This window comes from Hippoglossus stenolepis, chromosome 1 (genome assembly GCF_022539355.2).
Source record: "Hippoglossus stenolepis isolate QCI-W04-F060 chromosome 1, HSTE1.2, whole genome shotgun sequence".
NCBI classification, from domain to species: Eukaryota; Metazoa; Chordata; class Actinopteri; order Pleuronectiformes; family Pleuronectidae; genus Hippoglossus; species Hippoglossus stenolepis.
Genome location: NC_061483.1, coordinates 18458130 through 18528550, shown reverse-complemented (window position 1 = coordinate 18528550; position 70421 = coordinate 18458130). Strand labels below are relative to the sequence as shown.

Sequence of the window (70421 nt, the reverse complement as noted above, 5' to 3'; positions counted from 1 at the left end):
TGAAGTGACCATGGGAGCTCAGATCTTCACGTCGAGGACACTGAACGACACGCTGAACCCCAAGTGGAACTTCAACTGTCAGTTTCACATCAGAGATATTTACCAGGACGTCCTCTGCATCACCGTCTTTGAAAGAGACCAGTTTTCACCTGATGGTCAGTTACCTGCTATATGTTCTCCCAACTGCCAGATTAAATTGTAATAGAGTTGTTTAAATAACCAGAAAGGGCTAAATTTGACAAATCTGTGTAGTAATTGTATCATAAGTGCATTTTAAAAATATCTCGATAAATATATTTTTTAGCCAATATTTGTTAATTTTCATCTGAGCATTTTTGTACAAATTCAGTTCTTCAAAACACACATGAACTTGGATTTTTCTTTTCTTGTACCAGTTTTCCTGGGTCGGACCGAGGTTCCCGTAGCAACCATTAAAAAGGAGTTGGAGAACAAGGGACCAGTGACGCGACGTCTTCTGCTGCACGAGGTTCCCACAGGGGAAGTGTGGGTCCGCCTCGACCTGCAGCTCTTCAGCGGCAAATAGTCATGTAGACTGAACTGAAATAAGAAACCACGTCTTCTATCAAGACATCCAAATGAGGATAAAATACCAAAATAAGAAAAAGCTGCTTTTTGTCACATACACAAAGTCTGATGGTTCCTGCATCGACCAACACACCCCTGAAAACTGTGTTTCACACAGAGGCCTTAATATTTGAATATCAACCAGCACTAATGATAATAATAATACCTCTTCTTATGTTGTCTGAATCTTCCAATAGGAATTAGAGCTGTATAATTATCGTCTAATGATGACGTCAGATGGAAAGGGAAGCTCAGTCAGTGCAGGAGTTTGCTCCTTTATGATATTTACACTTAAAAAGAACTAAAGCCTGTTTTCTCAGACAGTGGAGACAGTTTGTCATGAAGCTTGTTCTTGGTCCTCGACTGTAATGATCTATAATATCAGAGGAAGTTAAAGAGCAGTTAACAAAGCAATAAAACCATAAATATAAAGGTTTTCTCTAGAATCACCCAGCTCGATTTTGAATTGTTCAGTCACTGACACACAGTTTACCAATTTCGTTCAGTGGAAGTTAAAGTAGCTAGTGTTTCTCTTGACTTTCAGGATATGTATTAGTCGAAGATGAACAGATTGTGACTGGCTTCCATGACAACACTTTTTATCATCACTGACTGTAAGCTGTCTGGTCTCAGTGGCATTAAGGGCATCATCACCAGCAGATGGCAGCATAGAAATACATTGGACAAAGTGACAATGAAGATGTTTGTCAGTGGCTCTGATCTGGAGTCAGTTTACCACTGTAGACAGAAGATCTCAGGATGTGTTGTTCTGGGATGAGTCACTGTAACCATTAATCTTTGTCTTTAGTGTGTATGTGTGTATTTGTGTGTGTGTGTGGTGTAAAAGCATAGAGATGCTTAACAAATGGCTAAGGGCTCTTGACATGCTGCAGCTTTTGGAGTTGATTTTTAACTTCGGGCCTTTTGTCATATTTGAACTAAAATCTTTTAATCTCACTGGGATGATCATCTGTTTTGGATAGACGTCTTTTTCTCAGCTTTTTCTTCAGCTAAGGCCAAATAATTTATCCAAGTGTGTGTAAAGTAATCTAGGTGGAGAAAATGAGGGAGGAATAAAAAGCTGTCATGATTTTGTTTCACCTCGAACTCCTCCACCTCTTCTTGCTTTACTCTTCTGTGTAGAGGATTTTAGGGATGTCTGTGTTTTGAGGTGACACAGATTGGCGGATTATGTTTATCAGCACTAATGAACAGTATTTGCTCTCTTGTATTTTCGTTATTTACATTTTGACCCTGCTAGATTCACTCTCCACTCTCGACACTGCAGAAACATCCACCATTAAAACCATACAAGGATATGATGTGTAGAAGCTGTATAATTATGTTGTAGGTTGACTTTTTTTGGTGTCTTCTGCTTTCTTTTTGCTCTCTTGCTCTCATCCTGTTTATTTTCCCACTCTGAGCGCCTGCTGGTGCTCTGAATATTAACGAGAAAGTGTCGTATTTATTTCTTAATTTATGCATGTGTGACTATACAAAGGTTTGGAGCAGCTCTGCGTGCTGTGTCATCTTGGACCAGTTGGTATCCACCGGGTTTGTTTTGATCAGGTGTGACAGCAGATATTAAAAATGTCTTCATCTTCATCTGCGGTTGAGTTTTACTGTAAGTAGACTAGGTCACTAGTCTTTTTGTTAGCCCTGCTGTTTCCTGCTCTCATTCTGTTCATTTGTCTTATTCAATCAACAAATCTGTTTTTTAATCTTGAATTGATGTTGATATTTTCTGTTTGAGGATTATGTGCAAAGAGACTGGTCTACCTTCTTAGTGTGTGTAGGGGTGTTTTAAGTTTGTCTTTGCTTTTTATTTTCCTGAGTTTATGGCCTGTCGAACTCAGACTGGAGTCTGTAACCTGCTGTTTGTACTCACTTTGGCCTCTTTGTGGCACTCTCTCTATTCAGGGTTTCTTAAGTCAAATTAAAGGCATTAAAAGTGAACAAACTGTCGTATTATTATTATTGGCTGTCTGAAAAAAGTGATCTTTAACATTGTAAACTTTGAGCACACAACCTCCTACTGCAGAACATAGAGGGTGAACTTCAGCTTTAGGTTTAATCTGTCAACCGGTGACACTTCACAATGTAAAAGCAACTCCTTTCAGAAACCATTTAACTGCTCTACTACTTACACGTACAAAATCACACCATGATTGTTATCAGCGCCACCAGAAGATGGACCTGCTACTCACCTCCGCAAAGGAGGTCATGGTTTCAAGTCTGTCTGTCTGTCAGCAGGATACAAAAAACCTCTAAATCCATTTTATTGAAACTAGGTGGATGGTTTTTGGAGGGGATTCGGTTAAGGGGCTGGATTCAGAATTTATTTCCCCCTCTATTAAACATTGTGAGGGGTGTTTTTATGACATTTACACCGAACTCTAAGGAAATAATTCTTGGATTTTTATGAAAAAACTAATTAGGTATAGAAAGAAAATTGATATTGAATATGTGCCTTGGTGGAGTTATTTTAAGTGTCTTTCTTTTGTCTGGAATCAATATGAGGTAATCGTGATAAAAAATCATTTATAAAAGCTGCCTACAATGACGACAGGGTTAATGCGTGAGAGGTAATATATTGATATATTAATATATTGTTTAGTAATGTATAGTAAATGTTTAGTTTAATTCATCATTAAACCAGACTCAACTTCAAGTTAATTCAAGCAAAGGAAATCTTGAAGTCAGTAAAAATTTGTGGGATCTTATTTCATTGTCCCTGATTTCTGTGGTTGTCCAGCCACAGAGTCACGGGGGTTGAGTGTGGGGCTGAGTGTGGAGCTGTCAGTGCGCACCAATAGGCCTCATTATGTCCTTCTTCATCCTCCACTGACTCTGGGTCCACAGGAGCAGCAGTCGTTATGTAAGCACACTGAGCGGCTCTGTGAGGACAGCAACACACACGGCTGCAGAACAGAGTCGACCACGTCAGCTGAACGCAGCCTCCTGCAGCACAGTGCTCATGTGGTGTAGTACACATTCAGTGCAGTGATATTAATGATGGAAACTGACAGTAACCCATTTTTTTGCCCTTGGTTTGAAAAACAAATGTGTCAAACATTGCTGAACCACTGTGGATTTTCTCTAGATCGTGATGGCAAAATAAGCTTCCTCAGCTCGACAGACCTTTTTGGCATCTTTCAGCTCATTGTTTGTTCTGGGTCAGTCTCACCACTGTCTTCAGGGACATTTTCACCTGCAGCTCTGAGCATTGGTGAAGCATTTAGAGGCCGAATATAGAGACATTTCATTCAGTAGGTGGTGGCGACCAAAGACAGAGCAACAAGGAAAGACTATTGGACTTGAATTCAGCAGGTGGGCACAAACACAAATGTGACTCCATAACTGTTTGATGTGTAAATAAGCAACTTTAAAGGTGATAATGTGTTAATAATATGCTTTCCCCTGACTCCAATTGGCGATTTCAGGCAGGTTTTAATCTGTATACGCTCAGTGTGTCATAAGACTCATAAGACTACATCGCTCCACTTAGTTGATACTGGTGTTAAGAAGAAAATGTTATCATGGGATTGATGTGGTTTTGTTACAGCTGCCACCTCAAACTAATATGTTTGCCTTTGTACCCTACTGACAATAAAAAAAAAATACTTGAGTTACAGTTTCTGTTTCTCATTTAATATTTCATCTGTGTATTATAGAATGAATAAATATACTGGAAAGGCAGAGGGATGAGGTGAAGGGAGAGAGAGATGGGCAGAGAGGAAGCTAGTGAGAGGAAGTAGAAAAGAAAAGTGCAGTACAGCAGAAGAAGAGAGTAGTTTGAAGGAAGAGGGAGAAGAAACAGTATAAACACAGAGAGAGAGAGAGAGATGTACAAGGAGTAAGAGTCTGAAAGACCCTCAGTTCTACTTGATTCAGTCATGGGAATGATTTGATTATCACCACATGAACAGCTGTCTTATGTAACACACACACACAATAACTAAAAATAATGAGGGGTCTGTGCTCTGGCCAAAAACATACACTGATTAAAGTTGGCCTGTAGCAAAAAGAGAGTAAAATAGCTTTCACATTAAAGAAAATCTACAGATGAGGTCAGATGAGGCACTCTCTCTCTATTTCTCTATAACATGAACACGGTAAATAAAACAGAATGCAAATGTTTCTTCCGATTTACTCATTTAGTTGTTGACCAGGTTTATATTCAGAATAAGGAAAGAAAACTTGCCTACCTGATCTACCTTTACATATAAAAGTATCATTAAGAGTTATAATTACCAAACAATTCATCACACAGCTCCTTGTATATAAAAAGGTCCTCTGTAGTCATGAAGCCACAGAGCAGTACTGTATATAATTCCTCTCAGTTGGTGCTTTATGTTTCTGATTTTGCTTTGAGTTTTCCTCTATTCAATATTGTTTCAGGTATTTTCGGGGGGGGGAAAGCTCCAGCTACTCACTGCTCACAAACACTACATGTCGATCACCCAACAGCAGACACAGTGAGTAGTGGAGCATTTGGCAGCTGAAGAGACAGATGTTTTCCCTCAGTTGTTTGACGTGTGGTATTTGTTGTGCATCAGATTAGCCACTCCCACAGCTATTTACAAGATTATTATCAATGCAACGTCCCTGACGGCCAAGTTGAAGCTCATTTTTATATATTCTGTAGTTTAAGCAATGATAATGCAATCTACTTTAGAAATGTATCAGGGTTTATACAGAAAAGACTCTCCTGCATAGAAACCTCTAACTGCAGCTCTCAGTATACACTGAGAAGAACTATAAATACTAGAGTAACGTACAAGTACTTCAAAGTTTTACCCAGAGGAGAAGGCTGGTCATACAATGATGTCAGTAATGAATATTTCCTGTGGAGTCAAAGCCTCTGTGCTATAGAGCTCCACTGTTGCTTAAACATTACTGAACATGTATCAGTGAACCACTGTTGCACTGGTTTCAACCAAAATAAAAAAATGTATTCACACTGCGCTCTAGAGACCAGGGAAGATTAAACAAGCTGACGTATGAAGACAATGAGAAGACTATACAACAACAATAATGATGCTAAACAGAGCAACACCACAACAACAGTTAACATGGAGGAGATTCAGATCGTCGGTTTATGTGTCACATGACGTTCTCCTGCAGCTCCATAATGTCCATGCATTGAACATCATTACATCTTTTATTTCATCAAAATCCATGAATCATTCCCTCAGAAAACAGTGAAAGCAATGTTAAAAAACACTGCACACAAACTTTCATGCTGCTGTAAATGTGTCTTAATCTGCAGCTAAAAATAGTCCCCAACAGTTGCACTCTGTACTGAAGCTGGAGTTTAGCTGCTTGATGAAAAACTCAAGTGTCCTGGTGATTTAGAGATTATCAAACCATTTCTAAAAGGTAAAATGATATGTTTTCCTCACTTCCAGACCAAAGCAAACACAGAGAACCGTGGGCTCTCCTCTGCAGCTCACTTTGAATATTGTGAATAGTAACTACCTTAATCCATTAGAGAATGACCCAGTTTTATTTTGATGCAGCTCTGACCTGAAGGTTCATCATGAATAATGAAGTGAGTATACGTGTGGAGCAAAGAGTGGACCGGTGTGCACAGGTCCAGTGTCCCCGTGCACCCAGCATCTGCGTCTCACTGCTCCTCGTGCTGCTTCAGACATGATGGACAACAATTCCTCACGGAACACACTGTACAAAGACCGTTAATATTTTATCAGCCTGAGCGGGAGGTGCAGAAACTGATGCATTATGGATGGTAAGTGGTTGTATATTCTGTATGTAGAACAAGGTTTAGATATATGTGTTTTTATTATCGATAATTATGATGATGAGGTGATAAGGTGATGTCATTGATGAAGGCGTCAGACAAATGTCTTGTTTTTATTGTCTTCACGTTAATCTATATTTTCTTCTCGTTAAATATATGGAAGAAGCGTGAACTTAATTGGTGGAATTGCTCAGTAAACGTTTTCCGACGGTTCTTCTAATCTACATGTTTTTCTACTTGTCCGCCATTTTCTTTATTAACTCCGCCAAGGAGCTTGTGTTGTTGTCTGTGTTTGTTTGTCTCTTAGTTACCAGGATTAAGCAAAAAAGAACAGGACAAGCAGATCTATAAAAAAACTTTTTTCACTTTTTTGAACATCGTGAGATTTTTCAAGTTGGATTTTTTCAACATGTTTGTTCGTTTTATTATTGAGGTTATCTGGTTACACTCTCTTTAAAATGTTAAGAACCAGACAATCATTCGGCCTGGGTGGAGGTTATTATGGTTCCTTCTTTTTTCTTGACTTTCCTTTTCGAGAGGATAGGACAGAGAATAATTGAACTTGATGAAAAACTACAGGCGTATTTAGGAGACTGATATTTATGAGCGTGTGTGGTTTCATAAGGGGACTGTTGGGCCAAGGCGGAGGTATGCACTGAGTGCTCCTCTAGTTTTTCGTGGGGGTACTTGATTTATTAATATTTCTATAGAGACTTCCACACAGAAACTCCTTTCAAAATGTTCCACACAATTAGGAAATTATCAGATGCAACCAGTTATCAGATGTATTTCATACTTTCTAAATTTCATACTTTCTAAACTACTGTTTTGTGTTGAAATCTTTTTACCACTTTGACAATCAGCCTGTACTTCCAGCCAGACACCGACCATGTGAAGCAGACGGAAAGCAGCAGCAGTGGAAACAATGAAGGAGAAGAGTGCACAGGTTGTTCTGATGGTGGTGAGGAGGATGAGGAGGGAAAGAAAGTGAGAGGAAATGCTGAAGAGTATTTTCCCAAATCCCTCTCACAATGTGGAAGCTTTCTCACCTTTCTTTAATGCCCGGGGTGTAATAACGACACGAACAACAACCATGAAGTAATTATCCGTTAATGTCTATTTTAATGTTTTCTTGCCTGTAAATGTTCATCATAGAGAGGAGAGCTAAAAACAAATGTGATTACAGATTGTGCAGACTAAAGCACATATGGGATCACAATTCTTTTGAGTCATATTAAATGGTGTATAAACAGTAAATTACCAACAACTCTAATAATATCAATGGAAACATGTGTTTAGTTGTTGATTCAGTGTTTTGTAATTTGATTTGAATGAATATAAGAGAGGGAATAGGTCCACAGACACTGCACATGCAGAGGGTCCACAATCTATTTATACGCCCCCAAACACCTTGTCAAGTCAAACAAGAAAACACAAACACTCTGTTAGAAGCCGAAAGGTTTTAGCAGACATGCATGCAAGGTGTTTTTAGTTTTTCACAGACCTGTTGAGAGCTCTTTCCCTGAATAATTCTGTCAGACCCCAACCCGACCTGAAGTGGAGTGGGTGGGTTTTTCCTGTTTTCCCCTGTTGTATAACATCAGCACAAACAGAACCTGCCATTAACAGGTTGGCTTATAAAAGTTTCATCAGCATTACCTGATATAAAGTTATTTTTAGAGAACTGCTGATTTAGCTCCGAAACATCGCTCCCATAAAACTCAGTCAAGCGCAGACACGCTAGCCCCCTCCCACGCGCACATGTTACACAGTTTCCAACCATAAACAACAATATTGACAACAGCAGCAGGCATATAATCATTCGGCTGTGTGTGTGTGTGTGTGTGTGTGTGTGTGTGTGTGTGTGTGTGTGTGTGTGTGTGTGTGTGTGTGTGTGTGTGTGTGTGTGTGTGTGTCAGTAAGGAGGTGAATTCCCAAACAGCTAAATTAAATCCAAGTTCTCTCTCTCTTTCTCTTCTTCTCTAATGTCTCATCTCTCTATTCACAACAAAAAGTTTATAAGCCGCACATTTTAGATTTTTCATGCATTTGTCTGTTTCAGTTCATGTGTTGTTAATCCAGGTTAATTTTTTCAGTTAATCAGTTTAAATTCGAGTAACTATTCATCTGTTTGGAACTTCATTTGTGTAAAAGCACCACTGGGTATTATACTTACATAAAGCATGCAACATTCAACAAATAACAGACAGCATGCAACATACAACATACAACATACAACATACAACATACAACATACAGAATACAACATACAGTGAATCACATATAGCATACAACATACAACATACTGCATACAACATACAACATACAACATACAACATACAGGTTCTGGTCCAGGCTCTGGTCATCTCACGCCTAGACTATTGTAACTCCCTCCTGGCAGGTTTACCTGCTAGTGCCATCCGACCTCTGCAGCTCATCCAGAATGCAGCAGCTCGACTGGTCTTTAACCTAAGTTCACTCACACTACTCCGCTCCTCCGCTCCCTTCACTGGCTACCGGTGGCTGCCCGCATCCGTTTCAAAACATTAGTACTTGCGTACTGTGCTGCGGACATGGTCCAGGACATGGTCAAACGTTACACCCCAGCCCGTTCACTCTGCTCTGCTTCTGCCAATCGGCTTGTTGCTCCCTCACTGCGAGCTAAACACTCATCAAAATCACGACTGTTTGCTGTCCTGGCTAAATGGTGGAATGAGCTCCCCATGGACATCAGGACAGCAGAAAGTCTACACATCTTCCGCTGCAAACTAAAAACACACCTCTTCCGACTATACCTTGAATAAAAGTTTAAACTAACAATTTAGTAGCACTTAAATGGCACTTACTTATAGCACTTTGTAGTTTGGCTTTTTTGAAGAAATTGTACTTTCTTGAATCTTGTTGTTCTGGGTTTGTACCCTCATGGTTGAATGCACAAGTCGCTTTGGATAAAAGCGTCAGCTAAATGAAATGTAATACAGCGTATCACATACAACATACAACATACAACATACAACATACAACATACAACATACTGCATACAACATACAACATACAACATACTGCATACAACATACAGCATATAGCACACATCATACAGCAGACAGCATACTGTGTATCACATACAGCATACAACATACAACATACAGCATACAGCATGCAACATGCAACATACAGCGTATCACATACAGCATACAGCATGCAAATGCACATACAGACATACGCATACAACATACAGCATACAGCATGCAACATGCAACATACTGCGTATCACATACAGCATACAGCATACAACATACAGCATACAGCATGCAACATGCAACATCTACGCGTATCACATACAGCATACAGCATGCAACATACATCGTATCACATACAACATACAACATACAGCTGCAACATACAACATACAATATAAACTACTGCGTATCACATACAGCATACAGCATACAGCATACAACATACAACATACAGCATACAACATTCCACATACAACATTCCACATACAACATTCCACATACAACATAGAGAATACAACATACAGTGAATCACATATAGCATACAACATACTGCATACAACATACAACATACACCATAGAACATACAGCATACCACATACAGTAAAGCACATACAACATACAACGTACAGCAAACCAGATACAACATGTTTTTATTGTTTAGATGTTTTCACATGTAAAAAGTAAAATACTGGTAACATCTGTATATGTATCATTTCATTTAATGTGCTATACTTACTTGTGGGCACATGTGTTTTTTCTTTATTAAATAATATATATTTTCACGTGTGATGTTTGAAGGTTTGACATGTTTTGACACTGTTTGCTTTCCTGTCAATGTGTCCCTGCCTCTCTTCTTCTTTTCTCTCTCCTCCCTCCAGTGAAGGTTCTGCATGAAAGAGAGAACCCAGGAAGACAAGTGTGTTTGTGAACGTACGTGTGAGTGTGTGTGTGTGTGTGTGAGAGAGAGAGAGAGAGAGAGAGAGAGAGAGAGAGAGAGAGAGAGAGAGAGAGAGAATATGAGAGAAGGAAGGTAAGCTGATGTTTGGCAGAGATAGAGGAGTGAGGTTTAGTCGACCTGTCAGGGTCGCTCATGTCATATTTCTGCTCCCTCCAGGACCCGGCCTCTGTCTCTCTTTCTGGAAAATAGCCTGGAACAATCTAAAATGGAATAACTGCAAACTCCACGCTGAAAAACAGTGGGAGCATCATCCCTCCTCCTCCTGCTGCTGCTGCTGCTGCTGCCCCAAAGAGAGAAAGACAACTGAGGCGAAAGAAAGACAATGACTGAAGATTTTAGTTTGTATCTGTGTAAGAAAGTGAAGAGGAGGCGAAGGCTTGTCCACACTGACTTATCCAACAACCGGGGGAGAAAGATTTATACATATAATTATAGTGTTAGCGTGAGAGGAGAGGAGAGGAGAGGAGAGGAGAGGAGGAGAGGAGAGGAGGAGAGAGGAGAGGAGAGGGGAGGAGAGGAAAGGAGAGGAGGGAGTTGAATTGAGTAGAGAGCCGTGAGTGTAGAGGAGAACAGTGTGGAGAAGTGCAGAGAGCAGAAAAGGAGGAGGAGGAGAAACAGGAGGAAGAGGGGGAAGGAGAGGGGGAGAAGAGTTGAGGGGTGGTGAGGAAGAGGAAGATGAGGAGAAGTGTAAACACACTCCAGATTGGATCTTTGCATCAATGAAATGTGAGTATAAACATTGTGTTTGCATGTGATAAGGATTACATATAGCTGCTGATGATTGTCTCTATTGATGATGATGATGATGATGATGATGATGATGATGATGATGATGATGATGATCATGATGTGTAGTACATTGACTGGAGTCTTTACCGTGTCTTTTCTTAGTTGGTGTCGCTCCTCCACGTATCACTCTTTCCAGCTTCATCTATCTTTACTTTCTCTTTCTCTAATTCCTTGTGTCTCTTTTCTTCTTTCCTTATTTTTGTTCCTCCTTTCTCTCTGCTCTCTCTTCAGGTTAAGATAGTTAGTAAGAGCGCAGCAGAGGAAAGAAAGGCCAGTGTCCCAATGCATTAGCATCACATGCACACACACAAGGAGAAACGCGTTTAAAGTGTGATGAGCACATGTGGAGCGTGTGTGTGTGTGTGTGTGTGTGTGTGTGTGTGTGTGTGTGTGTGTGTGTGTGTGTGTGTGTGTATGTTGTGTGTGCGTGCGTGTGTTTGCTGATGTGCACTGTGAGCTGAGCTGAAACAGGCAAAAGGAACCATGTATTCTTCTTAACCACAAAAACAAAGAGCTATTGTGACGTTCCACGTGATAATTTGACCTGAGTGAACAATCACAGAGAGAAATGAGAGGAGGATCTGTGTCTATGCAACACTTCCTGTTGACGTGTTGTGTCTACTGTCTAGAGTTGTGATTGTGCCACACAGGGTGATACACTATGATCCAAAAAGATGCTTGCGGGTTAAGTTGCCATCCATTTCCTTTCTTTTAAATTCTGCCTGAATTGTCCATGCTGCACGGTAGTAAAGAGGTAAACACTGTCACCTCACAGCAACAGGGTTTAAATGGTTTAATTCCCGCTTTAGCCGGGGTCTTTCTGTGTGGAGTTTGCATGTTCTCCCTGGGTTTTACTGTTTTTTCTCCAGGCATCATGGCTTCTTTGCACGGTCCAATGACACGCAGATTGAGGTTAGGTTCATGTGAGAGTATGAATGTGAGAGTGTTTGTCAACTGGGATTGGAAGACCCAAGACCCCTCCATGATAAGTGGAATTATATAATGGATGGATGGATGAATTGTCCATGAAGTGACGAACCTCGTCCTATCCTTGTTTTGTGTAGTTTAAATCATATAAAAAAACGGTAGAACTTATACCTCCGCCAAAGCCCAACATCTGCTCCAAATAGCACACATGCATAGATATCAGTTCTCGAAATATGCCTGATTTTCTGGTTAAGACCCATGAATTATTCCCCGGGAAATCAGTAAAAAAATTGAAAAATCACCCTTTACCTCTCAATGTTATATCTCAATGTTATATCTATACATAATATCTGATATACCCTGATCCATACCTCATCCCCCCACCATGGAAAACATAACCTTGATTAAAAAAACGTTGACATTATCAGGCACTTGCCTAAAGCTACTGTGTGTGAGAGTTAGATGATATCACACAGATGTGTGTGATAAATATAAGCCACAGCTCATTAGCTTAGCTTAGCTTAGCTTAGCATAAAGGCAGCTAAAGAAACACTTCGCCTTGCTGTGCACCAACTGGTACAAATATATCCACTCACTCTTACACTAACCCCATTCACTAAAATATCAGTTGAAAGACAGAATGAAATAAACTGTGTGAGATCCGGTCATGTGTCATCAGTGTAAACAGCTCCTGTGGTCTTGACTGTTGAAGCGGGTGATTGGCTGTAATGAGCTGGATCCAACTGTCTCAGACTAATGTCATTACATAACTGTGACGTTCGGCTGCCTGACAGTAAATCCTCGCAGGTTTTTTTCTCTGCACTGACCTGTTGAGACACATGATCTCTATTTGGTTGCAGGAGCATCATGAAACATGATTGATCTGAGCAGCTTTAATTTTAAAAGACAAAAAAAAATAGAATGAAAAGCTGAATTCAGCGGCATGATCTAAAATCTAAAAAGAGGCATTGAGCAGGAGAGCAGGGGAGAGAAGGGCGGCCGCGTCCTGCAGCGTGTACACACGACATCCCTAAATGACCCTGACAGCCAGTGAATTTAGAAAGTGCTTGGAGCTTGGGTTATGTTTGCACTGCGATGTCATGTGAGCTGTAGCCATGTTCTTCCCTCGTGCACGTGTCGTGTTGATGCATTGCTTTTTCACTGTTGTGTAACATAATTACGGGCCTGAGGTGTGTTTTTAATGCTGAGCAACGTGTCAGTCTGAGATGAAAATGCGTTTTTCATTATGAGTTGCATGCTTTCTGAAATGTGACAGACAAAGTGCTGACTTGTTCTTCAGTGTGATTTCAGTTTTTACCATAGACTGTATGTAAAGATGTAAAGTGTCTTGATCGCCTCCACGTTAGTGGATTGGACATAGACCAAAATAAAGTCAAAGTACAAGTCAAATAATTTTTTCTTAAATATAGTTTCTGTCATTTTAGGTAAAGTTCTTATTGTATGTTCAAGTATTCGTGTTCTGACAAGTTTGGTTTTAATTTTAATGGAAAGTAGCATTCATATCAGGGATATATATTGGCTTCATATAGAGGGAGGAAGTGGAGACGTGTCGTCCATCTTTATTTACAGTCTATGGTTTTTACTGACAGGTCAAGAACACTGCACCTTCAGTTTTTACTGCTGAAAGTGTCGTCAAAATTTAGGCCAGTCCTCTTTGATGTTCTGTGAGAGCATCATCCATTTTTTATCTGTTGAAGTTTGAACTTGTTCCATGTCTCTACTGCGTCATTGTGAGAGTACAATGTGCAGGGGTTTTTTTTCCGTTTTAGATTTTAAAGCCTGAAGTCTTTTTTAGATGTTTTAGAGTTTAAGGTACACGTACACTTTTTTGTCATGAAGTCTGGTCTGTCTTCATGAAGTGTTTCCACTCATTATTAAAAGGCGTAATGGGGGAAAAGCTCATGTACGCTCAGCCAGAACACACTCACATGAGATGCATTTTAAGTTGTCAGCTGGGAAATTAAATCACATTCATGGAATCAGTTCTACAAAATCTTTTCAACCCTTCTCCACTCTGTGTCTGTACATGACAGAATAAACACATCTCATTTTATTTGGAAGAAGAGATTCCTACATTTTGGACAACAACACAAAGTGTTGGTGAACACTGGCAGTTATGTCATGTCTCGCCGAGGGGCTTCACCATTTTTTGTGAAATTCGAGAGTCACGCTTTAAGCACAGTCAGTTCAGTGAAGTATCACCTCTGCTGTAAGTGAAGATATTACTTAGCTCTACTTAAGAGAATAGAAATTATTTAAGGTGCAGATTTTCATCTGTCTTTAAAAATGCATAGGACCTGAAGATGTTTGCAGGATTTCAGTGTTGCTGAGCCCAGGAAGTGAAATTACCAACACTCACCAGCTCTCATCTTGCACTGTTACACAACACTGTACCTACAGTAAGTGATGGTTGTTAATCAGCATTATCCAGGATGGAGCTTTTATTAGCTGATGAAGACAGCTTTATTCCTGAAGCAGTTTTTAAACTCGGTCAGTCAAACCGCATTATGCACCAAGCGTTAGATACAGCGTCATAATGAACACACAAAGTACTGTAAGTCACTGTCTATTAAAGTTTGTATATTTCTATACATTTAGAGCAGTTCAAGCAACGACATTTATTAACTCCTCAAGACATTTCCTTCCACAAAAATTGCTGGACAGATAACCACAAAATCCACTACAGTTTTGTGTGGATCCCAATCAGGGGATGGCATTTGACAGTTGTGTTTATTTCTCAGAGAGTGTTTATTGTTTTTACATGTCCAAAGAGGTAATACTGCCTGGTATTCAGCCAATTGAGAAAATCAAAGAATTGTTGTATACACATATACATAGCAGATATCTCTTTTTTGCTTTAAATATATTTTTTCCTTTTATCTCAATTTTATTTTTTCCTTACTTTAAATACTAAAAGCAGCATTTGAAAAACCCTCAGGCATCTTTAGGATAAAACCCTGATAAGACCACTTCCTTTGTGACTCTTATTAGACTGTGGGGTGTTTGGTTAAGCAGATCAGGTGAGACACAAGTTAAGCACCAAAATCAGACCCAGCGGAGTCTTGTCTCTTTCCTTGCTCTGTCACAATCCTCCTCTCCTTTCACAGGACTATTCATGGATCTTCTCCAGGATTTCAGCTCTGTTAGTTTAATTAGTCTGCATGTTACAGTGACTGGTTCTATCTATCTATCTATGATAAGGCTATAATTCTGGATATGTATGGGGGAGTTCCAGTACAACTAAGAGTCTGGTTGTGGGTCTACCTACGTGTCTAGACAATACTATTTAGATATTTGTCTCGGCACTGCAAACGAGCTCAGGCAATAAATGCTGTGGTACGTGTCACTGGTTGATGCTTTTTAATTTGTTAGAGCTAAAATAATAAAAAAACGAATCACTATCAGTGCTCTAAGTGTGATTTTGAGTCCACAAAGAATCTCATTAGACTTTGGTCAGTCTCCAGTCAACATCATGTCACGTGTGTGTGTGTGTGTGTGTGTGTGAGAGAGAGAGAGTGTGTGTGTGTGTGTGTGTGTGTAGATGTTTATGCACGTGCGTGTGTGTTTGTTTACAGTTTAAACAAATTGTGTAAGTTGGCTGATAGCTATTTGTTGCCACCTAGTGGAGCCTTCAAACATTTAAAACAGTTAAACGTTTAAAACCACTTTCATCACATTTACTAATGTTGTAGAATTGAGTATTTATAAAGTACTTTGCCTGAGGATCAATCATTATATTTCGAGAATGTATGAGGAAACCAACACTGCCACTGTCAGAAGATACAGTGATCGGGGCAGGAAACTGAACCTGCCCCTGGTCACAGTGTTTAATAGACTAACGTACACAACTAATGGGGGTCACTTACTACATGGGGCTTGTGGGAGAGAGTAGACAACTGATGACATAATGTAGGATGAAGGACTCTTCTTTAGGCCTAATTATAATATACAGCCCTCTATGGCCCCCTGACATTGTACAGGGATGATAGTTATACAGTATCACCCACACCTGTGTACCTGGAGCACAGTGGGTGGCATATTACATTAACATCCTGCTATGCAAGAACTATAGTGATTACCAAGTGTGTATCATGGGAGGAGACTTGAAGCGGAGTTCTCTAATGCATTTAGATTAAAATGAAACGGTGTGTGTTTCACTTAAACACACAGTGTGATTGAGAGGAGCCATTGAGGCATAATAGATACACTTATTAGTTGTTGAACCCACTAAGATGCCAGAAAGTCAAAAGATCTTAATCATGTCACTCTGTTTTTTTTTCAGTTCTGTTTGTCAAGTAAATCAAATCAAATTTTTCAATCTCATTTTGTTCCCTCGTTTTTATTTCCAAATGGCTCATGGCTGTGATTCTTCTAACCTGTGCAGCCGATAACTGCTCAGACATGTTCATAAAGAAGGCAAAGTGAAGAGTGATGTAAAGACTCAGGGGCAAAGCGTCAAAGTTTCCAGAGTACTCTATAATCATCTCATCTCAGCTCTGTGTGAGACATGTTTCATTCACTGATAAAGACAAATGATTGGTGATACATTTTCTACATGAACATACAAGGCATTCAGTTGAAGCATCTGTATCTTAACGACACATAAATAACTGTGAGCTTCAAAAATCTCCACAAACTGACTTTGATTTCATCTTAGTATCATTAAAAATGTTTTTTTTTATCTCTGTGTGAATACGTGTTTGATGTTTTATTACAGGATTCTACAAATCAGGACTTTTTCAATGTTGTTAACACAAACACATGAATTTACACAAGAATACTAATTATAATGACAGAGTACTAATAATTCTAATGGGTTAGGGTTAATCCAAGTGTTTTACTCTATTATTGTGTAAATTTTGGATTTCAGGATTATATATCATGTTTGTGTCTTTTCACCTTTCACCGTCCTCTACCCTTTTCTCTCCTTCTATCCCTCTATCGCTCCTCACTACTGTTCTCCTCCCTCCACAGCTCAAACCCACAGTCTAGGGGAGACATGAGGAAGGAACCCCACTGACCTCTGCCAGAGAACACAATACAGTAAATCATGAGCACTCCAATAACAACAAGCCCGAATATGGTGGTCTCCCAGGAGATGGCATTGCTTAGCAACCTAATGGCAGCTTACACTTTCATTGCAGGTAGGTCCACAATCAGAAAAACTGTCATGACAAAAACATTGTTAAAATCAATTCTAGTGGAAGCCAGTGTAAAGACGCTAAAACCGGGGTGATGTTTTTCAATCTATTTGCTCTGGTTAAAAGTCAGTCAGCTGAGTTCTGTACTGTCCAGTCTACAGTTGTTCTATGTAGACATGTACATTTTCTATATGGCTGTTTGATGGAAGATGTAAATGAATGGAAACAGGCAAACAACGGTACGTCAGCAGCAGGTCAGCAGGGAACAGGTAGCAGACGGATGAAACAGTGACAATCTGAGAGAAATCAGCAGAGTGAGATGAGATGTGGAGATCAGGTGTGAGGGGATGAGGGAAGATTCAGAGCTTAGGGCCCCAGAGCCACCAGGGGGCCCCCAAAGTCATGCATCATTTGCTAAATTGACAGTTGATTGACAGTCTTTGTTGATAGAGGATCATCAAATGTGTTTGGTACAAAACTGTGAATGTAAGTTAGCCTGTGACTGGGAGGCAGAGCAAAGATTCATCCTTCCTCTCTCTCTCTCTCTCTCTCTCTCTCTCTCTCTCTCTCTCTCTCTCTCTCTCAGACCAACCTGAGCGGGCAGCCCTGGTGTTTCTGGGTGGTGTGTGTGCCGGCCTCCTCGTCACACTCTGTGCAATCGTCTTCCAGATACACTGTCGAGCAGACTGTAACTACGGAAACAGTAACAACCCTCACCATCGCCACAGGAGCAGGCACCATCACCGTCACCACCACCATCACAGCTGTCCCCGCCATCAGCCCGGCAACAGTAATCCAGACAGCACTGCTGTTGTTGCGTCTGGAGGGGCTGGGCCTGTGGGGGACAGTGAGTCAGAGGAGTGGGACGACCCGTCTGACCCATCGGCACGACGACGCAGACGCTTTGAGAGAGCTCTGCTGCATGCCACCATGTTCACATCGGCTGAGGGTACACACACAAACACAATGACATATACCCAGGCTGCACCAAGGGAAGGTACAGTATCACAGGTCCTTCCTTCCTGCAGCAGTAAGACTGTACAATCAGCTGTGCTCCCAGTTCTGTGTGTGAAATTCAATGGCTTATGTGCAATCCATTTCAATGGAAACAAACATATGTTCACACTGTACATATTCTGTCTACACTGTATACATTCTTTTTTTACTCTGCTCACTCTGCTGTAACGTTGCAAATTGGAAATGTCCCCACTATGGGACTAATAAAGGATTCTCTTATCTTACTATGATTCAGGAATAAAATCTTATCATGAAATATTAATTATATTGATTACACAGGTTGAACAAATTGAAACAGTTTTTGTGTGATCCCAGCCAGAACTAGAATGTTATAGAGCACAGACTTCAGCCTTGGCCCAACAGTCTCTTAAGCTCACTCAAGCTGCACTGAATTCAACACACTCGTAGATTTTAGTCCCCTTAACATGCTTGATTTGTTTCCATCAAGATCCATGCAAAAAATACCCTATTCCACAATGTTAGATAGTGAAAAAATTCCTTGACCCACCCCTTTGTACGGATCCATGCAAAGATGTCCCATCCCAAGTTTCGTGGTTAGTAGTTTTTGCTTCTTGCTCACACACAAACAAACAAACAAATGTACAAACCAGACAGGAGAAAAAACATATAAAATGAAATCAAAATATATTCAATGACGTTTCTCTTTGCTCAAAGCTGTGGAGCTGATATGGCCCCTGATTTATAAATCCTAGATCCTCCACTGACTGTTCCAGATAACAAACCCATTTGAAAATCCTAGTTGCTCTGTTTTTTTCGATGAAAACAAAGGTCAGATATATTCATTCTCTACAAAAGAAAGTCTTCTCATATTTACATTTAACATTTATGAGAATAGACAGTGTGTGGGTGTATTTTAACACCCCGCCCTCTTTCTGTGTGTGTGTGTGTGTGTGTTTGTGTGTATGTGTGTGTGTGTGCACGTCCACAGAGTTGGACCGAGCCCAGCGGCTAGAAGAGCGGGAAAGGATTCTTCGAGAGATCTGGATGAACGGACAACCTGACATCAGCACAGTCACTCAGAGCCTCAACAGATATTACTGACACATGTTCAGTCCGGAGGACATGAAGATGCACAGGTGGATAAAAGATAGAATAAAAGATAAACAAACAAAGTAAAAAAACAACTGGATGAAAGGAACATTATAACCATTGGTTTTGGGGGGCAGTGTCTGCCCAAAGAAACCCTCATAGATCAAACTGGTGCAGACAGCACTGCCTGGAGCAGTCGTCTACGGTAAAAACAACAGGAACAACACAGAAGTTGTGATGGTTCAGTCCTACAACACAGGACGACTCAGAGGTGGAAAAGACAAGAAAAGACACAATGGGACGTACTGTAGAGACCATGGATTCTCAGGACTGTTATAATACAACGAATGAAAAGAACCGGGAGAAATACCAAAACCATGTGAAGTGAAACTACTGCCATGATGTTACCATCATTGAAAACTGCACAAGGGATTAGATAACTATTCAAATATTTAATCCGAGGCTTTTTAAGAAACATGGAGTTTGTACAGAGGAGGAATAAGAGTCATCATGGAGGCTGCAGCTCTGCAGCTTTTAATGAGAGTACGGATTCAAATATTCATGATACTGTGTTGTTGCACTTTTCTCAGCTCACCCTGTGTTTTTAAAAATGTTATAATCATGAGCTGCTACTGGAACCTCTTTGTAAGGTTAAATAGAAGGGAAGGTAAACTTCAGCTCCGTGCCAGGAAGGATTATAACACATGCTGGTGCTTTTACTGCTGCAAATTTTCATCCCTAACTAACCTGATGAATGCACATTAACAGGGGGTTGATTGAAAGAAAGAAATGGGGATACAGGACCAAGGAGCCAGCCTACAGCTCGTGTGTAGGTTGTATCTGTAGCTTATCAGCTGTAGGTGTTGTTTAGGACAGCAGGTCATCATGTCAGAAAAGATCATGCTGCCTTATTTTATTTGTCTCCTGTCGTAAAGAGCTGAAAAATATGAATACATGTTTTATTCAAGGATTTTATGAACACTGTTTTCAGTACATATTATTGAGTAAAGCCTCTTATCAAAATCTAACTGTGGCTCATATTTTTTCAATTGTGTTTTGGGTATGTGTTGCAGTTGTACATGTACATGGGACTGTGGGAGCACAACACTGTCAGTATGTCCAGAGAATAATGTGTCTGGTCGACAACATTTACGATGAACTTCTGAATCTAACAGAAAGGTATCTGGGCTCCAGGTCAGTGATGTATTTAGAGGTTCAGGCTCCCTTAAGCCAAGGAAGGTCTGTGGTGGGCGGGGACGTGGTGAGAACCAGCACGGGGCCTTCAGTGAACTGTCTATATTTTCTATTTAGACATTTACAGCAAATTCTCCATATGATAACATGTATGATATAATAAGAAGTGACGACCCAATCACCTCTGAGCTACAGACACAGGAACCACAAAAGAGGAGTCTGAGCAACAGCCTTCAAACTTCTGACTCACACCTGCTCATGAATCAAAGACACAGATTACAGACCAAATCAGACGTTGGGCTGGGCAATGTTTGTTTGGTCCCTATAGCAAAATAGAGAGATATTTATCAAGTGTCTCACAGTCAGCTTGAGGAATTGTGCCAAAGGTTTTCCATTTTGACCCCAGGTATTGGTAAATATTTATTCTATGCACGAGCATGAGCATTTGTATTTGTTGGGACAAAGCAAGATGCAAAGTGTGTCAGTTACTGATGGAGTCACACTTCTCTTAATGCCCAGCTACGGTGGCCCTGAAGTGCAAAACACAACGACAAATCAAAAACAAACAACAAAAAACTACAAAAGACAAGGTAGGTATCTATCGACACGACTTGTTGCTGTTTGGATGGACTGTCTACGTGTTTTTTGATTTGTTGTTGTGTTCTCTTTTTTGCAATTGTGTTTTCTTATATGCCTTTGTGTTTTATGATTAGCAATTCAGGGCCAATGTACCAGAGACCACAGCCTTGATAAGTTTCCTTTTGCCATTGTGCATTTAATTCCTTGTCAAGAGTTCTCTTTAGACTTTTTTCAACACCATAATGTAGCCTGAGAAATAAGGAGTTTCTTGGCAATGCAGAGATGAAAATCATAAAGGCCTATAGACACAGTCAATATCATATGTTTTCTTAGTTTTACCATGTTTGTTCATCTGCCTTCAGATTACTTATTCTGGAAATTAGGTTGTCTGTTATTTATTGTGCATCTGATTCCTAAAATGTGAATATTATGCAGCACAATAACTGTCTCTTTTTGTTGTCATCAGAGTTGACCGATGAGAACATTCAGGAACTGAAGGTTGTGGACCCAGGTGCTGCAGTCCTGACAAGTCTGGCAAATAGTGACACAGAAACTGTATCATCTGACACTGACACAGAGCAACAACCAGACTTACCTGAGCCTTCACTGCTTTACTTAACCCAACACTCAGAGAACTCTGACCAGAGGAAATGCAGCTGAAAAGTGAGGAGACATTTCACAGACTGAAAACTAAACTTAAAACCTCATGAATGTGAGAAACTGGAATTTGTAACATGGCAACACTTTCAAGTCAAAGGACTGGTATACCTACAGGGCTGGACGGATCACAAGTACTAAATTTCCCCATGCGACCACAACTGACAATATCAGCAGAACATACCTAATGGACATAAAAACACGGTTAAAGGGATAGTTCACGAAAAATGAAAACTCACTTATTATCTACTCACCACTATGCCGATGGAGGGATGGGTGATCTGTTTGACTCTTGAGATTTGGGGCATATTCTTGAGTAGTGCCTCATTACTTTTAATGAGTGGCTTTAATGAGTGTCTTGAGGAACGTGGCCATCACAGATCCAGCTCCAACAAACATTTGATATTGTGCTTTTTGAAACCTTAAATCTAGTCCTCTAGAGGGAGTTTCTGGCAGATTTTCTGTACACTGTGTGTTATTTTTGTAAACAGACATTCAAAGATCACCGAGGTAAGTCCTGTGAGAAAAAATAGTTGGCCAATGCACTTACCAGTGGTGCAGGAAAAGGAAGACTTGTGCAGCTCGTCTTTCAGCTTTTCATTTTCAGCTTGACTGCTGCAGGTTAACATATTCATCCTGAAGTTGATGGTGTCTCAGGTTGAGATCATCAGACACAAGTTCACAATAAATTAGTTAATTGTGAGAGAAATTATCTGCATACCAGGACAATGATCCAGGCTGCATTCTTGTTCTGGAACTTGAAGTAGCAGGTTGATTTGATGGTGTGTTTACCGTGTCATCTCTCCTCCTTTTTCAATAATACCTTGAATAAAACAAAAGACATAAACAATTACATTTGTATTCCAGCTGCTGTTATTGCCAAAGCATGTTGAATATCATGGCAATGAAAGAGAAGGAAAAAAAGTGTTGCCACTAATTATTCGTACCTATCCATCTTAGCCTGGGGGTTCTGGCTTTGTTTGGTGTATACAAACACAAAGGGAAAAATCCAGATGCCTCACCTGAAAATAAAACACACACACACACACACACACACATCATTAGAAGAGAGCCTGTGACCCAAGCATTTCCTTGCCAGCGACTGCTAAATGTAATTGTTGTGCATTATTTTTGTGACAATAAACTCTTGAATCTTGAATCTTGAATCTAGTCAAAAAACACCATCTAACACTGGTTATCAGACTTAAGGTAACTAACCTCAGTTTATTAATCTACATCTGAAAGACAATTGTTTATGTAAACTCAGGGGTGGGTAGTAGCTGATTTAAAGTAACTTAAATGAGTAAAACAGTAAAAGGACTGAGTACTACTCATGCTCCTTTTTTAAAACTGTACTCCCTACTCTTACTTGAGTATGTTTTTGAGCTAGTATTTAGCTTTTTCCGTCACTACATTTTCCATTACACCTTAGTTACAACTGGTATGGTCAAAATGTGGGGATATAGGGAGGAGAGTGAGTGAGGAGCACCTCTACTGCAGATGCTCAGCTACCTGGAAGAAAAAGAAGCTCCACCCATCTTTTAACCACGATCTGGCCATACTTTTTACACACTAGCTTTGTTAATATTTCATGTGTAACGTTAATCTCTGATGGACGTTACCTGATATAAAATGGGCACTGCAAACTTGAGCCTTTTTTATCGTGTCCTCAGTCCAGTTGGAGTCAACACGTTTAATGGCTTACAACCATAAACGCCGTCGGTTGCTCTGAAACGGTCACGATCCTGTCGTAATCCTGTAGAACTTGAGTCCACTGGTAGAATATCGATTCTGACAGCCAAACACACAACAACCAGACATTTTGATGTGGGTAACAGCTTGTAATTGATGTTTGAAACTTGCTAACTCGTTGGAATCGTCCATGTACGGATGGGGCACAGTGCTACTTCTGTTGTCAAGATGCATGCGCATGTTTATGATGACGTCAACTCTAAAAGGGTCTATTATATATACATGTGTGGGCGTGTGTTCTCGTTATGTGACCTCTTTAGGTCCTTTTCCAGTGAAAGCACTGACCTTGTCGTAAAAAAAAAACACCTCTGGTGCAGCGTTTCACGGGGAGGACATTTAGGCTTAAAACATGGTGTAAATGATGCCGTTTCGAGTCGAATTTGAATGTCAGGGCTACCGGACACTTGGATGACGCCACAGGAGCAGTATGGAGGCACTTTATGGTATTTTTCTGTTGATTTTTTACGTTTGAAGAATTGGTCACCATTTACTTCAATTGTATTGGATTTGGCTGCACCGCTGTTTACCCCTGAAACTCCAAAAGTGTTTTGTGGACTCTAACACTTCACCCACCCCTCCGTAGGCAGGGGTGGGTGAAGTGGTGAGTAGATAATGAGTGAATTTAAATTTTTGGATGAACTATCCCTTTAAGGTTAGGTATAAAGTTAGGCTGTCTGCAATAAATGGAAGTCCATGCAAAGTCCTAATAAGGAGTGTTTGTTTGTGTACATATACATATGTAATATTTATAATTATATATATATATATATATATATGAAGGATATATGGCTCTTCTGACTCAGTCATCAATTAAACAAATTAATCATCATGTGCATCCTATCTGTTATCAATGTTGTATAACTTTATCCTCACAAAAGAAGTTATTTTTCATCATTGAACTTCAACATTTTGCTAAAACAGTAAGTTTGGTCCCTTCATGGTGTTTTACCATAGACTGTGTTTCACCTCTCTCCACCATCAGCAGCCTACTATCACTTTAACGGGACGGGCGGTGACGGTGGGACGGAGATGTGGAGCAGAGAGAGCGGGACTGAGACTGCAGCTGCAACCGGACCGACCCCTCCCGAGCCCCGGGACCAGCACCACCACCACAGCCTCCTGCAGAGACCGGGGATCAGACCTGAGCCACTGGAAGTCACGGTGTGAAGAGGAGCCGCCATGAGAGACTACACGGCGGCGCCGAGCAACGGAGGCGCGTGCATTCCCTGCTGCCAAGTTTGCGTGTTCGTCTTTACCGCATTTCTCATCGTCGCAGAGCGGACTGCGCGTGAGTCCTACCTGGGACACACACACACACACACATACACACACACTCACATTCAGACCGACGCAGTGTCACTCACAGTGTGTTTGATCACTGATACGTCATGATGTGTCCCCGTGCACGTACCTGCAGTGTGTTATTTGACTTTATTGGTGTGCGCGTGCGTGTGACAGTGTGTTTTAGTCCAGTGTGTGATGGAGGATGCAGACACAGTCCAGATGACACAGCAGCCTCCTGGTGTCACGTGTGTTCTAATATCTGCAACAATCCATCTTATAAAGTTGCTTCCATTGTGTTATAAATGTTGTTATGAATTATTGAGTCAGAGCTGAGTCTGCACCACTGCGTCTCTCTCTCCTATTTTTATAGCCTGCATCTTATGAAATCCTTATGCAGCAAAACTGCAGACTCATGCAAGAGTTTTGCATCTTTTAAACAGCTGCATCATTGGATCTTCTCGGTGATATTTCCAGAGACAAAGCAGAGCAGTGTTGTCATATTCCAGCGCCCTTTTCTTTTGGAGGTGCATGAGTGGATGGGGATATGGGCGTATCCCCCAGGATGGGGCCTAGTCTGTCCAGACAGTCCGCCTGTTTTAGCAGCTGAAGGGGGTTCAGATTTCCTGTATGGAGGGATGGAGGGAGGGAGGACTGCAGAGCCCCAGGCTGTGTGATGGGGGAGAGTCTGAGAGAGGAGAGGAGGCATCAGCTGCCTTGTTGACAGTAAACCTTAGATGGGATGATGTACAGAACAGAGGTCATCTGAGGAAGTGGACCCACAATACACACATTTAAATATCATCTGATCAAATGCTGCAGGTTACTTATAATGCAAACACTGCTATTCTGGGTATAACAGCGCATCAGCATCTGTCATCTTTTGCAAATTTCCACAATAATGTTGTGCATCTGATGGTGGGACAATGATTTGTTTTGTAATCAAAGTGATTATGTGAGCTTAGTAATACAAATGTATTATTATTATTTCACAAAACAGAGCTTAGTTTATCAGTTTTCTATAGTCAACTGTTGATTAGTTTCATTTGTATACGTACTATTTAAAAAGCAATGGTACAATGTTTATGTAAAATATTAGACAGCAAAATAAATAATATTGATTGCCATACAATGAATGTAAGTAGGGAAAATAAAAAAAGTAAATTATTTGCATCATACATTATATATTATTATATATTTACCTCTAGAATATAATGGAATAGAAGTAAAATATAGTATCAAGTTGAAAAACTCAATCTCAAAATTGTACATAAGTTTGTTTCTTGAGTAAATTTATTTAATTACGATTCAGCACTGGGTATTTTGTTCTATATGTGTCTTTATGATTTACACTGTATTACAATTATTCAGTATCATCATAATCAGACAACAACAGCTCAAGTTACATCCAGTTATACATGTCATGAATCAACCACGATCAGACTCCTAATGAATGTCTTTCTATGTGTTCATGGCCTGTTGGTGTGTGTGTGTGTTTCCGTCTTTCCCCAGTAATCTACTGCTTTGTGTACTATCTGTGGGTGGGTCACAACTACTGCTACGCCCATCTTGCCGGGTTCACTGCTCTGTTCTTGCTGCCAGGTGAGTAAATATTACCCGATCGATCAATAGAAAGATTCAGATTGATATTAATACCATTCTATGGTTCCCAGGTTGGGTTCCTCAGTGGCTCAGTTACCTCTGGTACCTGTCAGATGGACGCATCCGCAGGAAGTCTCTCACCTGGACACATGTACTGCACCTGGGTATCTTTAAAAGGTGGGTGGTCTTTGCATTTGTGTGATGGAGATCTGTCAATATGATCAATGATCAATAATTCATAAACCATCAGTGATGGTTATACTGGACCGCTGGTTGGAGTGGGACATTAACAAGGCTGAGAAATGGTGTATGATGGTCTTGATTATCGTTACGATAATGTATCTCTCTCTCTGTCTCTTTCTTCATTATCCTCCCTGCCTCCCCCTCATCCATTTTTGGCCTCCACAGGCTGTTGGAGTGTATGCATCTGCCTGATGAGGATTTGTATGGTGAGATCATGCAGCAGGCAGACGTATCTGCCTTACGACTCTTAGAGGCCTTGGTGGTCACCCTCCCCCAGACGCTGCTGCAGACCTATGTGCTCATCTGTACTGATATAGGTCTCAAATCTCCAGGTAAAGTGAATAAAGAATGTATGTGGGTGATACGGTCTGAAACAGAACCTATAAATATGTGTGTGGGGGGGGGGTGAAAAGTATATACAGTATTTCAATCAGGAGAGACTTCAGTTGAAAACAAACAAAATGTATTGCCATGTACACTAAGAGATTAAAGTGATGTGATGTAAAGGACAGTCCATTTGGCACTTAGACCCCTTGTGATGTGAAGGTTGACAGAGGGTGTGGCTGCATAGTATAGGAAACCTCCCAGGGGTCGAGACTCTGGTGGTGGTTGATGGACTATAGAGAACGATGAAGATCTGATGAGATGAGTGACTCAGGGATCAGGGATCTAGATATGGAAACTGGAGGTGACTGGGGATGAGGGTCGCAGTGAATCATTGAAATGACAGCTGACAGCGACAGATTTAAAGTTTGGCAGATTGGATGATTGAAACGTTGATTGACATTGTGCTAAAGTCTGATTGGATCACCGGACACACCCAACAGTCAGCTCATTGGAAGAGGTGGGGAGAGTGAGAGTTGTGAATGGAAGAAAACACTGTGCACTAATTGTCCAGTTTAGTTTAGTTTAGTTTATTTAACAGATCACAAATACAAAATACATAAATGAAATTAAAAAAATATGTGTGGGGTGTGGTAGAGACCAGTGATGGCTCGTATGAAAACCACATGCAAATTAAACAAAAGAAATATAGTTTTTATGTTTCAATTTGAAAACAAATGTAGACATTTGAAGTATAAAGCACCAAACTGCAAACAAAGCTGATTGGCTTATAAACATAGAGACACATTTTCCCCACAGGAATTGGTGGAGACCAAAAAAGAGTCAAAAGAGATTGATTATATGGATTTGTTAGCTGGACTCCAGATCGAGGATAATGTTGCTCTGTGTCTGCTTGATGTGTAAATAGGTACGTTTTTGGTAACATGCTCACCATATGGCAGATGTTCTTCTACATGTGTCCAAAACGCCAATTATCGCAGCTTTAATACTTACTAGAGTTTCCAGCGTGCATCTGCAGCAGTCTTGTATCTAATGGACAGTGGTGTATCCATGTGTTGACACGTCTTTTCCTCTCTCCTTCTCTTGGCTCTCCGTCTCTCCCCTCCAGCCTCGGTGTGTTTCGTGGTGTGTTTGCTGTCTCTCGCCTGGGCCTTGGTCCTCTACGCCAGAGCCTGTTCTCTTATCAGACCGGGTCACTTACAAATGACGCCTGCTGCCATTCTCTGTCGACTACTGTGGAGGGTGAGCACATTTATACACTTTAAACAACCAATATGTACAACATGCAGCTTCAATGTAACAGTATCAGGATAATAATCCATATTTATTGGCCTGTTTTTTTATTTGTGAGAGGTAAGGATGTGACAGGGAGGTTTTCTCTGTCTGCAGGTCGGTATGTTGGGATCTCGATTCGCTGTTCTCATGCTCTTCACACGTATCTTCAAACAGTGGATCCTGGGAGTCATTGGCAAGTTGCTGAAATTGTCATTTTTCTATGACATGAGCAGTTTGGTTTGTCTACAACAAGTATTTACTGTTGTTGGCTGTTGTGTGTGTGTATGTGTCAGGTGTGCACTGGCTGGGGGCAACTTTCTGGATGGTGTCTCAGCAGACTGACATCATACGATCAACAAGTCGATGGAGAATCTTCAACCTCTTGCTGGGAGCCATTCACATCTTCCTCTTCCTCAACGTGAAGTACGGTCAATCCAGATACCGCATGGCTGGTTTCTACCTGGTACGTTTGGCTCAAGGTCAAGTTTTGTGTGAATGTGGATCAGACAATTGTGCAACTTCCTGTATCCGTTATTTCTTCTGTCATGGAACAAAGACACATATTAAAAAAAATAACAATAGAGAAACGACAGATTCTTACTCAAAATTTTGGTTGATATTCGTATTCAATGGAAACACAAAACTTTTTCCCTTAAATGAACCTGATTCAGATATTTTCACTGCAGGAACAGGTACATACTTAACATGAGTAAGAATAATTTAATTTGGGGAAAATTGACTCTTCTCTTCTTTTCTTCTTCTTTAGGCCATGTTTTGAGTAGATACCAATAGAAATAGAAATACAGAAAATACATTAGAGCCTGACCGATATAGATTTTTACCATTACCGATTTTAGGGAGTAAATAATTTCCAATAGGATACATCCGTCGATACATATATTTGAAATAGATAAATAAATATTTTAAATTGTCAGTAAGGACAAGTTGTTGTTATCAAACCCTTATAAAGCAACTTTATTGAGACTTTATAAGTCATTATAAATAAAGACAAAATCCATACAACAAATTATATAGAACTTGAATTAAGAAAATAAACATTTTACATCTTTTCTGTTTAGTTTTTTTCTGTAAAAAGTTTTTATGTCAGCAAACATAAACGCTGATACCGATATGTCTGTAAAAGGCTCATATAGGTCAATATCGTGGGAATTGTGTAGTGCACTTTGGATCAAGGTGTCCATCAGTTTGATATATATAAAAAACTGACTGAATAAAAACCATTTGACACCTTTAACAAATATGGGTTACAGGTTTTAGAAGTGGTAACAATTTGTCTGTTTCTGTTTTTTTTTTCCTCAGGTCATGTTCTTAGAGAACGCATTTCTTCTTCTGGCCTCATCCTGGATGTTTACCATGGTGTCCTGGGACACTGTTGGCATCCCAGCTGCAGTTTTCTGCAGCTTCCTCATTGGTTAGAAGAAAAAAATCTTCATTCAGTATACGTGTGCAAATCCTAACACACCTGTATATTCAAGTGGCTGCAGGAACATTTCCTTCATTCACTCTTCAAGTCCTCCTCACTTCTGTTTACTTCTTCCTCTCTCTCCAGGAGTGATAGCGTTGGTTCTGTACTATCGTTTCCTCCACCCGAAGTCCTTTGAGATTTTCCAGAGTATTCGCCACAGAGGGATTAGTGGAGCCTGCACAGAGCGCGGGTCTACGCTCTCATTGGAAGAGAAAGTCACACCCACTTTCCATCGCCATGCAACACTGTCTGGTCTGTTTAAAGCTCCATCCATCCATCCATCCTCCGTCCATCCATATCTGTCTATCTAATTATATGACTCTGGTTATTCACATTATTAGGAGGTGGGACTCTCATGGACCTTCCTATCCAATGGGAGGGCTGGAAACATCACCACTGGCTGCTGATTCGCTTGGCCCTGAAGACAGGGGATGTAACAAAGATCTGGTCGGACTATGGCGAGGGGGGACTGGCTGGACTGATGGGTCTGTCTGAAGAATTTCACTCCCCAGACGAACCTTATGTCCCTCGGGTGAGTTGCTTTCCTGTTGTTGAAACTGTCCTGTGAAGCCACTTTATATTTTATGTTTGACTTTTTTAACATTTTACAGTTACATAACATTTTAAATTCACATGCTCCTAACCCTTTTAAGATGGACAGTTTATCTAATCTAATATATTAACAATATATTCATTCTGCCTGCAATACTGTTCAGGTCTGGTAAAATGACAATAAAGTTTGACTTGATTTGATTTTAAGTGATTAAATTCAGCAGAGAGATCACATATCTAAATATGACAGTATTTTACGAATGTGTAAAGTGGTTTCTTATTCTTATTTGTGCTGTGATCTGTCAGGTTCCACCTGTTCAACCACAGTTTCCTCAGATCTCATATCCGGCTCCTCAGCCAGCTCCTCCACAGGTGGCCCAGGCTCCACAGGTAAGATATTTATTGAAGTTATTATATGTTATGTTGTTACTATATATTACATGTTATAATGATACGGTATATGGTCTGGCCTATAGCGGATTTCCTATTTGCATCAACAGCTTGTCCCACACTTACAATTTCAACGTTATCTACTTTAAGCGGCTGCACCTACTGCAGCCACATAGCTATCCTCTTAACTTTGTCACGCAATGAATCCTGGGATAGGTTGGCCACAGAAGGATCCACCTGTGGGATCCCTTGTTGTTTACAAAGGAAATAAGCATTTGTTCACTGCATTTGAAGGAGACTTCTAAATGGCAGCGCCTGACTATGTGTAGAATCTGAAAAAAACTTAATTTCGTCTGTCTACAATCTGACACTGAGCTGATTGTCTTGTCTCCAGGTGACAGAGGTGGTCCAGGCAGCAAAGCCTCCTTCCACCAGTGTGGTGGCCAGACCAGTGAGGAGAGCTCCTCCCACAACAATCCAGGATATGAGAAGGTTTCCAGAGATTGTCCCGATCCATGAGGTCATTAATGAAGAGACAGCAGAGGAAGACTCCAGTGCTCCACCATCTGAACGAAATGGTTCGATTCCTGATTAACTGCTAACATTGCAATGCACAAACTCAAAAGCAAACATTCACTCTGTGATGACAGAAATATATTAAACACATCTCCTTTAACAAAAACTCAATAATGCACCTGCACAGTCTTGGTGTTAAAACTGTTCAATCACCAGACATCAGTGCTTCATGCAAAGGATAAATATGTGTAATGTTATCTGTGTGTGTGTTGTTAATCTCATGCAGTGGGATTAATGGTGAGGAATAGGTATATTATTACTGATGCTTTATATTTACTGTAGAGGTTCCTTGTGGCTTCCTCTATAAGAAGTGTGTGTATTATTTTCAAGACACTTTAAATTCTCTGTTTTTTTTTTTCAAAGGTGATGAGGATTTTCAGAGTGCAGCCTATGGTTCACCGTCACTCTCATCCCCTCTGCAACCAGAGAGCCTCCGCCACATCGACAGCAATGCTGTTAGCCTGACCCCAGCCTCGTCCTCCGTATGCTCTCTGGACATCAAGACTCCAGGCTGGTCACCTGAGCGACGTTCCCCTCTGCTGATTGCTTCCCCAGAGAAAAAGCTGGCGATCCCTGGAGAGTCTAGCACCACACTGTATTTCAGTGCAGAAGCACAGTCTCCCTCCAGCGGGAGCTATCTCGGCTGGGGCTCTGAGCTGTCGCCCATTTCCACCTACCGAAGTCCCTACCGGATCAGGGAGGCTCGTTTCATCACATCCACCCCACGATTGGAGCCTCGAACTGGGGCTGAAATTCTAAGTCCAGCCTCTGTTGTCGTGATTCCTGCCACTCCAGGTACAACACCGGGCACCACCCCCCGTGCTTCCTCCCCTGCTGCTTCTACGCCTGGTGCTTCCACACCCGCAGTTTCGACTCCCACAGCTTCCACACCCGCTGCCTCAACCCCCGGTGCATCCACTCCTGGTGCTACTACGCCCGGTACTCCAGTCATCCCACTCACTCCAGTCATCTCCCACGCTCGTAAACAGATGGTCCAGTATGTGGACAGTAGAGAGAGGGCGGTTTAAGGAGGGTTGGGGGGCGGAGGGGATGGGAAATCCTAGGTGGGGAATGGAAATCTTTTTTCAGTTTAGCAGTTGAAGATAAACCTAACTTTCTGCTTTAATTACTGGGGAAAGGCTCAGTGGTTGCGTTTATTCATTTTAATCACTTATTAAAGAATATAAAGTATGATCTTTTTTATACCCTTACATGCAGATAAAGATGTTTAAATAGCAGAAAATGTAGATGCACAGGTGACACAGTGGCAAAATACCTGAAGACCTCTGTAGGGATGTTGGTCGTGTACCTCTGACTTTGATTGTTCCAGCTCATGTTGCTGCACCAGCTGCTCCTGGTGGGTGCAGCTGCATGAGGAAGGCTTGAATAGTACGAACCTCCTCAAATATGATGCTCTTTGCATGCTGGGGGCAAAAAACATGTGTTGTTTGTTTACCATCAGAGCTGGTAACAGTGAACTGAAGATGAAATCTGGGTCAGTCATCAATAGAAACATTTCACAGGTGCTAATAAATGTGGAGCATCACTTTCATTCATTTACAATGAATAATGAGAAACCAAACAGAGAAAACCCACAGCAGTGAGGTGGCGTGTTCAGGAAGTGCAGACTTAATAACGTCCATAAGCAAATGAGTCATTAAAATGATGGGGCGTGTTGAGATGGCATAAACAATCATGAGAATCGAGGCAAAGTTCATGAAATTATCTTAATGACTAAGATTTTTCTAAATGATCCAGGAAATTAAACCAGTTTACAATAAGAACAACATGCTGCCAGGCTGCTGTGCAAAGTCTCTTGTATAATGTAACTCGCCAAACCTGTCTCTTTTTTTAACTGGTGAGACTTGTCTTTATGTGATCTCCTCGTTTTGTCTGTAGAACAGATTTCACTCTTCCCACCTCAATGTCTCCTATGATCTGAGGTTTTAGTGCTGTTCATCAGTTATATGTGGCTTTGGATCAAATGGTCTAAATGTAGTGTGTTACAATGAAACCAGTGATCAGTTGTGACATAGAGAAACAATGACACATTTTCCTAAACCTTGAGATGACGTTGAGCATCCCCCCCTCATTCATCCATCAGACTGTTACTCACTTTATTTACACAACATGGTTGATGTTAACACAAGTTACTTTCATGCACACAGAGAGAGAGGCCTGAATTTACTCTCTGTAAAATAGAAAACCATTTTATGAATCTTATGCTACACTTTCATGCCAGTCCGTCAGCACTTTACAGCAGAAAAGTTAAAGCTGAGGTTTGTCACGTTAGCCACTAGATGGCTCTAGCATGATATTCTTCAAACTACACTTGATTATTACAGAGGAATTTAATTAAGCAAAATATATTATTATTTCATCTGATAGTTGTTTTATTATATTTCTTTTTCTTTTTCTCGTGTCTTATTGCTGATTTGATTTTATCTTGGTGATTACATATTCATTTATTTTTAAATATATACTGTTATAGTTATACAATTACATAGTTATATAAGAATATATGTATATTATACATCAAAACATAAAATAAATCTATAAATATACAAAAAAAGAATTTAGACTAACTTCACCATTCACAGACATGCTTTTCTCGACATAATTTCTTTTTTTTTTAAGTTTGACCCAATATAATTATGAACAAGGTATTTTTAAAGGCAAAGAAATTGAATATAATAATGAATGGATCATTTCTGCAGCAGGACATAATTAATGATTGTGCTGTTGTCTCTAACAGAAAGGAAGTATTTTCGATGACCAACCCCAACAATCACATTTTGTTTTGTTTTAATTAGTGACATGTATGAATGATGATGATATATAATATGTGATACATTTGAATTATCATTAACATCCGTCTAAAAATCACATTCAGTAAACACTAAAGCTGGATGCTAATGATCATTTATTGAATGAAGTACGATATTAATGTTGTGCTGAATGAATAGCTGTAACTCTAAATGAATGGTTTTCTTCTACATTACGGGAAAAGCTCTGATCATGTAAGGAGCAGAATGTAAAATGTTGCATTAAGGTAAAGATCATGTGCTGCTATGGGTTTCCAGTTTGGTGAGAGCCAGTAATATGTCATGTTTATTTATTTCAATAAGTCATGTTCAAGAATGTAGTGTTTACAGATATCAGTCTTCCATGTATATTTGTCTTTTGTTTTGTTGTTTCTTTCCTAAACCAAGCTTTTTAATTTAAATTTTTTAAACAAAATTGCATATATAAAGTAAAGTCGCTAATAAGCAATTCAATTGTTGAGAATATACTGTAAATTCTGGGTTATGGAACAAAGAATAGAGAAATATGTGCTTTTGGCAGAACAGCCTTATCAGACCCTGTCATATCCATGTACTTTGACCTGCTGAGAGAGAAAAGGAGTCCCTGCATGATACTCATTCGTACGGACAGCACAGATGTATCTATTCCCATAGAGAAAAACGCACCAACTGTAACTACACATGCACACACACGTCACAGTAATTAACACACATGCTTGAATGTATGTGTATGCAGAAGCAATAAGGAAGCTAATGAAGTGTATATTAGTGCACTGATAAAAAGATATTTTAGTGAAGTCTTGGCTTGATCATCATGAATCAGCACTTTGCCTTGCAGGAAGCTTGTTTCATGTATGTGTATTGCTTTGTATTAGCACAGTATAGGCTTTGCTTTGTGTCCCTGCTGTGTGTGTTGATATTTACTTGTGTTTTCTAATTTGAATCATTTTGTATTTTAAACAAAATTCTGCTTTTATAATCGATCACATGTAATGTCCTGAGATGAGCCACAGTGCAGTGTTTCCAGGTCGTGTGCTAAAGTTTCATGTGTGAACTTGTGGTGTAGAGACACTGACAGGCTGGAGCTTCCTAACGTCACCTCATCGCTTGACGGCCTCCACTTATCAACATGCAGCACCTCATCTGTAGCTATCGATGTGACGAAAAAATAAAGTCAATCATGATCAGAGTGGTGTGTTGATCAGCCTTCATTAATTTACCATCAGAGAAGTTTCAGTATTATCATGAGCTTTAGACACAGTTAGAGATGTGAGACAGTGAGTCTAAGTCCAATGGCTAATATATAAATACAAACAATTTAGTTTGTATAAAAAGATGATGATCACAGTGTCACAATAACCCTGTTACGATGAACCTACTGTGTTGTTTACATTATCATAGTGATGTATTAATCTGCCAGAGGTGCCCAAGTCGTTACCCACTATTCCTCCAAACGTTCTCTCTGCTGTGTACAGTATTCCTACTCTGTCATACTACATGACTCATGTTTGCTGTGCAGTATTTTAATTGTTAAAGTAGTAATTATTATTATAGATTAGTTATTCTTATAGGATTGTGCAAATCATCTGATATGTAGCCTCAGTGCTTGTCTTCATGAGAGGACCTCTAGCTCAGGTGTGTATGCACAATTCATCTTAAGGTCCTATCGTGTGAGTTGTGTTTTAATTCAATACAACTCTGTTTATCCTTGCAAGAGCACTTGAATATGCAGCAGGTCAATAAACACACTCATGATAAAGACTTTGACATTCGTGAAATAAGTAATAAATACATTATGTAACTAGAATGCCCCTCAGGAGATTACATACCACTAAGGTCCAACAGCCCCCTTATGAAACCACATTTTATTTCACCAGATTTTTATTTGGAACTGCACCAAATTGCACACACTCATTAATATCAGTCCCCCCAACATGTCAGATTTTTTTCATCAAGATCCGTGAATTGTTCTCTGAGAGATCTGTGAAAATGTGCAAAAAAGGCCTTCTTACAATGTTAAAGAACGTGAAAGACCAAAAAACGCAGATGAAAACATATTTTGAAAGTCAGATGACAGTCTCATTAAAGGAAGAGAAAGTAGTGACACAATCAGTATGTTGTCTGTGGTCAGTGATCCACAGCATGAGACAGCGAAACAGCATCATTGCTCTTCATCAGCTATCAATCACAAGATGCTTCTCAAAAGAATAAAGAAATGAAAGTCAGGGATACATAGGAATTAGTCTACATTCGCTGCTGTACATGCATTATTTAGAAAGGTCATCTTCTTTATCAGTGCAGGGTAGTTTTTTTTTAACATTTCCACTGATTTCCCACAGAATGATTCATGGATCTTGATGAATAAAAATCAGGCATGTTTAAGAAACTGCCTGATTTGTACAATATCAGGCAGGGGAGGTGGAGGGATGAGCTCTACGGAGGGCCGTTATGGTTTATATTACTTTCCCTCGGATTCAACATGACTGCTGATGTTTTTGTTTATTTCTTATTTTTTCATTTCTATATTCTGTTTTAACATGTTTGAAATAAATAAATAAATAACTTAAATAACTTAAATAAATGAATGCATAAATGGCCCATGTAGAGGCAGCAGTTAAACTTACAAGGTTACATTTTGACAGTACAGTGGTGACCAGTTGTCAGAGAGGGGGGGGCTTTATCATCACCTATCAGTCATATTAAAGCATTGCAGTTCCACGGTGTCACATGTGCTTTTTTTTATCAGTTATACAAATATAAGGATTATTTTCCTCTTGTTTCCAGACACTCAGACACCTGAACAATAACAAACCAGAGGAGTGGCGCTGGTGGTCCGCTGGTGTTGGTTTGGTGTCGTCACTGATCACATGAGCAGCGATCATGTGAGTGTGTCACGTGCTTTGCAAGATAAATATTCAGGGACCGTGTCACCCTCGCGCACTTTGTTGTCCAGGGTCCCGCAGACAGGACATAAAGATTGATTCAACATCACACAGACAAACAAAATACAGGTGAGCGGTTTTATTTACTATAGTAAACTGTAGTTTAACCACAGTATGCAGTTGTTGTTGTGTGTCGACGTGAAGCGGCCTCAGTGTGTAACAGACATGTTTACACCGTGTGTCAGCACTTTGTTCTGTTCCAGCTCCTCGTGAAGCAGCGGAGTCCACACCGATCCAAAACAAAGAGCAGTTTAAATCTGTATTGTGTCGCCTCACGTGCTGTTACATGTCTCATGTTTGTTTTTCCACTGGCTGACCCACTTTAGCCTCATGCTCACAGGTGACATGCGTTACTAACAGGTAGGTCGTTAGTTCAGGGGAAATAACTTGATATCTAAAGTCAGGTGATTGTGAAACTTGACGCTGAAGAGTCGAGCACAGTAAACGGGGCGATGGAAAGTGAAAGTGAGTTGCAGGAAACAAAAGGCACAGAGATTTATAAATATGTCAAAGGGGAAGAAAACCTGTAACTGAAACTGGTAAATTTTAAATAAAAAAAGTTTATATATTTGCAAGTACATAGAAACAGGGTTTGACCTTTTTTTTTTATTTGAACACTTCGGAAAATCATGCCTCACCAGACTTCCTGTCATCAGGCCTGTAGTTCTGTGACAAAGGAGGAAATCAGTTGGAATTATTACCACATAGAACCAACACATGTGAGTCATCAGAGAACAGCTACATCTATCGTGTGCCACCACAGACTGCTGCACATACAGGTGAGAGATTGGAGGACTATAAAACATAAGAAGGACCATTGCAGAGTATTTACCTTGTCCCTTCTGAATACAAAAAATAAACATTATCCCTGTAGCTTTAATGTCAAAAACGTTCAGGGTCCTGAAGTCTGTTCAGGCTCCTGAGGTTGTCTCTCTGTGGCTCTGTTGCTAACTTACGCCATTTCTGACTTGATCTGAAACCTCCCACACACCAACAACGGCCCTTCTCGTCTCTTCTAAATGTTGGTTTGACATTTAGAGGTGTCAAAAAGCCCATGAAACCCTCCACCATGACTCAGCAAGTTAATGCAGCCTGAGTGAGTCTTGGTATGATAGACGTCTTAAAAATAATGATCAGCAGGGTCATGGTTCACTTCTCCAAATCACATCCCCTTTATGTTTTCAGGAAGTGTGGGGTTGAGCCACTTCTTTAAAAACTGATTTTAAAAAATACTTGGCTGTCTTTTATACTTTTCTTGTGGCTCGACTGTAATCTGTTAGTCCCAGTTTGTCCATTGTCATGTTTTTAAGTTTTCCATTGTTTGCACATAGTTGGTATCTTATGTAGATGGTTTAATGCCACAGACATCAGCACAGGCACCAGAATGAAAATAACTCTCTATAACCAACATTTAACCATAAACTAGATGTATAAATATGATGTTTTAGAATAACATTGTGGTATTAAAGCATTTTGAGCTCTTAGTAGAAATGATGGTGGTTAGATTGAACTTTGTCAAGTGTGTCAGTGATCCATTTTTTGTACTTATTTCCTTATGAACGTTTTGTTCTTGTCATGTGATATGAAACCAGTTTCACTGCTGTTTTTTTCTTTTCTCTGAAAGACCTAGCGGGTTTTCATTGGATCCTCTTCTGTATTTTTTTAAATTTGTTGTATTTTATTCAAACACAATTAAAGACAGAATCACTGAAATACTTAATAAAATCACCATCTGTCTCTGTTTTGCTCACAAAGCTTTTGTTCTGTTCAGGCCTTAGCACCGACCTCATGATCTCAACTCTCACTAATGCATCTCACCTCTGATGACCTGTACCGTTATTTTGCATATTATTAATCTTAAGTCGATTTTACATCTAGTGAATTAGTTTGTAAGTTGTTTATTGTACATGTTTACTGATGCGGTGAGTTTAACTTCTGGAAAACACTCCACACTAGCATGACCGAGGATAAGAGGTTTTATTCTGCTCTGTGCGTCGGTGAATGCTTGTTCCACTTGTAGCCGCAGCCACTGTGACACTGTCCGGTCAGGTGTGTGTCGAGTTGTGTGTGGAATAGCTTGTGCTCATGCATGGCATTACATTTTCTCACCCTCAAACTGTCCACAAATGTAAACATTTTTCTCCCCTCTTGAGTTCTTTGTGAATGTGGAGTTTTTGAATCTTTGTGGAGATTTCATTAACGTCCCCATTTCCTGCTGATGTTGTGTATTTTACATTTGTATTTCAGCATCTTCTTGTAGCTCTAACTCTAGCTCCTGTGGATCTGGAGGTAGTAAAGGGTCGTCCACTCACCAGATAGACATTGGTGCGATCCTGGGCTCCTTCAGTCTGCATTCCTAAATGTCCTTGTCAAGATACTGAACCCCCAAGTTGCCCCTGACGGCTATGCTGATGGATGTAGTGTGATAGACACTGCATATAGACTGTTGTGTGAATGCTACTTGTAGTGTAAAGAACTTTGAATGGTCGTTTAGACTGGAAAAGTGCTATATACAGTAAATATTGTCCATTTAACATTGTTCAACCTTAAATACTCATTTTGCCTGGAATTTAGTCTGTTTGTTAGAAGTACAGTTTTTGTCATTTATGGAAAGGTTTCATAATTTTAATCAGAATTAATATAATTACTACAGCTCATAGTGATGTGAATAGCCAATTTACCTATTTTTGTCTTATTTTATGTCTTTCAGACAAAATGTGGCATGCAGCCCTTTTGTTATTGGCTGCAGGCGTGTCTGTGAGCCTGGCCAGACCCCACCTCCAGCCACTGTCCAAGGAGATGGTCAACTACATCAATAAGATGAACACTACATGGAAGGTGAGTTTGTTTCTCTTACAGTATGTTGGACGCCGGGCAGTGGTTCTAATCGGTTGTATTTGACTAAATGTCCCATCTCTCCTGCAGGCTGGTCACAACTTCCGTGATGTCGACTACAGTTACGTGCGGAGACTCTGTGGAACGATGCTGAAGGGACCTAAACTCCCAATCATGTGAGTCTCACTTAGACACAGTCTGTCGCTGAGTGTGAAACACATGAGATCAATGTTAGCTTAGTATTCCTTTGCTCGCATATTAGTGAGTGTGAGAATTTCTTGTTTTGTACATTTCCCTAATATGTACACTATGTACTTTTGCTTGTAAGCGGTGTTTTCAGACTCTGTATAATCACCTGCATCAAATCTGCCATGTTTTAGATAAGTAGCTCACAGAAATACTGACCTATCTAACCTCTGCAGGGTTCAGTATGCTGGAGGCCTGAAGCTGCCTGCACAGTTTGACTCCAGAGAGCAGTGGCCTGAGTGTCCCACACTGAAGGAGATTAGAGACCAGGGCTCCTGTGGATCCTGCTGGGTAAGGGGGGGACTCACTGCTCTAAAGAAGTGACATTATAGCCATTTTCAGACATGACATGCGGGTCCAGAGAATCGGGTCCAGAGTTTACCCAGAGATTGTTTTTCACACATGCACAACATGGCGGGAGGTTCTCTGCACAGATGTCTTCACAACAGCAACAAATCCTCAATAATCCGCATTATTCAGGTGAGATGTAGAGCAGCCAGGTGCAGCAGGCAGAGGCAGGAAGTGACGTATTAACTAAGCTGCCAAGAGCACATGATTTTCTTTACAACACACGTCTGCTCTTATCACCACAAACTATCGAGAAAATACTGAGGATGTGGAGTTACATTACATTTCATTTAGCTGACGCTTTTATTCAGAGCGACTTACAATAAGTGCATTCAACCATGAGGTTTGACCCGCTCTGTTCACAGCACGGTACACAAGTACTAGTGTTTTGAAACGGATTGCAGGCAGCTGCTGGTAACCAGTGAAGGGAGCAGAGTAGTGTGAGTGAGTTGCAGTAGTCTAGGCGTGAGATGACCAGAGCCTGGACCAGAACCTGCCACTCCTGAGTGAGAAGGGGACGTATTCTCCTGATGTTGTGCAGCATGTATGTACAGGAATGGGTTGTTGCAGTAATGATGGCTGTAAGGGAGAGTTGACTGTCGAGTGTCACACCCAGGTTCTTAGCAGTCTGGGAGGGGGCTACCACGGAGTCGTCAAAGGTAATAGTCAGGTTATGAGAGGGAGAGCCTTTCCCTGGAAGGAAAAGTAGTTCAGTCTTGTCAAGGTTGATTTCCAGGTGGTGTGTGGACATCCACTAAGAGATGTCAGTCAGACAGGCAGAGATTCATCCTGCTACCTGTGTTGCAGATTGGGGGAAAAGGAGAGGATTAGTTGGTTGTCCCAACTGTTGAGTGAAACCTTGCTTAATTGTCATGTAATCACATCTAGGCCCTTTCCCTGTTTTTTGGGGTTATATGTCTGTGTTTTGTGACGTGCTTTGGTTCTTCTGACCACAGGCATTTGGCGCTGCAGAGGCCATCTCCGACCGTGTGTGTATCCACAGTGGTGGCAAGGTCAGTGTGGAGATCTCCTCTGAGGATCTGCTGACCTGTTGTGACGCCTGTGGCATGGGGTAAGAAACAGAATGTGTGAGCAGTTTCACTACTTCCAGATGTGACCTACTCTATGGAGACTGTAATCCAGAGGGTGAGGAGAGGATGAGATGCCTCAATGCAAACTCACTAGTAAATCATCTGATAAGAAGATGACGGAAACTGCCAAAACCGACCTTCATTAAGTACCTTGGGTCATAACATCTATAATCCACAAATACAGTACTTTATCAATGCACTTATAAAATTCAGTAATTGTCATTGTGATTTCTAGTTACACAACAATCCCTCGGCTCAATGTAATGCAAATAAATATATTTCAATGAGTGGCACACAATGATGTATATGTATATAATGTGAACTGATTTTACATTTATGATTAGGATGGACTGTTAAAGTATCAGTGTCGCACAAATACGTCCTGGTAGGGCAAAAGGTTGAATTGGTTCATCCTAATATTTTACAGTGTCAACAGCATGAGATAAGCATGTTTTTGTTTTCCCTCTGTCTTTAGATGTAATGGTGGTTACCCCTCAGCTGCCTGGGACTTCTGGACTAAAGAGGGACTGGTCTCTGGTGGTCTCTACAACTCCCACATTGGTACGTTAGGAGACTTCTATACTGGTGTGTGTGCTTTTGTGTGTTTGTACAGTTCTGACTCCATCTTTGTGTCTACAGGCTGCCGGCCCTACACCATCCCCCCCTGTGAGCACCATGTGAATGGCAGCAGGCCTCACTGCAGTGGAGAGGGTGGAGACACACCTAAGTGCGTCCACAGTTGTGAAGCAGGATACTCTCCCACCTACACAAAGGACAAGCATTATGGTAAGAAATGCATTATAAATAATTACCTGGTAAGGATTTAGGTTTAAGAGTGTTTTCATTCATCTTATTATTTTATATTTGTTTTGAATCTGTGTTGATAAAAGCAGTATGAAGAATAAAATGGCAATTTTTTTGTTGACATGTGTAAGAGACCATATTGTACACATACATAAATGGTTTTGTAGAGTTTATTAGAAATTCAGATTGCTCAGTCATTGTTTTAATAGTTATTCTCGTTATTCAAATCCGTTATCAGTAGTTTTATTAATCAATCAATAACCTGGCATACATTTAAACACTCCTTCACTTGCACATACAGAGTATTTCTGTAATATCTGACAAAAATAAACTGTTTATGTCGTAAAATGATTGCCAAACCATAATGATGGTGAACACACACACTCGCATACACACACACATTTACTCTGAGTGTGTTGCAGGTAAATCGTCCTACAGTGTGGAAGCGAGTGTGGAGCAGATTCAGGCAGAGATTTCCCAAAATGGTCCAGTAGAAGGAGCCTTCATCGTCTATGAAGACTTTGTGATGTATAAGTCCGGTAAGAACACAAGCACCACTGTCAGACTAATAGAGTGTAAATATAAGTAATGCTACTAAATACTCGGTACAGGGTAATTGCTGACTGCGAGTTATGCTCAGGGGTTTTATAAAATGTTGTTTCTGATGTTCTCTCTCACTATTGCCTTTTTTTTTTTTTTACTTTTTTTTGGGGCCTTTCCTCCAGGTGTGTATCAGCATACGACTGGATCTGCTCTGGGTGGTCATGCCATCAAGGTCCTGGGTTGGGGGGAGGAGGATGGCGTCCCCTACTGGCTCTGTGCCAACTCCTGGAACACTGACTGGGGTGAAAACGGTGAGCAGAGACATGTTTTCTTGTTCAATACATTGTACCAGTGTAAATAATAAATGTGGCACTTCTCCAAAGTCATCTTATGGCTCACAAGATATGATGTTATTTAACTACAGTAGTCCTATACGGATTAGTCCGACTTAATGTTGTGTACACCATTGAAATAATGCATGCAGGTTACCACATTAATATATCAATTTACCCTTCATTTACATATTAGTTGTTATATATTTTTTATTTTATTTCAGACATAAAATACCCGCAACAATATGATTAAAAAATGTGATACAATGAAACATTTAAATACACAGAAGTCGATGATCCTTTCAATAATTCAAAATAACCAGATTTACAATACCAGTACATCTAAATACTAAAATAAACATGTGACTCATGTGATGATAACTTTTGATTAATGTGTGAACTGTCCTGTTGACTGTTTTTTGCATCTGGTCTTCAGGATTCTTTAAAATCCTGCGTGGGTCAGATCACTGTGGTATCGAGTCTGACATTGTGGCAGGAATTCCCAAATAAACCCTGAGGTAAGACGACAAAACAATCAATGACCTCAAACCAAACTGTTTACTGTGTGCATGTAAAGTAAAACTCGAATCTCATTAACTGACTGGAATGCATGGATTAGTATTTGTACACAAACCTCACTGATCTGAATTAGCTCACATTTCTACCTCATTGTCTCTCATTTCATGTCTGAGAGGCTTTTGTCTCAATAAATGTTTAATGGTATTAATGTGGCCTCACTGGTTCTTTTTTTTGTCTTGCAGGTTTTTAGCAGCAGTGGCCATTTTAAATCACTAGAGGGTGACACACTCCTGCATTTAGTAGATCTACGTTTAAAGTCCAGTGATAACCTTGAACACATGGTACAAGATTCTTTCTACAGCAAACTGAACAAATTCCAGAGTAACCTTCACTTCATGTCGGTGGATTAGCAGATGGGGTATGACAGCAAAAACTTCCCTGAGCACAAATCATCATGTTGACTTCAAGGTGGTTCTGTGAACGGTCTTGTTCTTTCAGTTTTTTTTTTTTTTTAAAAGGGTATCAAAGGTTGCACAGGAAGTAAATGTTTTTAAAGACACGTATGTTCATTTCATCTCAGGTGATTGGAAGCAGACTGTCAGCTGATTCAGTTTGTTCCCCTGTTGTCACAATGTTTTTCTGCACTGGGTTAGGGTTAGGGGTTAAGACTTTTTAGAGAAATATAGCCCCTAATGTTTATTTTATTTTTTAAATAAGTAGCTTTCATGCTGACTGCCAGTTTTTATTCAATTGTTTTTTTTTAATTTTAGTGCCACAAATGCCACTCTACAATATCTGGAAATATCCCTTACAACTGGTGCCTGTTAGTGTTTTTAAACTTTAGTATCAGATGAAAAACTCACTTTTTAAAAATTTGATATGGTTGTAAATGAGATGTTGTTGTCTTGTCTGCCCGTAGCCAAAAAATATTGGCACACTACTGTTCTGAATTAAATAAAACATTTTTGGTTCCCAGTATGTTGTCATTCATCTTGAACATGCATGCTAGATCCACTTCGTAGCATTTCATCTGACTGACTGATATGAAGCCTCTTGCACAAGATAGGGTTGAGTTGGCAAGGAAATGTGGGTCAGGGTGTGAAGGTTAAATGGGTAATTAGGTATGAGTCAGAACTATTCTGATGGTTGATGATAAACATTGTTCGTCTCTGCTGCATTTAAACTTTCCATCCAGATCTTTTGCAAAGGTAAAAGTAGACTCATAAAAAAAGTTACAGTAACTGCATTCAAAACTTTAAAGAGTAGCAACATACTGGCATCAGAAGTATCAAAATCCTCATTATGTGGAGTTGACTATTGTCACACTGGTTTATAACGACCAATACATTAATATTTACATCACTAATGTTGCAGGCTAATAATTTTATAATATATTTGCTTTACTGCAAACTTATAAAGGTATGTCACAATAAAAGGGGTTGACTGGGTCTGTAAATGTGTAAGAGGGACTAGTAAATAAAGTTTACTAGATGGATCACTAGGACTAGAAGTTTATATGTAAGTAGAAATTAAGCCTCCAAAAAGTTTAAACGGGTTAAAATGTTGGATAAGATCAAACTACGTTCTCTTCCGCTTTGTTGTCATCAAAACAAACACGCCCCTTGGTAGTAGAGTACAACATCCGCTTGTTTCGCTCACCAGCGTCCGCCCATCACCAACCTGGACAGTGGTGTACAGTTTAGAAACACTCGGGAAAGACGCTGACTTGTGAACAGATGTGGACAGTGGTTGTTAGACGGCCCTGTGGTTCACAGAGACTGTGCGGTTGTGTTTTTATTCATCACTAATATCCTAGATTCAGTTAAGTATCCGTCCAGCTTTGGGACACTCCGGTTCTCAAAACAAGCCCCCACCGCACTGCCTGGCTCTGTACTGGTGGACGGAGCTGGTTCAAGTCAGACTGAGCGACCGGCAGCCAGCGATGGAGGCAGGAAGCCGGGTGTCGTGGGTGAAATACGGGCCTGTGGTGTCCTTGCTGATGGTTCTCCTGGCTATCTGGTTCCGTTCACCCCAGAGTGATGTGTTGGAAGACCGGCTGGACACGGTGCTGTCGTCCCTGCTGCGGGCGGAACAGAAAGTCGGCATGAACGACGTCGCCAGACCGAGAGTGGCTGTCGGTGAGTGTTGGGAGCTAGCTAACGTTAGCTAGCATAGCCTGGCTGGAGACAGTCATGGTGACTCTGTGTTTTTGTTATCGAGCTGTCCCGAAATGAAAGAAGCATCCATACGAGCTGCAGATGAAGTTATGGGGATGTTAATTGACAAAATAACAACAAACGCAGTTAACAGAGTTGTCCCTGCTCGTTGTAACATGCAGTTAAGCTAATGGTGTTGAGGGCTTTCTCGAGTCATTTAAATGCAACGAAACCTTTATTTTTTATTCTATGTGAACTGACAGTAACTAAATTAGCTACATAATCGGTGTTATTGGGGCACAATACATTAGGAAGGAGATTTAAACCAAGTTTACTATGTTAAATCTAGACCTAAGACAGTGAAGAGTAATTTAATGGTGAAGAGGAGGATGAGGTTGCAGAGGTGTGACTGTGAATGATCTGCACAGTCATCATGTTGTTTGATCAACTTGGCGAACATTTGTTTCAGAGGAAACATCCTGAAGCTATTTGAGCTTAAACTGACGAGTGCAAAGACAAATATGGTGACAACACGTGTACCATGAATGTGTGAGAACCATTTGAACTAGTGTCTTCCTTATGTCATTGGCATAGATGTTTCCCTAGTTGTGGGATATTGAAGCATAATTTCTGGATAGAGGAGATGCATCATCCATCTTTATATACAATCTATGTAATCTACATCTTATTCAAATTCCCGGCAAAACTGTAGTTGGTGCCATAAGTGAATATGATTGGCAAATGCTGAGCCCCTTCCTCCTCTGTTAACAATGCGCATTAAGTACTTTTAAGGGGGTGGGATTCCTCACCTGAATATTACAACCTACCTCAGACCGGCTTCAGTAAACATGGTAATTAGTGATCGATCTGTGTCTCCTCTGTCATGATCTTATCCCAAAATCTCGTCCTTTGAACCATGATACAGTGACACCACAGAAGTGATCAGCGTATCTGTCCAACCTTTACTCTGTTCAACAACTGGCTCCACTATGCAGTCAGACCTGTTACTAGTAGTAGTATAGTTTCCGATATAACAACACCATGTCAGCCCAGTCACACTACATAACAATTTTTTTAACAAATCCTCCTGTAGTGCTATTAGATGTGTCTTGTTGTGAATTTAGTAAAGGACTAAGTACAGGCTTGTTGACATTCAACAAAAAGCACAACAAAAAGCACAACAAAATGCATCACACCGCGTCCGGTGTAACCCGGCGTAACTACTGTAACCCGGCGTAACTACTGTAACCCGGCGTACAGTAGAGCTGAACACTGCAGAAGTCTTCCACACAGCTGGCAGTGTGGAAGACCGCTGCGAGGCAGCGCAGCGCCGTTCTCAAGCGCGCAGCCGCCTGGCTGTTCACACGGGACGAGCATTTCTCCGCGCTGGTCAGCCCCATAGACTGTATATATAAGGTCAGCCCGCGATTCTGCTTTCTCCGCTTGTTGTTGTACCCGTTGAATGTCGGGGTTCGGGGTTACAGTAGCGCTGAACACTGCGGAAGTCTTCCACACTGTTGGCTGTGTGGCGCTGACACAAATTCCAGCTCACTGACGGGAGAGCGGTCGCGCCCGAGCAGCTGCTGCAGCCTCCCAGTCCCAACGATCCAGACAAATGCCACATGTGAGTGAATCGCGGGCTGACCAGCGGAGAAATGCTCGTCCCGGGTGAACAGCCCGGCTGCGTGCTTGGGAACGCCGTGGCCTGCCTCGCAGCCTCGCTGCCTCCGGTGTAAACCCGGCGTAGCGAGTGTGGGGGGACAGGGGGGGATGAGGTGGGGGGTGAGCCAAGACCATGTAGGGAGACTTCCAGTTCCTTGTTACGACACAAAACCCAGGAAGCGCAATCGAGTCGCTCAAGCATGACGTTTCTGACTTAGAGGAACTATAACAAAACGCGCGAGTGTTTTTTCCCCAGAGTTTTTGGGTTGGTAGACATGCCAGATACCCACATTAACGTGTAGAAGCACTAACAAAGTGGAATTTGCATGCTATGTCCCCTTTAAGTCAAAATGTCTACCCCATTCTTTTGCCTCCTGGCTTCTCTAGCAGGTTGCTTACGCAGGTGGGCTATCGGGGGGTTTAACCTTATTTTGGCCTTTGTTTACAGTTGAGAGAAAATGTTTGTAGTTCAAGTTATGTATTGATGAGACTGAACCAACAACTGATATTTGACCAGCAGACAAATATCATTGCTGCTGCATGATCTCTCTCTGCTCAGTTTACCGACATTGTCATTGCTCTGTGTTTCCCCAAAGAATTTGTTTTTTGTTACTTCTAGGAGGTTTTAATTGTGAAGCGCTTTTGATAAAGAAATAACTGAACATGTACAATATACGTATAAAAAAAGATGAACGACATGTCTCTCCAAAAATTGAGCCAAAATATATCAGAAACTCTGCCATCTTGCACTGGTGACGTTATTTGGAGCGAGAGTCTGCGCAGTAACGACCAGGGGATGGAGCCTCGGTATTGAGGTACCATTAATAACCAGGGTTGACCAATCACGAGTCAGTCTCAGCTGTCAGTCATGACGTTTCACCGTCTTTATTGCATCAATAACTAATTCAAACTAAACTTATAGGATAGATGAATACTTGAAGACACACTAATGTAATAAGAACTACCTAAAATGACAGAAACCATCTTTAGGAAACATTTATTTAACATGTACTTCGACTTTTTGTTTGACCCATGTCCCATCTACTAACACGGGGGAGGCAAGGTTTATGACCTATACTACAACGAGCCATCAGGTGGCAATCAAGACACTTTGAATTTAATTTTGGGGATGCGACATTTCGTCCATTTTCCTTTACAGTTTTCCTGCCGTCCCTTCGGTCCGTCTCCTTATCTTTTCCCTCATGTTGGCCAAAGACGTTTGGTCGTAAACTTACATGTTTTTATTTTATTTATCTAATGGTGTTTTTCTCTCTGCTCTTCGTCCACAGGTTTTGGAGGTTGTGTTGACCTGATAGTAGATGGGGTGACATTGCTTAATAAGATCAGCCTCCCTCTCACAGACCATCCCCTGCATCATGACTACATAGAAAGCACAGAACAGTTGGCTGAGAGCTTTGCCTACTTCTTTGCACCTGGAGCAGCTGCAGAGTAAGTGGTGCTTGTTTTCATAAGAGCTAGCATAAATAGTGCATGTGCTCAAACAAATATTTGAATACTTTAGTTTTCTCTGTGCTAGAACTCGTTTGCTGAGTTTTCCTGTTTATATGCAGCTTGTAGCTGCACACTCACAATCCAACAATCTTTATTCCACCATCTTTTAATTTTTCTATCTATTTTCCATACAAAGTAGTTTGGCCAAGCAAAAGTAATGAGTTTTCAATCCTCTTTGTGTGTGTTTCATGCTGGTCTGTTTTGCGTCATTATTGTTAATCAGTCAGTGGCAGTCTTTCTTATTATTATGTAGTTCAACTCCTTTCCCCTCTTTTATGTCACTGTTGTTCCTGTTCTGACGCTTGTGAGCCCTTGTTCATTGTCTGAACTGAAGCCTAAAGGCAACAGGCCTTACACAAGCATCATGGACAGAATGGGCAAGGGAATGTTTGTGAGAATGAGAGTGAATAATTTAATTAAAAAATCTTTATTAGCCACGGAAACCAGGTCTTTCTCAGTCTTAAGTTATTTCTCTGGTCCCTTTCTTTAATGTTGTCTTGGGAGCTAAGGATTATAAATACTGATGTTGATCAAACTTGTAGACAGTCTGAGATGTATTTTTAATGCACTTAATAACGAAATTGCCTGAATCTTCAGGGTGTTACACTGTGACTAGTTAGTCTAATCTCTTAAAGTAGCATACAGTATACACTGTTTCTAGAACAGTCTCATGTGTGATTCACAATTACTGAGTTCATGCACATAACACAACACTTTTAGTCTCTGTGTCAAGTCAACAATATTTCAGCTTTCAGAAGGTGCCAATGTTCAAATTGCCTTCCAGGAGTCTCATAGCATCTGTCACACAGTTCGTATCTTAGTGTTTGTGTTGTCTTTATATTTATTACTAACTTGACTCATTATAATTTGGCTTTCCAAACAACTTTTCCTTCCCTCTACCTACCCCACAAATCTGTCGTCTTTTTCTTGCATCTCTTCTTTGTGAACAAACATGCATTTCTTTCTTTCTGTCCTAAAAAATGAAGTTCTGCCTCTTTCGTTTCTCTGATCCTTTGTTTATCTTTGATGAATTTTGCCTTCAAGCTCAGACATGTCAGTATCTTCTGCTTTCAATGTATCTTCATGGCATAAAACAAGTCTGTCTTGTTGCTATAAGACAAAATGTTGCTATAATCGCAGACTTAAGTCTTGTTTAAAAAATAAAAGGAAAAGTTGCTGATTTCAGGTTCTGGTCTCTCAGTTTTGATTTTGTTTCACTGAGTTTTTAATATCTTTGTGTTGCAGGCGTTTTATGCTTAACGACACTCTCTTTAATGAGCTGGTTGAGGCGTCCCGTGACCTACCTGGGAACAGATGGGCAGTTGGTGGCAATGCTCCGGTGATGGCTGGTCGCATGGCAACTGAGGGATGCGATGTGTTGCTAGGGGGAAGCTTCAGCCCGGACTTTACAGATGTCCTGTCCCAGCACATCACAGGTAAACAAAAAAATGCACACTGGCAGACCCTTTTCTACCTTGCAGCAAATATCCGTCTCCTCACATTTATTTCCTACAATCATTTTCCTGTATCAATGAATTTCCCCTTTTCTTCTTCTGCCCTCTTTACCTTCTATTTCCCACTCCTGTCCTCTCCACTGTCATGACCACACTTTCCCCTGTCTTTGCAGTGGCAGGCAACATTGTTGAAGAGCCGGACATTCACCTGATCCTTGAGTATCCATCTGGAGCGAAATGGGGAAACTACACCTCCCGAAGAGCCAACAGGTATGATGAGCATTTGTTGGCTGTTGAGGGATCTTGATGATTCATATATGGCAAACAGTGTGTATCTGAGTGCTTATATTAGGGCTTCACAATATATCAAAAATTTACTGTTGTCGCGATCTCTTCTTGCGCGACATATGTATTGCGAATGACTGCTTGAACTGCGATAAATGGTGTTCCATGTGCCAGGCATTCTCGCTCTGCATGTGAATATATTTGGCCAATCAGATGGAGCCCTATTGCCCTGGATAATACATTAAAGATATTCAGATTATTGACAGGTTTTTCTTGGATGGAGAATTGCGAGTCGCCTACTTCAAATTACGTACCGCCTTCCGAGAACATTCTAGTACAGTGGAAACAGCTAGTGATAACGTTTGTGCCCTGGACAAATTAATGTCTATAAGTGGTTGATTACTATATAAAATTGTGTGGCTTCTTTATTATAGTTCCAGAACCTGAGGAAAAGGTAACGGCACACAGTGACTCTGCTGCTCTTTTCTTTTCTCTGTCTCTCTCTCTAAGACTAAGCTAACGTCTCTGACTCGCTACTCACTGTATGGTGTCTTTGTTATCCTGAAACCAAAGCAGAAAGACTTAAACACTGTATTCTTAAGCATTTGGTTATTTATTGCAAGTCAAATCGTCATCGCAACAATTAACGTTATTGGATATCGTATGTTTTCGTAATATAATGCAGCCCTAGGTTATATTTGACATTTTTCACCATGTTGCACTATGAGCTGTGTATTTACTGTATGTATTCATTCGTGTTTGACCGTGCATGTGTTTCTGTAGATATATCATCCACAGTGATGACCACAATCCCTACCTGGCCTCCATGGAGGAGTTTGCTGAGAAACTTGAAGACTTCCAACCAGATCTGGTGGTGGTGGGCGGGCTGCAAATGATGGATAACTTCCCCTTCCAGTCAGGTCAGAGGAGATTGTTGACAACCTTAATTTGAAGCAAATTTGGAAAATGTAATATTAGAGTCTGGTGCTTTGTTTCGTATAGGGAAATGAGATATGATCACTCGTAGTATCTCAATTTTTCTTGCACGTGTTTGCTGGGAAGATGTGGGGATGAAAGTGAATCCAAGTCAAACCATGGCACAGCAATGAGTGATGGGTTCTCCTTATGGGTACTCGTCTATTCTGAGTTTATATAAAGGTTGTGTATGTATTGTATATTTAAACACACATGTAAATATGTATGTATTTGGGAATTGTATGCAAATAAGAGAGTTTGACTGAGATTAGCATAGCTCCCTATCGAATCATCTGCAGAGGAGAGTTGGCCTTTGCTGATTCCTCATCTTTCCTCACATCACCCTTTTTTCTTTTCCTTTTATTTGTCTACTTTTCATTTTCTTTGACATCCTTGCCTCTGATATCTCACATCCTCTCCTTTCTCTTTCAAATCTTATCTTCTGTCTTTTTTCTTTCATCATTCCAGGTGAGCGTGAAGCTCTCCTCTCCCGCCTGGCCGTCCTGCTGTCCTCCTCGTCTCCTCAGATCGGCATCCATTTTGAGATGGCCAGTTTTGTTGAAGAGAGTATAATGACCGACCTGCTTCAGTACGTCATTCCCCATGTATGTATGACTGAACAATTACATTAATCATCACATTTATTTTCACATATTTCTCAGATTGATTATACAAAGACACAGGTGAATACCACTATCAGGATTTTTTTTTATCAGGTTTACTTAGTTAAATTTGTTAAATAAACTTGTGATCAAAACAGTCAATAGAAACTGTTTGCCTTCCTGTATTTGCTTAGTTTTATTTAAATTTTACATCCGTCTTATATTTGCATCTTAATGAGTATTTGTTAGAAACAAAACAAACGCCACAGTGCGTGTGGGGGATTGGAGGGGAGCAGAGGAGCACAATCACCTGCTCAATGACGGGTGTAGCTCACAGTCATTGAGCTACACCTGAAATCGACCTACATGCCACTGTTCTGTTTTATAGTGTTAATAGTCTTTTCTTTTTATTTATAACTTGAAGGCTTCATGGCCACTGTGGTTTTTTGTATGTTCAAATATTTTTTATAAAGGAGTGTGTATTGAAGTAAATGGGATTTATTGTTTTGTTTTTTGTCGTGGTTACAAATTGGGAATCGTGGAAATGTCATGGTATCAGTATCGACTACTACATTTTTGGTATGGTGACATCCCTAATAATAAGATTCACCCATATTCAGATCTCTTGATTACTAATTAAAGGAATACGGCTGGTGCTATTTTACTATTTTATTACAATAAAGGAATATCAAGGGATATTTATCACACTGTTTCTGCAGGCAGACTCAATGGGGATGAATGAGCAGGAGCTTCCCAACCTGCTCAGCCTGCTGAAAGGCTCCAACATCACCGTGTTGTCAGACCCAAACCCTCGTGTGGCTACTGTCCTCGACCAGATGAGGGAGGTCTATCGCATTCTGAACCAGCGCCACAAGGATGCAAATGATGCTGATGCAGAAAGTGACACAAACGGTGCAGAAGCCAGCGGTAAGTCTCTGACCCGGCTCCACGTCCACACGCTGGCCTTTCAGGCCATGATCGTGACCCATGGCTCTCAGTGGAAGAACACCATGTCAGCCACGGCCAAGGCGTCTCTCACTGCTAACCGCCATGTCTGTGGCTCGGATGACATTGACCCCGGCAAGGCAAGGCTCATCATGGATGACTCGTTCTCTGTCAGCCGACGAGAAGGCAGCCAGCGTATCCCTCTGCAGGAGACCAGGCCTGTCAGCTGCTGGGATGAGGAGGATTATGAGATCTGCGTGGCGCCCGTGCTGGTGTGCACTGAGGTTTACCAAACTGCAGGTGGAGGGGACAACGTCTCAGCTGCTGGCCTTGTGCTGCAGATCTAAACACAGACACTAATTGTCTATCTGTGTGAATAATGCTGATATTTGTTTGCAACAACGTGACTCTGGAAACTTGGTCTAGGTATGATGCAAAATAGTCTTGGCAAACACAGGTGCTGATTGTGAAAGGTACCAGGCTAATGCTATCACACTATCAGCTCATGGCCCAGGTGGATCATTAGGGAAACGGAATATCACTCTTAGGAGTTAAATGATGGGGTACAGTTGTTATTAATCAGGTTAAACCACCATGTTTTAAATTAATTAGCTCACTGTTGATTTGTTTTGTTGGAGCTACAGAAAAAAATTACAGTTTTGTTAACGGGGTAAGGGTGTGTATACTTTGATTCAGATTGATACATACTGTATAGTATGTATTTCTAGTGCAAAGCCCTCAGGTATCCAGTTTATTTGATTTTTAGAATGAGCAGACACTGCCCTGTTTTGTCACACACCCACCATCATTCTAAACCATCATCTGACTCTAGTGATTTTAATAAGCATATTCTATTTCTCTGAGGCCTTCAGTCAGGATGACAGAAAGAGGGATGAGGTTTGCATAAAGTCATACAGATACTTTCATAGAGCCGCACTAGGTAGCTCGAGGCATTTTTGAATTACGTGTCAAGACATTAAATGCATCATATCTGCTGTGTTTACAGAGCAGAAGACTGCAGGGCTGCTTCACTTCTGTTCTAAGAAACTCTTTGTGCTTTCAAACATGTGACTCTACTATGCAGTAGACATATCCAAAAGCTGAATCTTTGGTTTCTTGGCTGCATGTTTATTAGGTGTTGTCACGTACTTAAAGTGGAAGGGTCCAACCAATTAACAAGCCTTTGATCTCACCTGCCCTGCAGCAAGTGCAGTTAAAGAAGAGCTTGTCTAAAGCTGAGAAGTTAACAACATCTGATCCGTTTTAACGACAAGATTCTGTCCTGCCTCCTCCCTTTCCTGTCTTTAAAAGTAGAAAGCTGGTGAGGTCATCACCTCCTGTTCTTCCCAGTATACATTAATGTGAAAAATGTGCAAACTGCTTTGGGTGAGTTTGACTTGTTGTAGGATTATCATTCCTCTGTGTCAGTGGCAGTGCAATAATGCAAAAATTAAGTTAAGAGACCACTGTAGGTAGCTGGGTATGATGTCACAAATTTCTTCTCTACCTCCATGCTGTTTCTTCCTCTTCGTGTCGTTTCCCTTGTTTCTTTATAATTTTTCTATCATGTGTAGCATTTCGTCTTGTGTTTGTTAATGTTTTCAGGACCAAATAACAAGTGTGTACTGCCCCAGTCAACGCTGCTGTAAAGGGGAAGTTATTGGCGGACAGTTTTCACACTTTCACATGATATGGCTTGATATCATGGAACACAATCTCACTGCTAGTTTTAGATTTTCTGCAAGACCAACACCATCATCACACTCCCCTTTTTCTCTTTTCAGAATCTGAATCACTTTTCTTTGAAACTGTATTTACAGAAGCAACTGGATTTGACTGGGAATGATGCAAATTATTATTTTTATCCAAATCGAACATTCCCCCACAGACCAAGCTTCAGTTACTCCATTCATACTCAAGTTTGTTTCACAAGTTGTTTTTTTTTGTGATTTGTTTTTTTTTTACTGTTTCCTAAAACTTGTTTGTTAAACTCCCTTTCAGTGAGAAACACATTTATTCATGTTACAATGCAACGTGTGAGGTCAAGAGAAAAGTCTGATAGTAAAGGAATTCCTTTTAAATGTTTAAGTGTGTTTTAAGACTGTACTGATTTGATGCTGTTGTTTGAGGATGCTGAAGACAAATGAGCCACTTTCTGTCTTGGTGAGTGAAAAGGGAACGTTTAATACAGACCTTTTCTATTACTGAAGGGTCGTGTTCTATTTTCTCATGTCTGATTGGAAGCTGAGGGTAGTGGGTCGTGTTTTTACTGTGAAATGGGCACAAAATCTAGAGATTCCTCCATTAATATTTGGATGAGACCTCAGCATGAATTCATGCTTCTATAGAGAATGTTTGTGTTTGCTACTATATCATACTTACTCTAATCTCTCCAAGAACTCATGTCGCTCATGTTCCAAAGCTGTGTTCAATGTGTCATGCATGTTTATGATTCATTGCAAAATCACCAGAGATAAAATGTTATGCTGATGAAGCAGCCATTGCTTTGTTTTTTTGATTTATTCATTTATTTTTATTCTTGGGGTCATTTATTGAAAACTTTCTTCCATCATGGTTACAGACAAAACATTTTAAGCCCATACTGTGGCCAAGTGAGGCCCAGAGTGTTTCTTCATTAAGTTGCAGTCTACTGAACTCAGTCTCCAGTAGATCCATGTGATGAGGACGATCAGATTTTCACAACATGGCTTCTGTGTCACTACATCATAATTCACCATGACAGGGATTGTTTCCTTTCTCTTTGCTCGAAAACATTTTTAAATTGGTGTCTCTTCATGTCAGTTATGTCTTCAGTGTGCTACAAATTCCTGCTTTAACCATTTGTCCACTGGCTGCTCATACTGAACACTGTGAGATGAACTTCCTGTTTCTCATACCACCACTGGGCTCTATACACCTATTTCCTTTATGATCTGTGACTGTCTGACACCAGATTCCTGATAACATTGAGGTTTTATATCAACAAGCTTCTACACTGGAGCCAGAGGAGGGTTTGGTCTAATACTGCAGACAGACTAATGCTGCATGCATTCTGTACAGCATTTGCAGGAATGAAGAATAATGCAATTCCAGACTGGCAACCTTTAATTGGTCTTAAATATTTTTTTAAGAAACTAAAATGACACTCAGTGGAGCACATTTGTCCACCAAGGCCAAGAATTATCAGTCTCCTAAACATGCCTGATTTATTTCATCAGGATCAATTAATTAACTACTAGCCCACCTTTTTAAGACATGCAGACATGAGAACAAACTTGTGTCTTTGGGATATTTGTTTTATAGTTACACCCACACTGTTTACATGTCAGGGTCGATGGTCAGCTGGCTCATAACATCTGTGTAATAGATGTGGTTCTTCTCCGTGTCAGCGAGAGCCGTCAGCATCTCTTCCATCTCCTCCTGAGTGAAGGGCTCACCTGGTTGAAAGACATGCATCAACAAAAACAACACAGACATGATTGTTAGTTGTTTTCAGGGGAATAATAGACACACAAAGACATATCTAGAAGATAAGTAAAAAAAACAACAGCCTCCACTTTACCTTCCTGTGTCATGTACTTTGTCATCTCCTCAGGCTCCAGGTATCCTTTGTTGTCTTTGTCCAGAACCTGGAAACACAGAGTGAGTGTTCAGTAAATCACATGTTATGTTAGATTCGCTCTGTCGACGCTGGATAATACGCACAACAGCAGCTAGTCCCACCTTAAAGGCCTGAAGCAGAAGATCCTCGGGAATGGGAGGGAACCTAACACACACACACACACACACACACAGAGTTTGTATCTTCTGTGATAAGGAAGTACTGTGAACTTAAAAGCTTATAAAGGAAACATTAAAGAGAAAAAGGCTCAGATCATGTTGAAAACAAAAACAATCTGAAAAACTCAACACTGACAGGTTGTTCATTTGCTCCCTCAGTAACATCCAGTAGAAAAACACATACTGCTCAACACATGTTTTAACACCAGCACCTGCTTCACTTCATAGACGTACAGAACATAAACAACTGGCATCAGTGCCTGGAGACAACAGCTCTTACTTCTTCTCCAGCAGCACGTTGGTCATGATTGGGAGAAACTTGTCCAGATGGATGTGTCCTGTGTGATCCTCTTCCACCTGGTTGAACAGGGCAACACTTCTGGGGTTTGGATCTTGGACAATAATGGTTGCTTATAACATCATCTTCCATGTGTTACATATTTGTTTTTAAAGAAACTCACACTGATAACAATTCTTCATTTGCAATGGAGAAAATTAACTATAAAAAAAGATTGATGGCTTTTCAATGTGACAGCGCCACTACAATATCAGTAAGCTCATTATTACCTCTGCCAAGGTTATGTTTTTGTTTGTCTGTTTGTCGGCAGGATTATGCGAAAACTGCCGAACAGATTTCCATGAAACTTGGTGGGAGGATGGGACATTGGCCAAAGAAAGAGGCTGTTAAAGTTTGGCACAGATCTGGGCAAAGGGGCAGATCCAGGAATTTTCTTTTTCACTTTTATTTAACATTGCAGATAGGACACATGAATTGATATTTTCACTGGTTTCCCAAGGAATAATACATAGATTTTGATAAGACAATCAGGCATATTTAGGGGACTGATATCCATGAGTCTGTGAAATTTCTTGCTGATCCAATTCAAAATCGGGATCTAGCAGATTTAAATGTGGTTTTACAGGGGTGTAGGCTTTTTAAAGAAGCTGTATGGTAAAAAATATGGCTACAAACTAGAGCTACAACAATGTGTACCTGAGACAATGTGCTGTGGCCTTAGCTATGAGGCTTGGTTGAAGTTAAGGGGAGTGTTGGGCCTTGGCAGAGGTATGTCATGTGTATAATTATATTTCAGTAGTAGGTAAATTAGATACCGTAACGTGATCAAAATTATGAGATGTTAGAACCTGAGGAAAGTCTCAGATAATTGATTTGACTTTTTCCTTTCATTCGAAATATGACTAACACATTAGTGAAGACTTTTCTGACCTCAGCTATAAAGTCATGTAGGTCTTTCTGAGAGGGAAAGCAACCCAGGGCATAGATGATGGTGCCAAGCTCCCTAAAAACAAAAAGATAAAACGAGTAAATCATCTTAAATCACACAATATCAATACATTTAAAGACTTTTGCTGACAAATGTCGTAGTACTGATGTATTTTTTTGGTTAATTTAGCCATTACCGAGCCCAGTGTCCACTAATGAGTCTTGTCACCTTAGTCACTGTCAATATGAGCTGATTTCTAACTTCATTCAAAAAGTTTGCAAGTGGTGTTTTCTGTTAATTTCCACCAAACCAAAAATCAGCTGGGAGGAACACGGAGGTATGAACAGGGCACGATGGGAGTAGCTTCCCACATGAACTATACATTTACTGGGTTCACTCTGTAATTTACTCTTTTTAAAATACACAGTGTCCTTATCCTGAGGTTCAAAACCCAACACATGGTGTAGACGATGTGGAATATAATTTGACTGCTGTATTTAGACCCAGCAGGATCTGTTTTGAATACAGACCTTCATTCACTCTCTGAGGCTATCCAAATTAACGTAAGAGCCTGCGTTGCAAACTCGACTGAACAGTAGTAGTAGTAGTAGTAGTAGTAGTATCGATTATTTATGTCACTTTCTTTTAACATTGCAAGATAGGGCACTTTTTGACATTTTCACCAGTTTCACAGAGAATAATGGATCTTAATGAAAAAAATCTGACATGTTTAGGTCACTGATATTTATGTGCAGATCCCAAAGAAAAGCCGGATCTAGTGAACTTAAATGGGTTTCTAGCAGCGAAAATATAATTTTTTCTTATTAAGAAAAGCTAAAAGGTATCATGTGTTTTATAAATTGTATGTCGTCTAAAAAAGTTTGGGGGCCCCAGATAACAATGGCTAATGGGGACGTAAATAAAATTATGACTTCGCTGCATATGGGCTCTGGGGCTTTAGGGGAGACTGAATGAGGGTCTGTAGGCCATGGGTCAGTTGCCTGGTTGGTGGGCCACCTCAGAGTGCAGGCAGCAGGAGGAGCTCACCGGACATCCACTGTGTTGTTAGCCTCGTAGTCGAACGCCTGAAAAGCAGCTCTGATCTTCTTGTCAACATCTGACACAGTGGATTCTGACAGAGAATTAAAGTACATTGTAAAGGTGATATTGTGAAGAGGATGAACTGAAACGGTCTCTTTTATCATCTAAAGGTGACACTTTCAACAAGGTAGTATATAACAAAGAGGTTATATTTAACTTACCTGCACTCTGCCTTTTGTCCTCCATGTTTGGTCCATCTGCGGCCGGGTGGTTGCTAGGCAACGATACAACAGTGCTGCCGCTTGAATTTTGCTGCTTGTCTACTAGAGGTGTTACGGTCATCACTGTATATAAAAAGTTAGAAGATAGTTTATTCATACACAGGTTGATTCAAGGTGCTGCACAGAGACATTTAAAACAACACAGAATAAAACTCAGAAAGCAGAACAAAAGACAAAAGAGGTAAAGAGATCAAAGAAGTAAAAGCAATGAAAAGGATAAATCTGTAAAAATACATTTCAAAATAAGTATAGTAGTAAATTAATAAATAGTTCAAGGCACTTGTGAATTTAAAAATGTATTGATCGTATTTCAAGACAGTGCCACAGACGACCATCATTTCTTGATACAAAGTCAACTGAAAAATACAAAGTCAACTGACTTTAAACTCCAGTCTTTAAAGAATGGAGTTTCATCCACACAATGTTCCAACTACAACAACAGGGACCGGGTGACACGGCTCGGTGTTGCGTGTGTTTTGTGGATCGTGGGAGGATAAAAACGTACCTCCTTTTGGCAGTAGGTGGCGCTATCACTACCACTGCATACAGACTAATAGATTCTGTTCAGGTCAAAACCCTCTCTTGTTTATCTTCAGATCGTATATATCTTTCACCTTTGCAACAGTCTAAGACATCAAAGGAATCTATGACCACTGTGACATTAAAGCAAACTCACAACAAGGAATGTTTTGCTTAATAAATCATTTCAAGTGTTATTTTATATAAAGCCTGGGTGGAGCTTTGATATACACAACATGGTTCAAAAGTTTATTTTCTATATCCTTGCAGTGAAGGAATTTCATCATTCAATATTTCAGGTATTCCCCAATTAATCCTTATTTGAATTTTTCCTTTGATACCTTTTGAATAAAAAAAATTTTTTGTATCACAAATCATTATTTTCCTTTTTTTTCTTACCTCCTAAACAAATGTTCAATTTGTGAAAATGTTGGTGCTTATTAGACAATGCACAGTGGAGTTAAAAAATACTTCCTGTTTCATCATTAACCACATCTAATCAGTGCAAAAATAATTTTATCATCCGGCCTTCCTTTTTTAACTCAGTCAGAATTGTTTAGCTGAGTCCAAAATGTCATTTTTACCTGAGCTGAGATAATACAGCTCTCATGTTTTAGATCTTAACCCCCACTAGATGGCGCTGACATTTCTTTAGAGGCCAGCCACTGCAGTAAATCACCTCCACCGGCAGGGGTCGTGAGTTTATATGTCAGAACAATGACATGTGGGTGAGCCTGTGTGGCTTTGATGTTCAGCTGTGAGACAGAGGAGGATTCACATGATGGTGAAATCAATGAACTGCAACATAATGTGTATTATGAGGACCAATTGTGGTTCAATACCATCATTGTGAGGACATTGCTGCTCCTCACAAATTCAAAGGCTTGTTTGACGGTTACGACTTGGTTTTAGGGTGTACTATTCTTACAATCAAGATGAAACACACTAGTGAAAACATAGGATTATTTTATATTCAATTTCTGCCAATACATTCTCTTTCATTGGACCTTTAAGTGTTACTTATTACTTGCTGAGGCATTTTTTGACTTTTGCTGCTGTAATACTGCAAAATTCCCCATTGTGGGACTAATAAAGTATTATCTTATCTTTTCTTATCTTGATGACACCAAAACTGGCCCAACTAAAGAGACGTGTGTGTGTGTGTGTGGTGCAGCTGGTTTGAAGCTTCCTCAGGCGGACATGAGTTGAGTTATACAGGTTATAAGGTTCCGCGAAGGCTCCTCCCGTTCCACCGGAATGTGTGTGTGTCGGTGTGGACGTGGCGCGGCGGAAAACACGGAGACGGGAGCACAAAGGAGGCTCCCTGCGCAAACTCACTGACACGGCAGCTCGTCCACGTGGAACCTGTCATCGACCAAAACACAGTCCGGTCTCCGTGGCAGCCATAAAGGGTGGTGGGGGTGCAGGACGTTGCGCAGTGCAGGACCGGGAGGTGGGAGTTGGGACAGTGCGGGGACAGAGACAGAGACAGAGGTGGAGGCTGCTCCAGATGTGAACCAGTGGACGTAAAGATGCCTGAGCTAAAGACAGTCACCATGCAGACAGGTAGGCTCCTTATTACTACACTGGATCCAACACGTTAGAGTGAGAAATCCCAATCTATGATAATAATATGATAATAATAATTCAATCAAGGCAGATCTCACACTCGAACTCATTCATTTCAGTTTGAATTCGTGGCTTTGATTCAAAGCAGGAAGAAGAACCGTCTTTGTGAATGAGGCTGTGTAGTGATGCTGCAATGTTAGCATCGCTGCTGCTCCACTGGAGGGGGGAGCTGTAGTTGGTGACTCTGTGTGTTTCAGTGGGGATAAAGCAGCACTTGAATCCACACATACAACATGTGCTCGTGCTGCTTGCTTGACACTGTGGATGTGCTGATGCTATAAGTAGATGCAGAGGTTTGAGTCGATGGAACCATAATGGAGGACAGGGTTCAGCATCTGTCCCACTGGCCTGCAGGACTGCAGCACTGCTGTGGTCATACACTGGTGTTTGTATGTGTAGGCAGCAGGTGTGACATGTAGATTTGACACAGCTAAATGTACAAACAGCTTCTAGCTTATAGAAGTATGAGGCTGTATTTAAGCCACTTTATACACGCATCATGCAACCATCACCCTTCAACCGCAACACTGTCCCGAACGTTTATCCATCCATGTTTAATCCAACCAGGAAATATCTAGAGACAACAGTTCTATTTGAGTTTTGCTTCTTTAATATTGTGGTAAAAGTGTCGACTGCTTCCAGGTAAATTCATCAGATAAGATTACCATTATCAGTCCCACTGTGTGAGGACCTTTGCCACGACCATGGTCTGTACAGAGGTGATGTGAGGTCATAACATGGCTGTGTGCTCATAGGTGTGTTCATGAAGTCTCACCTGGGCACGTTGGTCCCGTGTGTCCTGTTCCTGCTCCTTCACCTGTGTCTGGCTGCACCAGGTCAACCAGGGACATTGAGGTAAACCCACCTCTCTGCCAACCCAATGTCACTCTCTCTGTCTCCCTATATGTTTTCATGTAAAAACAGTCAATGCTTTTGCCATTTTACCACGATTGATACTGAACATTTTTATTGAGAATTTTAAGTGAATTTCCGCAATGAGAATATAGCATGCAACATTAGAATGGCCTTAATTTGTAACACTAGATATTTCTAGCAGAGTTTTAAATGAACATGGCGAACTAAAAGTGCACGCAGTAAATGGAATACCTCAAGATCCATGAATTATTCTTTGAGAAATCAACAAAACCTTGAAAAAGGTCCAATGTACAATGTTAAAGAGTTCCTGGCTCTTCCTCCAAACCTTATGGATTCTTCCCTAGTTTTTTACATAATATAACCTCTTTGGAGAAGGTAATAAAATGGCATGAAAGTAAAAGAAGAGGCTTTTGACACATGTTTTATTACAGTTTTTATTTGTTAATCTCACAGAGAGGAATCAGTAGATGCCCATCCGCCTTCCGTAGGGCTACCCAATCCCTTTGGCTCTGGGGAGGAGGACCGCAGGTGAGTGATGCAAACATGTCTTTCAGTCTGTTATAGTGGATGAAGAAGCTACTGTCTGGTGACTCTGTGGACTTTGGCTGCTGTGTTGTGCTGATGATGTGGCCTGCACCATATACCGATAAGATCACATGTGCAATAACACTGCTTCATGTGGCAAATAAGACATATTTTCCCTTCACATCTCGGTCACTGTGCAGCAGAGTGTGCTGACCCGTAATGGAACAAAACGAGAGAAGTAAACACCTTGTGCCACAGTGTGCTGGTGAGAATGTAAACACAGATTATTTCCACTGGCTGATAACATTAATGCCTGTGTACATGACTCATATGTCGTTATTGGTTGCGGTCGTCTGTGAGGGGTTTCTCCGGGTACTCCAGTTTTCCTGAGTGAAATGACCTGGAAATGTTTCAGCGGCCGCCATAAAAAGATTTGTTTGAGTTCTCTAAATGATAAGGAAAGGAGCTTTAATGCTTCCTAACTTATTTCCTTAAACACAGGAAACACTGGAAGATCCTTAATGAAAGAAATGGAGAAAAACACAGCCCCACAATTTTATTGCGGCAGCAACATTTAAAGCGACGCAACATCATAGTTGCACCTGGATGGACCCACGTAAATATAAGAGACAGAACAGCCGTTTTATTCTCTTAACATGATCCAGAGCTGTTGAACACGATCATCTGAGCTTCGGATTTCTTCTCTTGTAAACAACAGTGACAAACATCAAAAACACAAGGAAAACATCAAGGTATAAGTTCAGAAACACAAATAGATCCAGAAGACCTTAAACTGGAGAAGGATCATGACACAGGAGACATCGCATGTATTTCTTGCAAACCTTGTCTTAGATATATATATATACATATATACATCACACTGTTTTATGTCTTATGTAGAACACTTTAAAATGCCTTGTTTTTTAAATGTGCTCTATAAATAACCTTGTCTTCACACTGAAGAATAATTAAACAAATAATAGCAGAGCGACTCAAGGGCTCAGAAAGTGTCGTCCTGTCATCTGGTTTATGTAAAATGTGGAATAACCTGCACAGTGCTTTTAGATGAGGTGGCACCTCTTCCAGCTACGTTGAGTCATGAGTCAAGATGTAGCTTAAAAATAAAAGAAGTAGCCTAAAGTTCTGCCCTCTTGTGACTGAATGTCATACATGAACCCGACTGTACTTAAAGTAGAGATAAGCCTGTTTATGAGTTGCAACACAAATTGATCCTTGTTGAAAAAATGGGACTCGTCAGTTTTAGTTCTTGACTCTCAGTGTTTTACTGCTGGATTGAAAATGTTGGATTGAAAAAGGTTGTGTCTGCCACAGGTGGCTGCAGAGTTTCATTCAATCCAGTGTGAAGGAGTCTGACGGTCAGGGAGGAGCAGAAATCAGCTCCTGGGAACAAGGTAGATATCTCCACCTGCTGGTGTGAGTTAAGTTCTATGTTCTTTGTGCTAAGTTCTATGACTTTGACTTTTTGAATCTTTTTTGAAATGATGACCAGAGATTATTTAAGCTTTTGTCTGGGGTTCTGTTGGAACGTTTGTGTTCAACACTATATTCTTGACATTCTATGCGAAGTGCCTTGAGATGATGTATATTATGATTTGATGCAATACGAATAAAATTGAATTGAATTGAATTGTTATCGTCACTAAACCTGTGTTTGTGTGGAAATAGTTTGACATGTTCTTGCTGTTCATCCTCTGCAGCAGTAAATCAAATGTGTGTTTTTTTTTAACATGTCACTCTTCTTCTTCTTCTCTCTGTCAGAGGTGTTCTTCCTGTTTCGTCTGTATGACTTCGACCGCAGTGGGTTGTTGGACGGCTTGGAGATGATGAAGCTCCTCTCAGACTACAACTCCCATCATACACCAGGAGCACAGGACAAGGAGTTTGTGAGGAGGAATGAGGTATGTGTGTGTGTGAGTGTGTACTCATTTTATTTTATTTTTGAATTTTTTACTTTTCCAGCATACACATGGACCTTTTCAGGACCAGTAGACCTCATGGGGACCAAAGCCTTGTCCTAATGAGGAAACTCTTAATTTCTGAGGTCACAGTTAAGGTTATGGTTAGGCTGTCCACAATGAATGAGAGTCAATGCTGCACAAACCTTAGTAACTTTAAGTAAGAGTGGAAATATTTATTTATAGAATTACTGCAAAAAGTCAAAAATCTACTTGTATGCGAAGGCTGTGTTTATCTCACCTGCATTTGTTTGTGTTCTCTCTGAGTCCAGGTGGTGTCGATGGTAGACTTTTTACTTCAGACTCAGGATCTAAACCAGGACGGCCTACTGGCCCCCTCAGAGCTGCTCTCTCCTCCATTACCTCACACAAAGGTACTGTGCATGCACAAACACACACACACACACACACACACACACACACACACACACACACACACACACACACACACACACACACACACACACACACACACACACACACACGCGACACACACACACACACACACACACACACAGAGAGAGAGTTTAAAGCCAGAATAGAACATGGATTATATGGTATTCTGTTCTTACAGTGTGATTGTACAGTGATGTCGAATCTGTGATGAATTGAATTGTAGTGAATTTGTTACTGTTGTCATCAACATGTCATCACCACCAAACCTACAATTTAATCAGGAGATAAACACTTTGTATTTTTATCATGAAAGTCTATTCTTGACACTTGTCACATTTCAAATGAAAAGAAATGATAAAAATATAAACGTAATAATTTAAATAAAATATGGTAATAATATGTTATGTGGACCTTGAGTTTTGTCAAATTCTGGGTTATGTTTTATTCTTATTTTCATTTTGATATTTTGATAAATCAAATTGTGTTTTGTAAGTGGAGGTGTTGTGTTACCACCAATTAATATGTAGGGGTTGTGTCTTATTTGAAGTGTGCAATATACTTTAGATTACTGAGCCGTACCTAGTTTCATCAGTGCAGTAACATTACGTCACACCTCCCACCACACAGGACTCCGGCAGCGAGGTGGCAGCTGAGGAGAGAGAGGAGGCTCATGGGGGTTTACAGCCTCAAGAAAACAAGCAACCTCAAGATGAAGTGAAGACCGAAGAGGACGATGGACTCATAAAGCTTTCAGATGAACAAAATGGACAACAACTCCCAAACGTCCCAGCAGCAGAGCAGGAGCATCACCAGAGAGCGCCCGTACATCAGGGGCAACCCGAGATGTGAATCCACTAACACACTAGAGATCGTTCTGGCCTCCTGGGTCCTGAGTACCACTATCACCTGAGAGGACCTCTTAGTTTTCCTCCTCACAGAAGGATCTGATTTTACATTGGACTGTTTAACATGTTTAACATTATTGATGCACCTGTTGAGAGTATTCCTGTCACTGTGTTGGAAAACAGGCGTCACCTATTGCTTTCATTGTGATTACAAAAATATCTAAAGCTGTAAAAGGGACAAAAGTCCTGAGTTCCAGATGCAATAATACCCATGTTTGTAATATTGAAGCCATGAGAATAGTACTTATGAACACATGTTTTTCTCCCAACAAGACAAACAGTTGATCCTTGAATTTGAAATCATTTGAAAGTTATAAGATGTGCTTAATGTGGAATTTCTTTAATTCTTTTTATTCACCCTTTTCTCCCAGCCGTGATTTTCTTAGCAAATTTGACTGTTTTTCTTTGCAGAGACTGTTACAAGCAGCTCAGTTGTGTTATTAAATTTTTATTCAGAATTTCCTTAAAATGGGGTTAAAAAGCACATCTAATTATATATATATATTTTGATGAGGAATTCAATGTTCCTGAATGAGTTTTGTCACTTTGAAATCATAGAACAGCCCACTTACAGTGTTGAGTTACAGCCGACCACCACTAGACTACAGGCTCATGAATGTTCATCTTCACAGGCAGTGACAGGAAGGCCTTGCTGAAATTAGATCTGATGCAATCCTAAATTCAGTCTTTATCTGCGAACTGGAAATGTGTTTACAGCCTGACAGGGTTTACTACTTGTTTTTCATTTGTTTACTTTTCTAACCATTTATGCATTTATACAGCTGGAGAAAACAAAGTAAATACTGTCCCTCTCTCTTTCACTCTGCCTCCTGATTCTGAAATGGGTTAGATATGTCAGAACTCATTCTAAATCAAATGAAATTTAAAAGGCAGGAACACACACTGTGTACTATTATAAATAAGATATCCATAATAGTAATTGGCTTTCCACATAAGCACGTGGCAGGGAGGTCCCAGAACAGAGCCATAGCGCCAAATATAACTTATTGCGATCATTGAAATCGAATGAATTTTGACGAAAGTGGTCCTGGCTGAAAAGAAATCAATTCAACGAGAGTCAAGGTCACTGTTACTTCACAGAACCTCTCCAATGTGACACCTTTAGAGAATCTCTTTAACATGTCCACAAACATTTAATTGAGTTCAAAGGTAATCTACTTAGATTGTGGTGGTCAAAGGTCATGGTCACGGTAACATGAAAATGTTCCTGGCAAATAAAGACAAGAGCTTTAGTCGTGCAGATGTTCTCTTTTTCAAACATTTGATCCGGCACCCATCAAAAGATTTTTTACTGGATCACACATTCGGTAAAAAATCTTTGTTGTTGTTCCAATTTTGTGACGTCAACATGAGGAGCTATATCGGGAGAATGTCATGATATCTCGCACAAATATACTTCACTTGGACTCAGAGATTAACCTATTAGATTTTGTTGATCAAAGGTTGAGATCACTGTGACAGCAAAAACACATTTTTGGCCATAACTCAAAAGTTCATGTGCTAATTATAGTGAAAAAATATTAATAATAATGATTATATAATAACTGTTATATTTTTCTATCCAAAAGATAAAGTCAATGTCCCTCTCATATCATAATGTTCTGAAAAACGATTTATTCGAAGCCATAACTCGAGAACAGAGGGGAGATTGTTACCATTTGACTTAGTGGAGGGATAAAAATAACAGCAACAGCTAATCTGTTTATTTGAAGCTCAACAATCAGAAGCCTCCTCTCCCAGACTGTCAGACATCTGAACACCAGGTGAGTTACTGCAGCACCAGTCCAGCAGAGCTGAAGCAGCCTGCAGCGGCTGAGCTCTAAAGAAATACCAGCGCTATCTCCTGGTTCTACAGGAAAGTATAATGATTTGTTAAAATGCAAGAGGGTCATTCTATGGGTTGTAGTAATCTCTATTGAATGAATGAGAGTCTAACACCTGGGCCTTTCAGAGGAAAAAGGAGATGCTCACTGATCTATGTCTAAGTATTTTATACATAAGGAAATAGTATTTTCATAAATACAACATTTTTTTTCAGTTTAAAGAGTAAAAGGAGTGAGAACAGTCACAACCTTTTACAGCCTTAATGTTAGTACTGCAAGGTATCAGCTTTATTTCCCTGGTCACTGATCACTTTCAGCTCTAGTTTAAACCATCAGCACCTTCCCTGCTGCTTCACATTCAAAGCTTTCTACTCACAAGCCAACTGGATGCTTTTATTGTGATAATGTGTAAGACATGCATGTCAATGTGTTTCTGTCATGTTAATGGGCGACAGTTGCAGCGCTGTTCTTATTTTAAACAAGTCTGACTGACCAGACATGGATGAGTTTTTAATATTGCAGGTTAGAAACAGAAGCTGCTTGTGAGCTGAAAAGAGTTACAGGCGACAGGATCTTGTGACAAGGTCAACGTCAACATGTCATCAAGGTCAACAACCATATCTTGCTTCTATAGAAAACCTTAGGTGTGGTTATTACAGTAAATACACACAGACACACACAAAGCCAGATGGATAACAATCAGAAGTAATGAACTGTACTGCAGGGATTTGACCACAAGATGTCTCAGTAACTCTGGATAACACTATTTGGTCTGTTCTGGGTTTAAGGGATCACCACATTACATCACATAAAATTACATGAAATTACACTACAAGCAATGATAATACTCGATAAGAAATAGTTAAGAGTGTCTAACAAATAACTGACTGTTGTTATTCACTGAGAGCATCAACAACTTTGAGAGTTTAGCCTGCAACAAACAACCACTGAGTATCTGTTTATAAAGCTCCACATTTTTATGCAATTTTTTTCAACATTTAACCTTTTTCACATCTTTCCTTCACCCTTTTAAAATGGAATGCAGAAACATTCAGCTGACTTATTTTATACTATATTACACTACATTTTTCTTCTATTTGTGTAAAGCAACAGTATACTTACAGTTTACTTAAGTACAAGTTTCCAGTATCCTTTATTTAAGATAGATATGTGCATATGAATACAAAGACTGTTCAAACACACACACACACACACACACACACACACACACACACACACACACACACACACACACACACACACACACACACACACACATTCCCCTACAGCCACTCTTCATCACCTTCATTGGCCTGTGCTCCGGGTGTATGATGGGAGTTGTAGTCTGAAAGGAGCTTCATCATCTCCAAGCCGTCTAACAACCCACTGTGAAGTCATACAGGCGAAACAGGAAGAACCCCTCTGACAAAGAGAAGAAGAAACGTGACATGTTTAAAAACAAACACATTTGATTTACTACTGCAGAGGATGTACAGCAAGAACATGCCAAGATGGTTACACTGGCTCATTTGCAGAAATGTTTATTACTAAGCATTGTCCCTGCAATTTTAAACCAAATAAATAAAAATAAATGTCCTACTATTTACTCACAAACACAGTTTAAGTGACAACAAACGATGATGTGGAACACAAAGGTTGGAACAGAATCACAGACCAAAGCTTTAATCTCTGGTCTTCATCTTAAACAGATCTTCTACAGGTGTCACACCAGCAGGTGGAGATATCTACCTTGTTCCCAGGAGCAGATTTCTGCTCCTCCCTGACCTTCAGACTCCTTCACACTGGATTGAATGTACAGTAACTCTGCAGCCACCTGTGGCACACACACCTTTTTCAATTCACCATTTTCCAGCCATTGTTTTCAATTCATCATTATCAATCTAGCAGTAAAACACATCCGAGTCATGAACTAACGCTGAAGAGTAAGAGTCATGTTGCAGATACTATCAGACTGGCAAAAGACAGAGACACATTTAGAATTACAAATATCTTCAAACAGCCTGAGTGGTACTTGAAGTATAACAGATCCTTTATTTACAAGAACGACTACAACAGGTGAAAGATAGTTTGAGTCTTTTGTTGGACAAGCTGCCAATAGATCTGTAGTCTTTACACAAAGCAAATGTTGTTTAGAAAGAACCTC

The 70421-nt window shown here is 40.4% G+C and overlaps 7 protein-coding genes across 10 annotated transcripts in view; 6 read left to right on the top strand and 1 right to left on the bottom strand.

Annotated features, from left to right (window-relative positions):
• The window catches only part of itsn2b (intersectin 2b), a 30805-nt gene extending 28264 nt beyond the window's left edge, over nt 1-2541 (top strand). For all 3 annotated transcript variants that reach the window (XM_047340544.1, XM_047340512.1, XM_047340500.1), the window contains 2 exons: nt 1-155; nt 396-2541. The exon at nt 1-155 is cut by the window's left edge and continues 19 nt beyond it. In XM_047340544.1, the coding sequence (XP_047196500.1) occupies nt 1-155; nt 396-544 (304 nt within the window). In that variant the 3' untranslated portion in view covers nt 545-2541. The remainder of the gene's footprint in view (nt 156-395) is intronic.
• An 8327-nt stretch (nt 2542-10868) lies between these two features.
• eva1a (eva-1 homolog A (C. elegans)) lies at nt 10869-20300 on the top strand. Of its 2 annotated transcripts, none has more exons than XM_035159946.2 (4): nt 10869-11053; nt 17039-17208; nt 17792-18202; nt 19172-20300. In XM_035159946.2, exons 2-4 carry the CDS (start codon nt 17115-17117, stop codon nt 19282-19284), a joined length of 618 nt encoding a protein of 205 aa, XP_035015837.1. In that variant the 5' UTR covers nt 10869-11053; nt 17039-17114; the 3' UTR covers nt 19285-20300. The 2 variants fall into 2 exon arrangements, with proteins under 2 accessions (XP_035015837.1, XP_035015920.1); XM_035160029.2 differs by having other exon boundaries at nt 10870-11053; nt 17792-18154.
• Nucleotides 20301-24462: 4162 nt separating this feature from the next.
• Nucleotides 24463-35197, top strand: xkr5b (XK related 5b). The gene is made up of 13 exons (XM_035157210.2): nt 24463-24742; nt 26248-26337; nt 26409-26514; nt 26746-26912; nt 28034-28167; nt 28315-28393; nt 28494-28663; nt 29521-29632; nt 29771-29938; nt 30028-30218; nt 30545-30628; nt 31023-31206; nt 31568-35197. The coding sequence occupies exons 1-13, from the start codon at nt 24634-24636 to the stop codon at nt 32230-32232; spliced, it is 2259 nt and encodes a 752-aa protein (XP_035013101.1). The 5' UTR covers nt 24463-24633; the 3' UTR covers nt 32233-35197.
• A 1663-nt stretch (nt 35198-36860) lies between these two features.
• On the top strand, nt 36861-44643 carry ctsba (cathepsin Ba). Its single transcript, XM_035157507.2, has 11 exons — nt 36861-37019; nt 39661-39788; nt 39876-39961; nt 40208-40322; nt 41336-41451; nt 41946-42031; nt 42110-42256; nt 42697-42813; nt 43000-43128; nt 43586-43667; nt 43911-44643. The coding sequence occupies exons 2-10, from the start codon at nt 39666-39668 to the stop codon at nt 43657-43659; spliced, it is 993 nt and encodes a 330-aa protein (XP_035013398.1). The 5' UTR covers nt 36861-37019; nt 39661-39665; the 3' UTR covers nt 43660-43667; nt 43911-44643.
• A 709-nt stretch (nt 44644-45352) lies between these two features.
• On the top strand, nt 45353-55760 carry adpgk2 (ADP-dependent glucokinase 2). The gene is made up of 7 exons (XM_035160588.2): nt 45353-45806; nt 48776-48935; nt 50244-50434; nt 50626-50722; nt 51521-51657; nt 52181-52317; nt 53034-55760. Exons 1-7 carry the CDS (start codon nt 45611-45613, stop codon nt 53604-53606), a joined length of 1491 nt encoding a protein of 496 aa, XP_035016479.1. The 5' UTR covers nt 45353-45610; the 3' UTR covers nt 53607-55760.
• A 774-nt stretch (nt 55761-56534) lies between these two features.
• Nucleotides 56535-60062, bottom strand: efcab2 (EF-hand calcium binding domain 2). Its single transcript, XM_035160599.1, has 8 exons — nt 59968-60062; nt 59528-59650; nt 59313-59397; nt 58268-58340; nt 57320-57396; nt 56983-57025; nt 56822-56888; nt 56535-56696 (listed from the first exon to the last, which is right to left on the bottom strand). Coding segments are annotated over exons 1-8 (588 nt in total). The 5' UTR covers nt 59969-60062; the 3' UTR covers nt 56535-56577.
• Nucleotides 60063-61365: 1303 nt separating this feature from the next.
• On the top strand, nt 61366-67672 carry cgref1 (cell growth regulator with EF-hand domain 1). Its single transcript, XM_035163622.1, has 7 exons — nt 61366-61672; nt 62491-62590; nt 63065-63139; nt 64469-64548; nt 64916-65055; nt 65385-65486; nt 66136-67672. Exons 1-7 carry the CDS (start codon nt 61639-61641, stop codon nt 66355-66357), a joined length of 753 nt encoding a protein of 250 aa, XP_035019513.1. The 5' UTR covers nt 61366-61638; the 3' UTR covers nt 66358-67672.
• Nucleotides 67673-70421: the final 2749 nt, after the last annotated feature.

Excerpts from the sequence above, each read along its gene's own strand:
- eva1a (XM_035159946.2), top strand. The coding sequence starts at position 17,115 with ATGAGCACTCCAATAACAACAAGCCCGAATATGGTGGTCTCCCAGGAG. Across the intron at positions 17,209-17,791 it reads AGCTTACACTTTCATTGCAG|ACCAACCTGAGCGGGCAGCC; the intron begins GTAGGTCCACAA and ends TCTCTCTCTCAG. Across the intron at positions 18,203-19,171 it reads CCAGGCTGCACCAAGGGAAG|AGTTGGACCGAGCCCAGCGG; the intron begins GTACAGTATCAC and ends GCACGTCCACAG.
- xkr5b (XM_035157210.2), top strand. The coding sequence starts at position 24,634 with ATGAGAGACTACACGGCGGCGCCGAGCAACGGAGGCGCGTGCATTCCC. Across the intron at positions 28,394-28,493 it reads GTGGATCCTGGGAGTCATTG|GTGTGCACTGGCTGGGGGCA; the intron begins GCAAGTTGCTGA and ends TGTATGTGTCAG. Across the intron at positions 30,219-30,544 it reads ACGAACCTTATGTCCCTCGG|GTTCCACCTGTTCAACCACA; the intron begins GTGAGTTGCTTT and ends GTGATCTGTCAG.
- ctsba (XM_035157507.2), top strand. The coding sequence starts at position 39,666 with ATGTGGCATGCAGCCCTTTTGTTATTGGCTGCAGGCGTGTCTGTGAGC. Across the intron at positions 42,257-42,696 it reads CACAAAGGACAAGCATTATG|GTAAATCGTCCTACAGTGTG; the intron begins GTAAGAAATGCA and ends AGTGTGTTGCAG. Across the intron at positions 42,814-42,999 it reads CTTTGTGATGTATAAGTCCG|GTGTGTATCAGCATACGACT; the intron begins GTAAGAACACAA and ends CCTTTCCTCCAG.
- adpgk2 (XM_035160588.2), top strand. The coding sequence starts at position 45,611 with ATGGAGGCAGGAAGCCGGGTGTCGTGGGTGAAATACGGGCCTGTGGTG. Across the intron at positions 45,807-48,775 it reads CAGACCGAGAGTGGCTGTCG|GTTTTGGAGGTTGTGTTGAC; the intron begins GTGAGTGTTGGG and ends CTTCGTCCACAG. Across the intron at positions 52,318-53,033 it reads TTCAGTACGTCATTCCCCAT|GCAGACTCAATGGGGATGAA; the intron begins GTATGTATGACT and ends CTGTTTCTGCAG.
- efcab2 (XM_035160599.1), bottom strand. Across the intron at positions 57,397-58,267 it reads TACATGACTTTATAGCTGAG|GTGGAAGAGGATCACACAGG; the intron begins GTCAGAAAAGTC and ends CTGTTCAACCAG. Across the intron at positions 57,026-57,319 it reads AACGTGCTGCTGGAGAAGAA|GTTCCCTCCCATTCCCGAGG; the intron begins GTAAGAGCTGTT and ends TGTGTGTGTTAG.
- cgref1 (XM_035163622.1), top strand. The coding sequence starts at position 61,639 with ATGCCTGAGCTAAAGACAGTCACCATGCAGACAG. Across the intron at positions 61,673-62,490 it reads GACAGTCACCATGCAGACAG|GTGTGTTCATGAAGTCTCAC; the intron begins GTAGGCTCCTTA and ends GTGTGCTCATAG. Across the intron at positions 63,140-64,468 it reads TCTGGGGAGGAGGACCGCAG|GTGGCTGCAGAGTTTCATTC; the intron begins GTGAGTGATGCA and ends TGTCTGCCACAG.